Source organism: Rattus rattus, chromosome 3 (genome assembly GCF_011064425.1).
Source record: "Rattus rattus isolate New Zealand chromosome 3, Rrattus_CSIRO_v1, whole genome shotgun sequence".
NCBI lineage: Eukaryota > Metazoa > Chordata > Mammalia > Rodentia > Muridae > Rattus > Rattus rattus.
The window spans coordinates 105336939-105409027 of record NC_046156.1 but is presented as its reverse complement, the minus strand read 5'-3'; positions in this window follow the sequence as shown (position 1 = coordinate 105409027).

The following is a 72089-nucleotide window of genomic DNA, read 5'->3' as shown; positions in this document are numbered from 1 at the left end:
CTTCTTAATGAAATGGTCAGTGTGCTCGAAATAAATCATTGTGATAATTATATAAATATATTAGTACAATAACACTCAGAATCTGATGAAAATCACTGCAGTGATTTTTAAATTTTTAATCCCTGTCTTACATGCAAGACATATTAGTTTCTTGTCAGATGAGTATTTGAACATGTCACACCCAATGAAAGGTAAACTACAGTCCATCCAGCTTGTTGATGTTTTATACTATGATTATATGTTCCATAATAGCATTATTGTGTATTACTGAGAGAAGGAAATAGCAAATTATGCCCATGTAGGGAGGAGAGAGCATGTGATGCCATTTGAAGCAGAAGGTTTGAACACAGAAGGCAGCCTAATATAAATACTAGCCATTCACTATTCATCTGCATAACCATGTTCTTGGAATCATGAACTTCCACAAACCTGTGGATGAATTTTTGGGTGTAGATGACAATGTGCATTCACTATCATATGCACTATAAGTAAAGAGTTCTTTGTATTAATATTATTACAAGATTGTTTATGCTAACCTTCAGATAAAATCTGAGGAAAACAAGAAACAAACTAACTAACATAAGCATTATAACTTGAGATAAACCAGTGCTTAAGTGTATTTGTTTAAGAAAAGAATCTATAGATTCTCAAAATAAATCAACTTAGGTGCCTTTCAAAGTCGCCTTGGTGTCCAGACTGCTTATGTTATTGGTCTTATTAAGATTAGATACATTTCACATTACAGAAATCACTAAATTGGACTCAGGTGTTTATTTTAACTTCCAAAGCATTGATATAACATTACACAATTTATTTTTAATTTATAGTTTCAGACTTTTGAGATGTGAAGTCTTTTCTAATTTCTTCTCAATGTAACTTTCTTAGGATTACGCCTTTATTGTTAAAATGCGTGCATTATCCTTATGTCTCTCTTTTACAGTGACTATACTCTCTGACACTTTCCTACCTCTGTGATTACATTTGACACAAACAAAATCAGCTTCCATTTCTAAATTTTTTAATTTAGTCAAATCTGATTTAAGATATAATCACAGGTTCTGAGGGTTCTGATGTGCACAGCTCTGGGAAGCCATTATTGAATCTAGCACAGTGGCTTACGTGCAAACACATTCTTTTCTGTTAAGAGAAAATCAGTGCATAGTTAAGAAATCAATAATGCTTAAGTGCCTCCATCTCTCCATCTCTAATTTGTCTATTTCTCATAAACAAATGATGGTTTACTGGGGAGGGAGAAAGGTGGAAATAAATGCATGATTTGAAGAAATAAGACCATGGCTGGTACCACAGCTCAGTGAGAGCAAAAGGCATTTATTGCCGATTCAAATGTACAATTTGATCCAGAGGATACAACATGGTTGGGAGAACTGGCTTCCCTATTGTTCTTAGTTTATATGCTCCCTTTCTCTCAACACACACAAATGCACACACAGGAGAACTATGACAAAAAACAAAGCATACTTTTGAAAAAATATATTTCTATATAATATTTCTCTAAATGCAACAAGGATAGAGAACATGGCTTAGGGCTACTCAAGTCAGAAGTTTTAGCGTGAAAAAAAAAGTAACATTAGACTTAAAATTTTTGGACTTGTGTGAAAGTACAACCTAAAATTTCAAGAACTTAGAGAAAAACATAATTTATAAATCATTTTATAAATTATTTAGAAATTATAAATTATTATTTCAAACATGTATAGAGTGTACCATGATTGTATTCATCCCCATTCCCTGCCCACACCCTAAAATTTATTTCTTCTTTCCCATCACTCACAAGTGTTCCTGCCAATCGAATACTAAGCATGGAGGTCATTCTTTGCAGTAGGGTCGATTTAAAGTCCCAAAGAAAATTAGCCTCCACAAAATCCATCAGGCTGTCAATATCTCCCCAGCAGGTGTGTGCATCCCCATGGGCTCTGTCTGTCTGTGCTAGGATGTTAGTGGTTTGTACTTGATTGTGATTGGAGTTTGTCAGTACAGGGGACAGTGCTCCTTCTGTGGTGTTTAGAAGACACCATCTTACCTGCTCTGGACCCTCCAACCTTATAATCCTTTTCTTTCTATTTCCAAAATAGTCCCCTCTTTGGAAGATGGAATGACATGATAGCATTTTTGGGCCGAAATATGGCCTTGTGATACTTCTCTATGCTTTTGACGCTATAATTTTCTGTATTTACCCTCTGGTTGTACAAACCCTCTTCTTTTTTGAGGTCTGGAAATGACTAATCTTAGAGAAAGATTACCATACTAATTTTAGTTCAGGAAACCATTTCCTTAAGCTTTCTAATGGAACAAAGTATTTTGATAAATGAAACAAGTTCACCAGTCGCCCCTGTGGAATTAATTTACTAAGCATGATTAGTCTTCTCAGAAAAGCAAGTAACTCATAGCTGAAACTTCCTCATTTATACTCATTTCTATACAAACTTCCATTAGTCCTATATAATCTTCCTGCCTTAATTATTTTTCTATTGCTATGAAGAGATGCCATGACCGTGTGCAGAAGAGCTGGTTTATTAGGGACTCACAGATCCAGAGGGTGAATCCATGAATATCATAACAGGGAACATGACAGCAGGCAGGCATGCATGGTGTTGGAGTGGTAGCTGTGAGCTTATATCTGATCCACAAGCATGAGAGGGAGACGGGTACGGAGAGAGAGAGAGAGACTAACTGGGAATAGGAATGGATTTTCAAACCTCTAAGACTGCCCCTAATAATTTACCTCCAAGGCATACTTCCTCATCCTTCCAAAATTTTATACTAACTATGGCCCAAACACTCAAATACATGAAACTATGAAAGCAATCACATCCAAACCCCCACACCCACAACCACATTGCATGTTTTCTTCTTGGGACTATGAATTGAGATTTAAGAATGAATATTATAAAATTACATTTTGTAGATTTTTGGCTGCCAGTGAATTAGAGTTCTCATCTCTGTGGTTTCTGCTTTCATAGTATGCTAACCAGAAGACTGTCGATCAACTTTGTCTGCATATATTTTTCAGACAGAGCGGAGCATAGCAAATGCACCCTGGAAATGAATTTTGAACAGTTCAACAGAAAAGTGGTTTTCTCTCACAGGAAAAAGGCATCCAGCAGGGGCTAAGGTCAGAACTGCAGTTCTTCTGTCAAAAACGCTCCTAGATTTATACTTTGGAAGCTTGAGTCATCTTTGGAATCCCCTGTCTGTCCTTGTATAAAAAGGGATTTGAACAGTCTTGACTTTCCAGGCACTAAACAAATGTTACTTTTAAGCTAGCTTAGCTTAAAACACACTGAACATCGAGGAGCTTTGTATATTTCCTTCAAGTGAAGATGTTTAGTAGCTATTATTATTTCAACATTTCAACAAATAACATATATTATTCTATACATGATGTAAAAGACAATGTTTAAATAGAAAAAAGCATATAATAAACAGAACGCATTTGCAAGTTTGTTTTGATTCAAAGAAATTCTTTTCATGAGCAAAAAAGCATGATTTATCCCTATGAATAATGTTGGTTGCTATTGAAATATTAAAGGAGATTACATATTTTCTGTTTATTGAGATTGAATTACAGAATTAAGCTTTATATTGGTATACTTCTAAGAAATGTACAACTCATGCTTATCTTTTCAATAAGTGACTGGGGAAATATACTAAACGGTTATTTCTAAGTGACTTTTAAAATAACTCAATTGCATGCACCTACTTTGAACCTAAATCAAAATATTACATACTGTCTTTGATATTTAAACATTAATTGGATGGTTCTCTGAAGTGGGAAAAGACTCCATTATAATTTGAGCATCATGAAATAAAAATATGAATACATTTTTCTAATAATAGATCAAAGTCCCAAAGTTTTTAGAACTCAATCATAATTTATCTGTCAAAATTAAATATCTGTTAAAATACTTTCAGCATTTGATAATACATTAGTGAAGCCCAGAGCTATCATTAAAAGCATAAAATGCTTTCATCATGAAAAAGAGACTCCAAAGTTACCTTTAGGGTCGGCACCTTTCTGCATGTTTCCACTCCACATTTTTCTATTATACACAAATATGTAATAACTCCTATTTGCTTCCAAGTAGGTTCTAGGATCTCTAATAAACCAGAAAGGAAAGTGAACAAGAAAAATTATATACATATTCGTATTATCTTTATACACATTTTGTTATTCATTCTTACTAACTTACATATGCATTTAAGTATATATAATTATATACATATATGTGTACTTAAAGAGTAGACTCACATTTCAGTTTTGTGTGCTAATCCATGTTTCACATATATATGTATGTGCTGTACACATTTGTGAGCACACGAAAATGAGAGTGGGAAAGTTTGATATTAGGTACCTTCCACAGTTACTTACCTCCAATACCTTAAAACAGAGTCTGTCACTTGAACTCACAGTTCTCTGATTTGTTAGTCTAGATGGCCCATCTCCAAATCCTGAGCAGTAGGAAGACAGAAAGACCCCCATGTCTGCACAGCTTATGTGGGTACTGGGATCTAAACTCTGGGTGTTATGCTTGTATGATGTGGAGTTTACCCATGGAACCATGTCCCCAGTCCCATTCCCTCAAGAATGATGTATGCTTGTGTAAATACGGCTCCTGATCTATGTCTTGTATTAAGAGTATATATTGTATTACGTTCACTTGAAAGGAAGAGAAGAAAGATCCAGACACTGCGGTTGGAAGTTTGTGTTACTTATAGTTGCTGTAAGTATATTCCTGTGCTTTTCAGTAAGAACTTGGGTTTTAAAATGAGTGAGCTTAGATTTTTCTAATACCTAAGGGAAACCAGCTTTATTTACAGGAGTCCACCTAACCCAGATCTGTGTGGAACACAGGGTTAGCCCAGTAAATCCTCTATTCCTACCTACTCCTGTGAGGTCCCCACAACATGCATCTGTCAGGACTGCCAGTTCAGTACAGTCTGTCAAATTTCTCAGAACTCTTCTAGATCATTCAAGATTTCTGTCCTGGATGTCTTATGTTAGAAATCTATGGAGCCCTTATCATTACAGATCATTTTTCAATTGAATAAATTTTTATTAAACAGAGAAAAAACACTGCTAAGTTAGGTGTAACTGATCCAGAGGCAGTGGCACCTGGTAAAATGGACCATAGGAATGAGGCTGCTAAATTGATATGAAAATAGCCAATTTTTTTAGATGATCAGGCAAACTCATATGTACATAGTTCAGACGATATCATACTATATATGATCCAATGCACAAACCCAGAGTAATGCAATAAGAGTAGTAAACATTAACAGGTAGTCTGAAGCAACCCTACTCCTATGTCCTCACCTGTTAGGAGAACAAAACCACATTCTGAGAGCATTCCTGTGATTTGGAGGACTGAGGTCCCAAGACTCTAGTCCTGCTTTCGTGGAGTTTTCTCTCAAGCAGTCAAAATTCAGGCCACACGGCTTTATTCTTGGACCATGCTCTGACACCTGAGAAAGTTTTTACTTTTTTACTTTAAATTTATATTTGTTTTTTCTGATTGTATGTATGTGCATCGTGTGCACACATGGTTTGCAGAGAAGACTGAATGTCATTGGAACTGAACATGTAAGTGGTTGTAAGACAGCACATGGGTGGTCACTGAGAATCTGTTCTCTGTGTTCTAGCAGAGCAGTGAGAGCTCTTAACTATTGAACTATTTCTCTAGCCAGAGAAAATATTTTAAAACAGTCGATTTTTGCTCAGTAAATGGAATCCAGTAAAATGGCATAATCTATGTGGTGGTTCATATCTTTGATTACATTCATTCTGATGGGATAAAATTATTATAAATTCGATACCCACTAGTGTTATATAGCAATGTCCTGTTTCAAAAGCCAAACAATTAAAAATGTTTCAAAACCCATTTCCTTCACCTAAAGCTCTTCAGTTATCAAAACTATTTGGTTTAGATTATCAGTATATAGTTTTCATTGCCTCGTAGGAAAATCCCACACAAGTGCACCTTACTTAATTCAAACATGTCTAATAAAAATCTGCATGAAATTAAACTTTACATAATTATGTCTTAAACATTTTGCAAGTAACTATGTAAAAGAAACTGAAGCAATTTAGAGCAATAAAAATGTTCTTAAAACTTGTATTATTCGTTTGATTCTGGACAATTACCGAAATCAATTTCTTCTATCTAAATGTTATTCTCCTTCACATCTAAATGAAATAAAGTACAATTTGTAATACTTTCTCAGTAAAAAATATAACAACGACAACAATAATAGTAATAGTAATAATAATGACAGTGACATTTTGATCAAATGGCTACTTAAATACTTGGTTTCTGGGAATATCTTGGTTAGGTCTCCCCTGAAAATGTGGAGACTTAACTGGCACTTATGATGAAAGTAAAGTTAAACACTCTTAAGTCAGGCAGCCCCACTGCTTTGCTAAAGTACAAAACAATAATGTGCATGACTCTATCTACCAATAAGATGGAAATTTTCTGCCATTAGCCAACTCTATGCGAAGATGCTTTAGAGGTAATGAGATAATGTCTTGTAAGTGCTTTCAGGGAAGGAAACTTTCTCCCCATTTAAGAGGAGTCACGATCATTAACACTTCACACTGCCAAATGCACCTCCTTTAGGACAGTGATGCCATAGAAACAGTGATAGCTTATGCTCTTCACCTAAACCCACTGTGAGACTGCATTTATCAGTATTAAGAGCATGGGGACATAGGTGATATCCGGAAGTGTCTCTAAAATTATCAGCACTTCCTATGAGAAGAACAACCACATTCAAGGGTATTCACTGAGCATCCTGTCATAGATATGAAGGATTATGAAACTAGTATTTTCTTAAATGAATAATTTGTTCTGATTAGAATTTAATATACACATATACACACTCATACTCATACACATACACATATGTATATGTATACACAGACACAGACACAGAAAACATACACACACACACACACTCACAGACACACACATATATAGTTATGTCTATATGCATATAAACTAGACAGGATACAAAGACCAGATTCCCTCATAAAGTATTTTATTATCATAAAGATCACATTAAATACAGTTACATATCTGTTATCTAACATGTTCCATTCGAGGCACAAAATCAATTTTAGTTGGATCAACTGAAGTGAAGGGCATGCCCAAATCTTATGTGGTATTAAATTGGGTCATGATCCTCTCTTGATCATCCATGTTTCACTTTCAGGTTGATGAATTATTAATAGGTGTATTGTCAAAGAAATGTAGCAGATGGCATTTTCTTTTTGGTTTTCATTAGACAAAACTGTTACTAATGTCCATGAATTTCTTAAGGCACATACATTTACATATTAAAAAATTAAATGATGTAATATATATGTTCAGAGAAATATAAGAAAAATATTTACATTGCAAGGGAGTAAAAAATAGAGAGAAATAATGGCTGTCTTGATAGAGGAAACTAAAAAAAAATGCTTAGCAAATCTTACACTCCTGAAAGAATCAACGACATGAAAATACTAGCATAGATTTTGCTTTAGTAATTATACACTAAGGCCTGTAAAATGTGATATTATAATTATTATATTATAATTTATAATTATCAAACACACAAAGAATTCCTTTTATGCTGATTTTCATGGCTATGTTCTGTAACCTAAGTCTTTGCAATTAAACTTATTCAGGCTCTCTCTTGGTAGATCCCTTCCCACTTCCTGGACTGCCTGGTTGATCCTCATTGGGAGAGGATGTATCTAGACCTCCTCGAACTAGATGTCTAAGGGTGGGATGGTATTCAATGGAGGCTCCCCTTCTTAAAGGCAAAGGAGAGAAGGCAATTGGGAGATTCGTAAGCATAGGACTGAGAAGAGAAGAGAGGTCTGTGATCAGGATATATAGGGAATTAAAAAATAAATAAATAAAAATATGAGAAAATAAAACAACACAAAAAGTCAAAAAGAAAAAAGAAACTTCTAAGTGGCTGGTTCTGATTATTTCAACTTTTCTGTTCTCCCTGATCTGTTCAGCACTTCACAGAGTTAACACTGGTTAGTTTACTAAACAGTATTTAGGAATTTAAGGCATGCCTTCAAGTAAATTGTGCTAATAATTACTGGAACTGGACACAGTTTATTCAACTTATATCTATTCTTTATAATATTGGCTTCCATAAAATCACTATCTTTTAAAAATATTTTGCCAGTTATTTTAAAAGTTTGCAATTGAGTGAAGATATTTACTATGGTACTTTGTAGGATTGTATCTAATAATTCAAATCAATTTATTATTATTTTTTATGTTTCAGTGTATAAGAGAGAATGATAATAAAACATTAGTCAATGTTGATACACTAACAGTTGTAAATGTAACTTCATCCATATGAGACATTCTAGCATAAAATTTTTGAAGAAAATAGAGCTATTTTAAATAATAGAAAATTAAAATTAATTATTTTAATAATTATTTTAATTATTTAATCTACTCTTATGTGATGCCAGTAAACAATAGAGATAAAACTGTCTCTGCTGCCATCATAAAATATTGACACATTAAACTGCAACCAAAGAACCCAGGAAAAGGACTGTCTCAGTAAGTCAGCATCTACCATTAGGACCCAATCTCTAAAATCCTGTAGTCAGCAGTCGTAGAGATTCAGTGACACACAGGAGGACTGGTGAGTCGCATCCACCCTCATGCCAAATCCATCTGTTGATGAAATTCTGAAATTTGAACGGATTGTTGAATGCTGTGAAACCCGCTGCTCCATATCCCCACCCCATCAGGTTTTCAGGCCAAAGGCTTGAAATAAAAGAGAAGGAGGAAGCATTTGTTTCAGTAGTTTAGTACCTGAGCTCAGCAGATATGCTTCTGTTATGCCTGGCGTATAGGAGGAGACCCAAGGACAAAGACGTGAGGCCCTAGATGTGGGGTCATGTCTTCAGCAGAATCAGGGCTCAACCAGGAGACTATGGCACCTATCAAGGAAGGATGCTTCGGAGGACCAGTGTGACTTTTAGAATATTCTTTCTCCTTAAGTTCAAAATGAGTACATACCAAGGGAAGATGAAACAATTTTCAGTTGTGCTTACATACTGCATGGCAGAAAAAGGCATCAGCATTTCCAGTTTGCTCAGACTAAACAGAAGTGGGGGAGTTTAATCATCTTAGGCCTTAAAGACATGGGATTTTATATGTCTCACTGAAATAATTTGAGTGAACAGTTTCATAAGATTACTTTTCCCTCCATCTAAGTGAAAAAATGACTCCAACATAACAGTATTAAGAATAACTAGGAGCAGATTTAGCTCCATAATTTCAAAAGAAACCCATTGACCGGGGGACATATATTAAATAAATGGGCTCACCAATCACAGCTTGTCACAGAGCAATCTCATGAGTTTTTCAGTGATGTGAGATGTTGATTTTGTCAGCAGTTTTGGGAGGTATGAATTCTATAGAAATGCCTCTCTTGAACACAATCAACTCCATCCAAAATGATGTCAGGTATAATGTACCTCAATGTAGCCCGAACATGTTAACAGCTAGGAGGTCACATCAAATGCAGGAACTTTCTGCAGAAGGTCATTTCTGACCAAGCAGTCAGTTTTACTGAGTGTATTACTTGTGTAATATTGTGTATTAAGCTATGCCTTAAAGAAACACTTAGAGTTTTTTGTTTTTAGTTTTTTTTTAACACATTCAGCACTCTTCAGTAATGCTGGTATGTAACAGCAGCTAACTTGAACTGGGCAAGTATGTTCCTTTTTCACCAGAGAGCTAAATAGAAGACAATCCAATGTCATGTTGCTACTTTGAATAGCTTTTCTATGTTTTTCAATTCTCTTCTTTCAATTCTATTCTTTGGCATGTGAATATCTTTCTCAAGAAAACCTTACCGCATTACTTTTGTGTAAACTGCTTCAGTTCACAATTAGATATTTATTTGCCAAAGTGGTGGTTTAAATAAATGTTCTATTTAAGTGAAACTGCCATGTAAAATGAACACAAAACAGGAAGGTACATAGAAATTATTCTAACGGGTTTTGTTACATAAAAGCACACATATAAAAGAAAGTCAGTGCCGAAGTTAAACAGTAATGATGAAAGATCAAGGAGTTATAATTCTCAAGTTACGTGTTAAGATTTCTCGTGTTGCAGATCAACAGAAAGAACAAAGGAAATGGGAAAAAGAGTACTAAGTGCCCTTCCCCTCCTTAAATGTCTAAGAACAACAATTTGCCATGCCCTCAATCTACTTCTTAGAGAGAACAAATCAACTGGTACCAAGTATTGTGTAATTTAAGAAAAATGAACTAAATATTTGAATTCTTAATATGATTTGGTCTTTGGCTCTAGAACTTTCCATACAACTTACTTCTTAACAAATGATACCACTACAGGGTTGTATTATAGAGGTAGCAGTCTTGCTAAAATTATACATATCTTATGAAAATAGAAATAATATATAGGCCATAGTTGTTAATATAATTATGATTCTAATAAATCATAATTCTAATAATTTATAATAATTATTATTGTAATAAATAATTCTAATAAATATATAAAGAAGTAGAATTATCACTTTTTTAAAAATGACATCCTAGTGAAGGAGGTGATTCTGCAACTGTAAATGACATGTCGTGCTTTTAAATAGTTAATTCGAAGTCAGGTGAGTATAATTCCCACTTAACCTTATTTCCCTTACATTCTTCATTACTTTTTATGTATTTTACCTTTCTTTTACAACTTTTTTCTTTTTTCTTAATTCTTCTCCCATACATTATATCCCTACTGCAGTTTCCCGTCTCCCAGTCTCCTGTCTCCCACCTCCCCTGTCCCTCAGATCTATTCCCCCTTCACCTCCCCTCAGAATAGAGCAGGCCTCCCAGAGACATCAACCAAATATGATATGACAAGCTGCAATAAGGCCAGGCACATATTCTCACATCAAGGTTAAATGAGGCAAACCAGTGATAGCACAATGGTTCCAAGGCAGGAAAACAGTTAGAGATAGCCCCCAGCCCTCACTGTTAGAATCTCACAAGAACATCAAGTTACACATAAGCAGGGGATCTAGGTCAGACCTTTACCAGCTCCCTGTTCTCTGTGAGGCCATGTGGGTTCCAATCAGTTCATTCTGAGGCCCACAGTCTGTGTTGTATTACGCAATTTGTTCATTTCTTCTTTAAGGAACTCTATAATCTTCATAAAATTAGTTTAAGGTTATCTTCATGTGCTTTATCTGTGTTGAACTATTCAGAAGTGGGATGGTTGCCCCGCCACACATATAGAAGAACAATGTCACTAGGTATAAGAAAAAAACAGGAATTAACACATCCTTAGCTGTTGTTGTGTTCTTACACTGAAGTTTAGGCATCCAAATTTGGACCAATTACTGGCCTAGGTGCCAATTTCTGGGTTTATCTTTGTTGGATTGGAGGTTTTCTTTCTTGGTTTCTGTTTCCTCTGTTCTTTATGCTAGAGTGAATTCTAATTGAGTAGAAGGTCTCCACTCATGTTGGGTGCTGGATTTCTGTTAACCTACATGGCCTATGGTCTAGCAGTGTGGTGCCTGCCTAGTTGCATGCTGTGTGGACTCTGATCTGGCCCGGGTCTTCTAGGGTTTAGGATGCTGGCATGACTTCTGGTATAGTAGGCAACTTCTGCCTTGTGTTTGAAGATTTATCCTGGTTTCTGGTGTTCAAGATGCTAGCCTGGCTTCTTTTAGAGCAAAAGGCTTCCTTGGGAGGTATAGACTATGATTCAGTGATGAAGAGAGTGAGGGAGGTGGTTGTGCTTGAACTAGGAAGGTGCAAGTGGGGGGGGGGGGGAAGGAGGGGGAGCAAGGTAGTCCTTACCTGGGGTTCAGGATTCCGACCTGACTTGTGCCAGAGATATGTGCTCTTTTTTTATTATTATTATTATTAAAATGGTAGGGGTTGGTTTGGTAACTAAATACTGTTTCCTAACACGTTTTGTATGTTTGTTTGTTTGTTTGTTTGTTTGTTTGTTTTCTACAGACAATTGGACATTGCACTACCTGAGGACCCAGCTATACCTCTCCTGGGCAGATACCCAAAAGATGCTTCAACACACAACAAAGACACATGCTCCACTATGTTCTTAACAGCCTTATTTATAATAGCCAGAAGCTGGAAAGAACCCAGATGCCCTTCAACCAGATAATGAATACAGAAAACGTGGTACATCTACACAATGGAGTACTACTCAGCTAGCAAAACAATGACTTCGTGAAATTTATAGGCAAGTGGAATGAACTAGAAAATATCATCCTGAGTGAGGTAACCCAATTACAGAAAAAACACACATGGTTTGCACTCACTGATAAGTGGATATTAGCCCAAAGCTTGAATTACCCAAGATGCAATCCATGGACCATATGAAACTCAAGAAGGATGACCAAAGTATGGATGCTTCACTCCTTAAAACAGGATACAAAAATATCCATAGAAAGGGATAGGGAGGCAAAGTTTAGAGCAAAGACTGAAGGAACAGCCATTCAGACTTGTCCCACATGTGGCCCATATATATATAACCACCAAAACTAGATAAAATGGATGAAGCTAAGAAGTGCATGCTGACAGGAACCAGATGTAGATCTCTACTGAGAGACATAGCCAGAGCATGTAAAATACAGAGGCAAATGCTAGCAGCAAACCACTGAACTGAGAACTTGACCCCCATTGGAGGAATTGGAGAAAGGATTGAAGAAGCTGAATGGGCTTGCAACCCCATAAGAACAACAATGCCAACCAATCAGAGCTCCCAGGGACTAAACCACTACCCAAAAAGGCTATACGTGGACTGACTCATGGCTCCAACTGCATATGTAGCAGAGGAAGGCCTTGCTGGGCACCAATGGAAGAAGAAGCCCTTGGTCCTATCAAGGTTGGAATCCCAGTGTACGGGATTGACATGGGGGCAGGGGCAGTAAGGAGAGATGGATGGGGAGGGGAACACCTTAGAAAAGTGGGGAGGTAGAGGTTAGGGGGCTTGTGGACAGGAACCCGGGAAAGGGAATAGCATTTGAAATATAAATAAGAAATACACAATTAAAAAAGAGAAAAATGAAGAAAAAAAAGAAAAAATATTGATTAGAAATGATTCAAATGTTAATATATTACTTGCATAATTGTCATTCCAATCTTTTAGTGTGCATGCATATAATTGTCTTATGTCTGTAGAAACGACATCATAAATACCTGTGTTAAAAATGTAATTTAAAAAATAAAAAATAAAAAGTAATTGAATACTTTATCAATTTTTTCACCAGGCATCTCTTCTTAATGACATTTAAATCACTTACTATTTCAAGCTCTTTGTCACTGTCTTTGGTAGTGATACTTTTAATTTTAAGCTAGTTGATGCTTCTAAATGTACAATTTTCAAAGTTTCCAATTCAATTGCTAACTTCACTAAAGTCTTCAACACCTTCCTAAAATGTATACAAGTTCATCTTTCGATGGCTTTCTCTTTATGTGTATGTTTAATGTGAGGTGTTTATATCATTTAATACTAAAGAATTTGTGATCATGAATCTGTATTTTCACAGTGCATACATATGTTAGAATAGTAGAGAGCTGGTATTTGAGCGAGAAGGTCGTCTAGTCTATAATATGTTAATAGCAATTGTTCAAATTTTCTAACTTTTTTCGTAATTTTGCAACTGTAAGGACTAAAATTCAGAATACTTTTATGGTAAAATATTCCTTCATGGAATCAGTGACATGATTTCTAATGTATGAAGCAGAAGTCTAAGACTGGAGGAAATGACTTGAGCCAGGAACAAGTTTTAAGAAAGTGACTATAGATTTAACCCCTACTGATTTCTCTCTTTCTCTTTCTCCTCTCTCTCTCTCTCTCTCAATTTTTCACTGATAAAGACAGACAGGAGATAAGTTTTAGAGATGCACAGTAAATACTGTTCTCCGTTTAATCTGTATTTCTAGTTCACCTTCAAAATACACTTGAAAATGTATAAACCCATTCCAAGCATGTTGCGGTTGTTATCACAGTGTACTGTCTAAAGAATCCTATGTGGTAATAATATATCAACTTCACAGGAAGAAAAATGAAGAAAAGCAAATGGTCACAACACTTCCATACTGAAGAGAAAGGTAACATATCAGGGGAAAAAGATATTAGTTTAGGAAACATTACTTGTATGTGTTAGAGAAATTCATCAATTTGTATTTCATTTGGTACTCTGGAAAAAAAAATTTAAAAGAAAGTGGAAAATAGAAAAGAATGAAGTAGAGTATTCCAGATGGTAACAGAGTTGCTGAAGTTAAACACAGAGGAACAAGAAACTATAGCAACAATTACAACCAGAATGGATTTTGAATACAGTAGTTGGGGGTTGGGGGCTATAAAAAAAACAATATCTAGTTTTCGATACCAAGCTTTATATTGTATGTTACATGTAATGATGAGTGTACTATCATCAACAATTCAAGAAAACCTTCCTAAAGCCAACAGCTTTGTGCTAGTGTAGCTCTATAAAATAATGCAGACAATTTCTGGTCAAACATTTAGAGAAATGATGAGTCAAAGAGTCCAGAATTACCACAGCAGGAATCAGGAATTCAGATGTGAATAAAAGTATTCATCATCTGTACACATGGCCCCTCCCTCAAATCCTTACAAATCTCAAACCGGTTAAATAGGGTCTTAACATTTGGTTTTAATGGGCAGCCGAAGAGCATAGTGAGAGACTGCATTGTGTGTACTTCCAGGTCAATCGACAACTCACAGATAAGTATTTCACAACTTACTGGGAAGAATGGCTTCTAGGAATAGCGTTTTCCAGCCATGCAAGCATATGTCCCTTCTTACTCATACATGAATTCTGTATTAAGTATGTGCATGCATATGTTTCTGTTGTTGGGTACATGCTTATGTGCACTGGTACCTGAGAAAACCAGAAGAGAGTGTTGGATCCCATGAATCTGTATGTACAGTCTTTTTTTAGCTGCCCAATATATATGCCAGCATCTGAAATAGGGTCCTCTCAACTCAGAACCATCTTTCTAGCACCCTAATTTATTTACCTTATACTTTCTAAATGTGTTACAAAGTTTAGATAGCTCTCCCTCCCTACTCTGTGGTCTTGCACATTTCCTCCTAACTTTTGTTTAAACCTTTTCAGATCAAGCATTCCCCCTCTGTACTTTCACACATTTAGCTATGTGTGGCAACTCCCCTATTTCCCCTGCATGACTGTTTTCTAGTCCCAAGGTTTCCATATGTCCTCGAAGATAGACATACACATTTAAAGATTCAAGGAAAGGCTCTGTATATGGAAGAGAACATGCGGTGTTCGCCAATCTGGTCTAAGTTTCACTTCCATCCATTTACATGAAAATTACGTTTTCCTTATAACTTAATAAAATTCATTCATATATATTTACCACAGTTTTCATCATCAGTTCATCTGTTGTTGAATATTTGGCTGCTTTCATTTCCTAACTACTGTAAATGGAGGAGTATTGAACATGGATGTGTTTGTTTCTCTGAAGTAGGATATATAGACTTCGGGTTGTTTTCCAAGGAGTGATTGGGGCAGAACATTTGGTGGTTCTCTTCCTAGGTTTTTATGCAATATCCACATTGATTTCCACAGTGACTAAATTACTCTACACCTCCACTAACAATGAATAAGAATCTCATATTCTGGCATTTGATCTTTTGTTTTTCTGACTGACATATCCACTTCGGCAATATTGGAATGGCTGCCGTGGGGGTAACCAGCTGTTTCTGGATTGGATCTGAGACTTGCTCAACAAGAGGAAAGGCATGCTGGATCAGTAAATCTAGGAAAAATTCCACAGCTGGGGATATTATAGGTCCTAATGGGGGAATTTAATTCTGTTGCTTAGATAAATCGACAATGGTGCCAAGCTGCCTTAGAAATGATGACATTTGTACACATAGACAAATGATACTCTCAATTTAAATGAGAGATCACTGTCTTTCTAGTGAAAAAGTGAAGAGTGATGATTTGTTCATCTCTGAAGGGAAGATTCATATACCCCTCATTGTGGCTCAGGGAACATAGGATGTAAGTACCAGAAGTGGGGAAGAAAGTTTATAAAAAGCCGTCTTTAAGGCAACCGATGACACAGTAAGAAAGTGTCTGTACTTGGCCTGCACAGAATGGTGGTCTATAGCCAATAAATCATTCAGGAAGCAGCTCATGGGACCCAACAACTCCTTGCTGAAATGATGGCAAAATGATAGATTCTTGCGGAGGAGACAGTTTGTGTCTTAAATTGTGCATGGAAAGATCAGCCCAGCAGGCTTCAGTGGATAGTTATCTACCGGTGATTACAAAGCAAACCTGGCCAGAATCAGTGAATAACAGAACAAAACAAAAAGACATGGTTGTGAGAAAGGAAAGAGTTTATCGGGAGAATGATCAAAATGCATTATAAACAGGTAGGAAATTGTTAAATAGCAAACATATTCAAATTAAGATATAAACTAGAAAAAAAAAGTCTCCTGTGCAAAAAGCTGATTCCTACTTTTACTCCTACATGCTATGTGGGTAAGTCACATGGCACATAGAAAGATGTGAAAATGACACGTATTCTAGGTCTTCACATTATTAAAGACGCAGAGTGGAAGCCTATCCTAAGTCTATCCACAGGACTGAGCATGGAGGAACAAGAAAACTACACCTACAAAATGTATTTAGAGGAGCTGAAGGGGTTTGCAAACCCCATAAGAAGAACAATGATATCAACCAACCAGATGTCCCAGAGCTCCCAGGGACTAAACCACTAACAAAAGAGTACACAGGGTGGACCTATGTCTCTGGCAGCATATGTAGCAAAGGATGTCCTTGTCTGGCATCAATGGGAGGAGAGGCCCTTGGTCTTGTCAAAGCTTGATGCCCCAGTGTAGGAGAATGTCAGGGCGGGGAGGTGGATGGGTGGGGTGTCGAGCACCTTCATAGAAGCAGGGGGACAGGGGATGCAATAGAGGGTTTCTGGAGGAGAAACCGGAAAAGAGGATAACATTTGAAACATAAATTTAAAAATATCCAATAAAATAACACACATAAAACATATTTAAGTTCAACTTTTGTATGGAAATTTACCAACGCCCCCCTCCCCTACCCAGGAATTACCGTCATTGGAAGCAGGACAGAGCTGAAAGAGCCCGATCGATCTAAAGAAAAGAGAAGCTAAGGTTTCTATTAATTCTGACCTCATTAAAGGAAATAACTGAATTCAAAGCATGAAGAGGTTTTGTTTCTGTATGTGTTTATCACAGAGTACACAGGATTTTCATTTTTAAGTGATACAATACTGTGATGTGAGTATATACCATTATTTTTTTAGCTCAAAATTCAAAGAGAAAGATACAAATCCACATAAGCATTAGTTGATGTGTTCATGAGCTAAGTACCAAGATCAAACTCAAGTTAGACTGGTCTACGTTCAAAGCCCATGATTATGTCCCACTGTTGTTTATACAGATGTATTTGCTCGGAATCGTGTTCACATTTGCCAAATGACTATATCCTTTGTGTCCAGTCTTCTGAGAATATGATAGGACTTTCAATGCAAAGGGAAATGTGCCTCCAAGGGAAAAAGGAGCATGGGTAAGATGAACAGTACATGAAGGTATACACAATAGTGAGCTCTCATTGTAGTAATTACATTTGTGCACATGAATAGGCACAAACACAGTTATGTATGATTTATGCATATATAAGAAACCATATTTAAAGCTGACATTCGTACATTTAGAAGACTTCACAGGATGGGGAAAACTGTTGTAAATCAAACCAAAAAAAGGACAAAATTAAAAAACAAAAGCACAGCAATAGTAAAGTCATGAAAAAGAACTTTGGAAATCATTGAATGCATGCACAAAATTTCCAAAAGCAAAAAGGCCTCAACAGTAGTTCTGATATGCATCACAATATTTAACCATATGAGCAATGCAACAGTTCCCAGAAGCATGGATTGCTAGGTCACACTTCCCAATTGCAGGACCACAAAGGCTAAAGAGTACTTGGCCAGCCATTGCTCACATTTAGCAATGACTACACTACATAGCTATTAAACACCACCCTTATTTTGCTCGGTCCCAGCTGCCCCTAATTTGCAACTTTTCTCATCAGTAAAGTGATCGTTTAAGACTCTGATAGAAATTTCTGCTCAGTAATAACATGTGGCAAGATGACTTTTTAATGTAAAAAAATATGATAAGAGCGTCCTGCACATATAATTAGTTTGGCAATATAAGAAAAAGAACCATTTCCAGAGATTACAAGGTTTATAAGCAGTTCCTGCCAGCGGTTTCCCAATTAATGAAATTATTGTTGGGATCTCACTAACTGAGGTCACTATTGACTTTTGGCACATTAAATGGTGATTCTTAAGATTTGGTAAGAAAGGAAATAGCTATCATATTTCATAAGACATAATTTTTAACAAAGAGACTTTAAAAATTAATTGGTTCTATGATAATGCCCCCAAATGAATTAAGAACCATAAATGAATTATTTAAAGCATTTATATCTCTTGAATAAAATTTCAGTGGTTAGCTAAATCTTATACAGTAATAAGCCTTTATTAAATTATTTATCCATTTGTTCTAATTGTTGTATATATTGCTGAATATAAGACCTCTTTAACATATCATATTTCAAAACCGTAAGTATTTAAGAATAGAATTCAAGAACTATCTACAGGCACCATAACAGCAATCTACAGATATTCCATATAAATAATAATAAAAAATTCTATGCCAGTGTTTGCTTGGGTCTGCACTATATAGTAAATATTCATGAGAAAATCAAAGCAATTTTTCTATTTTCTTTCAGGTAAAACTTACCTTGGGATTAAATGGCTAGGCAGATAAAGATGAAGCATTTATATAATTTTAGCGTGAAAGGGACTAGTGGACAGAGAACAACTAACAAAGTACACCTAAAGATGAGCAGGATCAGTTAGCTGCACCACCCAGCCAAACTCCCTACAACTGTGAACTTCAAAGGAGTGAAGAGTAGCATAAGACAAGAAAATGATTTTTCATAGCTACATTACTGCAAAACATGTGTACACACAGAGAATTGTGTAGGTCATTAGAATTTCAGAGTGTATATATTAATTCAGGAAGCACGGTAGGAAATCAAGAAACATTGTTCTCCCTGCCCCTTTTTTTTCCTTCCAAAATACTTATAATATTTTATGAAAAACTTCAGGAGGAAAAGGAGGAAAATCATGCGCAAGGGACTACAGGTGACAAAGACACCTCGAGGAAACCATGCTGAGTGGGGAAACTGATTCAAGTCAAGGGACTAATTACTGAGGGGGAAAACAAGCAGTTGAAATTAACAGCTGCTAAGTCATGGGAGAGATTCCTTGATGACGCTCCACTGTGCCCCCCGCATCCCCATACACACTTTACTCACTCTTTCCAGACATGGAGCACACATGAATAGGCAAACAGCAAAGAGGAAAAAACAGAAGCACTTATCTTTATTAATGTCACAGCAGCTAAAATATAGCAATGATGAAACTGTTCTTTCTGGAATTCCCCAGTATTGTATGTTTAAGGAAGAGAGGGAATATCACTTTACATGATGCGTCTTATTACTCTGTCTCTCTGTGTCTCTGCCTTTTTCTTCCCCCTCTGTCTCACTGTCCCTTTCTCTGTCTTGCTCTTACTCTCTCTATTTCAGTTTCTCTCTTTCTTCTGTCTTTTTTCCTCTCTCCATCTTTTTATCTATCTTTGTGTGTTTCTTTCCATTCATTCTCTCTCTGCATATTTTGTCTTTCTGTTTTATTTCACAGTCTGACTCTCTCTCCCTCTCATGTGTGTGTGTGTGCATGCGTGTGTGTGTGCTTGTGTGTATGTATACATCGTGCATGCATGCATGTATATGTATGTGTGTGTTGTATGTGTGTATACATAGCCTGGGAATGACTGGGAAAAGATTATGTACACACAGGCATAAAATCATGCACATGAGAATATATACATGCATATTTTTCAAAGTAAGATAGAAACAGAAAATTAAGAGATTTGAGAAAAGGTGACAAAGATGTTGAGATTCTAATGAGACAGTGGCAGAGGAAGAAAAGTCCTGTGGAGAGGTGTGACTTTGAAAGGCATGTACTGCAAATCTGAGAAGCAAGTAGATACAGATTAAACAGGAGACAAAAGCACAAAGCGGAAATAGCCACCCTCCAGAGGTAACATCAAGTAGGACATGAAAAGCACCCCCCTCTAATTAGAGCTCTTGGACTTGGCAGCACAGGAGAGGGGATTTACAGAGAGCATGGGGATGCATATGCTAATTTTCAATCACAGAAGCCAAGCTATTAAAACCTGCAATTAAAATATGTAGTAAATACATCACAATATTTTCTTAAATTGTAAGAGAACAATGGAAATTAATGTGGCTTGTGATTATTAATCCAGATTACCATAAAGCAATTATTTTTATGGTCATCTGAATTGATCCTACTCATCATAGCTTACAACACACTTGGATGCTTATATGATTAAATCCATACACTCTTCAGTCAGCTGCAGACGATGCACAATGTGGCACTAACAACCTTTCTGTGTAGTGTTCCTGAAGAATCAAACATTTACAGTAAAGAGGATATTTCCCTCTATATTTAGGCTAATACCTTTGAGATAGAAAAACTTAATTGAAATTTATTACAATATTAATTATATATGTATTTGGTCTAATCATGTAAAAATAAAGTTATACTAAAATAATCACTTTTTTTAATTTGTATAAAGGCCTTTTAGAGTTTGCCTGTAAATGTCTATCATAATATCTATGATATAGTTACCTTCTAAATTAAACATCATGTACCAAATTATCAACAGGCTGTCTCAATCTACCAGCTCTCAATAATGACACTGGAACAATTATTATTTAATATAGCTGAGTCCTTAGCTTAGGCTCTTTCCCAACTAGATAATATAAATGATTAACCCTGTCTACAGTATCCACCTTTGCCACATGGCCCCTTACCTGTCATTATGTCCTGGTACATTCAACTTCCTCCACAACTAGCCTGCAAATTTGTGTGGGAGTGATTCTTCCCAGAGTTCTGATATCTGCTAGGAAATTCTGCCTCTCTTCTCCTGTCCTGGCTTTCAGATCTTTACAAAACCAATCAGAAGGTGATGGGGAAGCAGATGCTGAGCAATTCAAATAACAACAGCAAAGTCCAGACTGGACTCAGCTCTGCTGGTACAGAAAACACCATTCTTGTAATACAAAGACAAACTTCGCACAGTTAATGAAAAGATTCTCTCAACACCAAATCAAGTTAAATGTAATTGCAAAATGGTTCTTGATTTCTTGTTTAGTAACTGTCACAAAACTTCGAAACCAAGTTTGCAAATATACATGAGCTCATCAGTTCACCTCTCTGAAAGCATACAAATATTCTATGTTCTAAAAAGCTGTAGAAGTTTGAACCAACAAATACACTGGTCACCTATGCATATGTCAGAAACAGGCAGAGAGAGAGAGAGAGAGAGAGAGAGAGAGAGAGAGAGAGAGAGAGAGAGAGAGAGAGAGAGAGATACATAAAATTAAATATATATTGTGGGTTGGGATTTAGCTCAGTGGTAGAGTGCTTGCCTAGCAAGCACAAGGCCCTGGGCTCGGTCCCCAGCTCCAATAAATAAATAAATAAATAAATAAATAAATAAATAAATAAATAAATATAAATACATACATACATACATACATACATACATACATATTGTATGTTTAGCATAGCTGTCATGTAGAAAAGTGTTATATTTTATATAGATAAAATAAACAGGGATTCATATAGATAAAAAGTCAATGATGTGACAATAGCTAAGAATTTTTCACCCAGATCAATTCTTCTAGATTGACAATATATTTTAATACAGTTTGGAGAATAATTCACTATTTATAAATTACCAAGCAGTCATTTCAAACAAGTTTTTATTAGATTTCTCAAATGATAGGAAAAAAATTAAGTTGTTAGGGCCTGAGAATTTGAGAATCATCCATCATGAAAAACAAGATTGATCCAACAAAAGTCTCTTTATTCAAAAAGCTGATAGATCAGAAAGACCACTGGGTTCCGTATACAAATGCTGTGACCCAGAGGCAAGATAGAGAAACCTTATAAAGCAAAGCAAACAAGAAGTCACAAACTACGTGGGGTAAGGCCAAGAGTAGGTACAGCCCATCAAGCACATACATGGCATTATAAGTAGGTTGCTCCTTGTCCCATACCTCGGATGACTTTCCTGATAACCTGGCCGAGATCAAAGACAGCCAGTCAGAGGAGCCTTGGGTTTCAGTCCTAACTGGGTGCTAACTAACAAGGCATGGGGTGGGACATTGTATTCTAAGTTCACAGGGGTACCTGGGGACAGAAATCATCTCAGGGAATTCAGTTCTTTCTTAGAATTTAGCTCAGTGCAAAATGGAGAGTCTATACAAGTTGGAGTCCTTGTAGTGAAGAACCTCAACAAAGTGATGTTGTTTCACCTGATGAAGGTTCAATCATACCTGTCAGAGAACATGAGGAAAACAATCAGATACTGACCTGTAAGCTTCATCCCTACTGATTAGTTTGCATGGTGTTGAAAGACACCAAGCGTGCTACCTGAGTGGGAGAGTAATGATCAGTGCTTCTCAGCTGTGAGTCCTGCAAACTACAGAACCAGCAGCATTGCAGGCCATCCCTCTTGCACAAGAATGGCGTCAGTGACACAAAAGTAACCAAACACTCTCTAATTGGATTTGCAGCCTGATCAACAAGAGGAAGACCATAAGAAACTGCCTCTGGGGGCCAAATCTGTGGCTACAAATGTCATAAGCCCTAGGTGACAGCATTCTATTATTGATGTTCTATGTAATGAACATTGTATTAAACTGACTTCTCCTGACTAAGAGTTATGTCCATAGATTTCATTTACACTCAACTCTTATCAGAATGGCTTCGGTTTTTATTCACTATTAATTATGGAGACTAGTCCAGGAACAGAGAACAAGGTAGTGCAAAGTCCTTAGTCCTAAACTGGACATATAAACACACACACACACACACACACACACACACACACACACACACACTCTCACACACAACTCCCAAGGATTTCCCAATGCACAGGGATAAAAACAGAAGAGAGGACTGAAAGTCTATGAGATTCAGACGACTACAAAAGGGGAAGATATTTAACAGACAGTGCAGGGCAGCTACACATGTGAATTCACAGCAGTTGAAACAGCTTAAGGAAACTGCTGCCACATGAGAATCCTATTATGTAACATATGTGTAACCATGAAGTATGCCATTTCACCAGGGAGTATTGACAACTGATACCTGATAGAAAAAGAAAATTTCGTTTTCTTTAGGAATGGGTCTCCTGTTAATCTAATATATGCCGGTGGGTGTCCACACACAAAGAATATAGGGGCAGCACAAATTGGACTTGAAAGGTTTAAAGAAAAGACATGAAGTTGTGTGATAAAGGAAGAAAATTCGAACAAAGTACAGTGTAGGGAAATCTCAAACTCTAATAAAATCATTTTTAAAATAAAAGGAACTGTTAATTTTTAGTTTTGAGGTAACACTTTGAACATTGAATGCAATACAGGCTATATTTCATGTACAGAAATTTCACATATGACCTAACACTATTTTTAACAAGTTATATAGCTAAGCAGACTTGAGAGGAGTCTACTTTGAATTTAAATGTAGGCACTTGTAAATTAAGGTTTCTGGTGATATTTTATGGTTCTTAAATTGTCAAACTTATCAGTTCAATGAGATGCTACAGATAGAAAGAAAACCATCTATGATAAGATGTTCATAATAACAAACATTAAATATATAGCTAAATAAAAGATGTCAGATACCAAATAGTAATAAATGAATGGACTAGAGTTTTTGCTTTTAAATTTTCAAATGGATAATATTAAGTTGTTTTTCTTTTGTATTATCTTTTTTCTTGATTATTTTATGTTCCCCTTCCAGCTTTCCCCTCCTCAAACCTCTTATCACATCCCTCTCACCTTGCCTACGTGATGGTGCTTCCCCACCAACCCACCCACTCCTGCCTTACCACCTTAGCATCCCCCTAAGCTGGGGCACCAATCCTCCATAGGACCAAGAGCCTTTCCTGCCAGAGTCCTACAAAGCCAGACTCTGCTAGATATGTGACTGGAGCCATGGGTTTAGTCCCTGGATGCTCTAGATGATCCAGTTAGTTGATATTGTTGTTCTTATGTGGTTGCAATCCCCTTTATCTCCTTCTGACCATCCCCCTGCTCTTCCATTGGGGTCCCAGCGCACAGTGCCATGGTTCTCTGCCAGCATCCCATCTGATTGGTAAGACTCTGGCAGAGTCTCTCAGGAAAGTACTGTACCAGCTCCTGTCAGAAAGTGCCTCTTGGCTTCAGCAATTGTGTCTGGGTTTGGTGTCTACAGATGGCATGAATCCCTAGGTGGGATAGTCACCAGATGACCTTTCCTTCATTTCTGCTCTATTCTTTGTCCCTGAATTTATTTTAGACAGGAACAATTCTGGGTTAAAATTTTTGAGATGGGTGGGTGGCCCCACCCAAAAATTGGGGACCAGGCCTATCTACTGGATATGGACTGTACAGGTTCTCTCTCCTCTTTGTTGCGTATTATAGCTAATGTTATCCCTCTTGAGTCCTGGGAACCTTTTCTTCCCTTGCATTCAGTACTTTAGAGTGGCTACCCACAGTGTGCCATCCCCAACTGCTGCATAATTTTGTTCAACTTCCTGATACAGTACTTCTTCCCTGTGTCCTCCCAACCTGATCCTGCCTTGCTTTTTACCTCCCCGTTCTTTCTGCCAATCAAATCGCTCCCTCCCTCTACTTCCCATAGTTATTTTGTTCTTCCTTGTAACTAGAAGTGAAGCATCCACATGTTGGTCCTCCTACTTCTTCAGTTTCACATGGTCTGTGAGTGAGTATTCCAAGCTTCTCTTTGGCTAATATCCATTTATCAGTGAGTGCATACCATGTGTGTTCTTTCTGTCTGGGTTACCTCACTCAGGATGTTATTTTCTAATTCCATCCATGAATTTCATAAAGTCATTGTTTTTAACAGCTGAGTAGTACCCCACTGTGTAAATGTACCACACTTTCAATATCCATTCCTCTGTTGAGGGGCATCTGGGTTCTTTCCAGCTTCTGGCTATTATAAATAAGGCTGCTATGAACATAGTGGAGCATGTGTCCTAGTTATATGTTGAAGAATCTTTTGGGTATGTGCCCAAGAGTGGTATAGCTGGGTTCTCAGGTAGTTCAATGTCCAATTTTCTGAGGAACCTCCAGACCGATTTCCAGAGTGATTGCACCAGCTTGTCATTTTACTATTTGCAGATGATATGATAGTGTACTGAAGTGACCCCAAAAGTTCCACCAGAGACACCTGACACCTATACCTGACAAAGAACTTCAGCAAAGTGGCTGAAGTCAACTCAAACAAATGAGTAGCCTTCCTCTACTCAAAGGATAAACAGACTGAGAAAGAAATTAGGGAAGCGACACCTTCACAATAGTCAAAAATAATATAGAATACCAGGGTGTGACTCTAACCAAGCAAGCGAAAAACCTGTTTGACAAGAACTTCAAGTCTCTGAAGAAAGAAATTGAAGAAGACATCAGAAGAAGGAAAGATCTCCTATGCTCATGGATCAGCAGGATTAACATAGTAAAACGGCCATCTTATCAAAAACAATATATAAATTCAATGCAATCTCCATCAGAATATCAACTCAATTGTTCACAGAGATAGAAAGAGCAATTCTCAAATTTATCTGGAATAACAAAAAGCAAACAGACAAGCAAACAAAGAAAACACATGTTAGCAAAAACTATTCTTAGGAATAAGGGAACTTCTAGGGGAATCTCCTTCCCTTACCTCAAGTTGTGGTTTTAACACTATAGAGCAATAGTGTTAAAAACCACATAGTATTGGTGGCAGATCAATGAAATAGAACTGAAGACCCAGAAAGAAACCCACAATATGTGGTCACCTGATCTTTAACAAAGATGCCAAAACCATCGAGTTGAGGGGAAAGACAGCATATTCAACAAATAGTTCTGGTTCAAGTGGTTGTCCAACTTATACGAGAATGCAAATTGATCAATTATTATCTTCTTGTATGAGGATCTAGTACAAGTGGATCAAGGAACTCCACATAACACCAGATACATGGAAACTAATAAAAGAGAAAGCGGGGAAGATCCTCGAACACATGGGCACAGGGGAAAATTTCCTGAACAGAACACCAATGGCTTATGCTCAAAGATCAACAATACAAAAATGGAACCTCCTAAAATTGCAAAGTTTCAGTAAGGTAAAGTACATTGCCATTAGGACAAAACTGCAAAAAACAGATTAGGAATGACCTTTAGCAATCCTACATCCAATAGAGGGCTAATATCCAATATATACAAAGAACTCAATAAGCTACACTCCAGAGAATCAAATAACCCTATTTAAAAGTAGGATACAAAGCTAAGCAAAGAACTCTCAACTGAGGAATACTGAATGGCTGAGAAGCCCCTAATGAAATGTTCAACATCCTTAGTCATCAGGGAAATGCAAATCAAAACAACCCTGAGATTCCACTTCACGCCAGTCAGAATGGCTAAGACCAAAATCTCAGGAGACAGCAGATGCTGAAGAGAATGTGGAGAAAGCAGAGCACTCCTGCAACTGTTGGTGGAACATTAAGTTTTGACAAGAGTGTTAGGGCCTAGTTACATTCAACTAGGACATACTCGTTCAATTATTAGAATTTTCAAAATAGACAGTGCCATTGTGATATACAATGTTTCTAAGTGTATCTTGACTCATTCATCTCATTTGAAAGAAATTATGACTCTGAGAAGAGCTGTGATTAGACAAGAGAGAATATAGAACACAAGATTTAAATGTTTTCTGTATGGAGGGGCACTCTGAAACTCCTAAATCAAGATGTTATTTAGAAAACATACTCTTTTGCTTAGTTTCTTTTCTTTTTTCTATTTGGACATGGTTTTAGTCGATGTGCTTTGGCACTTATAAGGTTAAATTCCATTTATGTAGTAGGTTTCTAGCAACTTTCAGTTACATCAATTGTTTCTCATCAAATCAATTCAGTAAAATATTTGTGTATCGTATAAGAGAAGTTATGCTCTATTCTAAGAGATAGGAAAATAACTAACTTATGAATCTGGCTCCCAAGCTGATGAGAATCTCTTCCACAAAATGCACAAAACACCAGTATGCAAATTTGACAGATATGGTCAACGTTTTCATCACAGATATTTTATCCAAATGTCGCATTTTCATAAACCTTTTGCTCAAATTAGTAAGAAATATTTACCAGAAATACATATAAAATGTGCTTTTACTCATTTTTGGACTACTGTACTGCAGTTTTTCCCTGATATATATTTAATCTTATGAAATTATGCAGCAGAAAATTTAGCCACATCAATTTTTAACATAAATAACAAGCCTAAGTTTTGAAATGTGATGGGTCTTTGCAGATGCTTCAGTTCTTCTTAGAAAGGGGAACAAAAATATTCATAGGAGGAGATATGGAGACAAAGTTTGGGACAGAGACTGAATGAACGGCCATTCAGAAACTGCTCCACCTGAGAATTCAGCCCACATACATACAGCTACCAAACCCAGATAATATTGCTGATGCCAAGAAGTGCTTGCTGATAGGAGCCTGGTATCCCTGTTTCCTGAAAGGCTCTGCCAAAGCGTGACAAATACAGAGGTGAACTCTCGCAGCCAAACACTGAACTGAGAATGGGGTCCCCAGTGGAGGAGTTAGAGAAAGGATTGAAGTAGGGGTTTGCAACTCCGTAAGAACAACAATACCAGCCAACCAGAGTTCTCAGGGGCTAAACATGGACAGAGGAAAGGCTCCAGCTGCATATGTAGCAGAGGATGGCCTTGTTGGGCACCAATGAGAGGAGAAGCCCTTGGTTCTGCCAAGGCTGAATACCTCAGTGTAGAGGAATATCAGGGCAGGGAGGCAGGAAGGGGTGAGTAGATGGGTGGGGGAAAACACCCTCACAGAAGGAGGGGGAGGGGGAGAGGTGAGGGGATGGAGGACTATGGTCCATAAACTGGGAAAGGGGATAACATTTGAAATTATATAAATAAAAAAATATCAAAAAATGTTTTAGAAAAACCACAAAAATATAAAAAACAAAGTAAACCCTCAAAGACCCTCAAAGTGCCCAATAAAGTTAAATACGAATTTAAAAAAAAAAAAAGATGGTTCTTTTTATAAATAGCTCTGTGAAATATGCAGGGTCAGATGCTTTTTCTATATATCCTTTAGGTTAGATCATTCTTCATTCACATACTCATTCAGAAAATACTGGACACCTGCTGTTTCAGGGAGTGTTCTAAGTAGGTGGGTAAAACTTTGAAGAATTCTTAAAAAAATTAAAGACAAAGCAACAACAACAACAACAATAAAAAGCCCTGCTCCCTTACAAGCACTATTTTAGTTTCAAAGACCAGAAACAAGTAAAGAAAATGCATTTTATAATAAATAATAATATTTGTATGGATTAAATATACAAAGGCAAGAGTCACATCTCTAATGATGAACTCCAGTGATAAGTTCTATGTTCTATAGTCTCAAAAAATCTAATTAGCTTCCAGCACACAAATCGAAAGGAATACAGAGGATTTTATGACAAATGCAGTACTGAAAATACACAACATATGGCAGAGTAAAAATTCAACCAAGGTGGGAGAGACGTCTTACTGCAGTGTGAGACCTGAGTTTGAGTCCCTAGCACCCCCTTACAAGTCAGATATGACTGTATCTTCACCTGGTTCTCTGCACATGAAGACAGAAGGAATTCAGGGTCTGTGAGCCTGACGAGCTTCAAGTTCCGTGAAAGGTCCAGTTGCATAGGAATAAATTGACTGAGATTTATAGAAAAGAACTATTTTCTCTTAGGTTTTTGTTTAGCCTATGTACACATACAGAAATACATGTATGCATGCACTTGTGAGTATATATCATACTGCACACATACATAAACACACGCACAGACACACACACACACACACACCTTTACTCATATGAATATTTTCTCTCCTTCATAATTCAAAGTTGTATGATCTGTTGACCTGACCCTAAGTCATGCTCATTCTTCATTAAATTCAGAGGTATACAGACTTTTTTTTATCCCTAAGCTCTACAAATAATTCATATGAGGCACTAATACTTCATGTAAATAGAAAAATTGGAGGAAAGTATTCTGGGGACATATATATATATATATATATATATATAGAGAGAGTGAGAGAGAGAGAGAGAGAGAGACATAGATACATAGACCGACAGACAGACAGACAGACAGATAGACAGACAGACAGAGGTAAGAAAGGGGTTAAACTATGCCCAGATATTAAGGGTATTTTTTTTCCGAATGGATAATCAAGTGGGAGCCTTCATAATTTATTTCTGTTTCCATTTAACTTTCATGTCACCTCGATCTGAGGCTATATTTAGCCAGTTTGATTTTAACTTACGATTACAAAAGGTAGAAAGAAGTCTACTGGTCATATCTTCATGAGTTGTGGTTTTGTCAAGGGGTGCTAGAAGTTAAATGCTTCCTTAAGGAGTCTGGGATTCAAATATGTGCCCCCTTTCTGCAGTGCTGAGCAGTACTTGTGATTAGCATTTTTCCTAAGTCATTTTTTCAAAAGCAGCTCTGAGGGGACTGGGGAGATGTTTCAACAGTTCAAAGAACAGGTACTTCATTTCTGGCCTGGGTTCAATTACTAGTATACAACTGGCAGCTCTGTAACTCCAGTCTCACAGGATCTGAGTCCGTCTTCTGGTGCCCTGTGGGACCACACACATAGTGGATAAGCATACACGCAGACAAAACACTCATACAGATAAAATAAGTAAATAAAATAAAACAAAGCAATAAAACTGTACCTGCAATAGAAATCTGAGGGGACAGATTGTCCTAACTCTGTGTATAATTTTTCCACCCACCCTGGCATTCCATGTTAGCATGAGCTAAGCTATTACATACGGAGCTTCCACAAAGGCTTTTAAACACGAGCATTCCCTTAGAAAGCCTGAATTGTACATAGAGGAAGCAGTTGTTCACCTAGCATCAGAAAACAATACAAGGAAATCCTTTGCTTAATGGAGAAGCTAGAGACTTATTCTCACAGGTTGTTTGTCAACTAAATGCTTGCAATATTTAGATGAATGCCAGAATCATTTGATTTTCCAGATATGCTATTGGTCGTAATGGTGTCCTAATTCACACAGGCAAATCAAGCAGTTATTGTAAACATTTATACAGTGATGTTTTACAGTGTTTGTGTTTGAGTGTAACTAGTGTAAATGGAGCCAATGGTTTTAACCCTTTTATTTCTCCATAATAAAGTATTATTGTGTTAGCAGTATAAGGAAACTGAAAATAATGCAAATATAGAAATAAACATCAATATGTATATATACATAAATAAGCATAAATATATAAATATAAATAAAAAACTATTGGGGCTCTTATCCATCACAATATTGAAGAAACTTTGGAAGACATATATGTAACTGCCTGAAATAAAAGAAGGCTCTAGAAGGTTCTCTGAGGAAGATGGCCTGACCTAATTCCTTCTTATTTAAATCATTATCTCAGTGAAGCACTTCTCTTACATCATCTATATGTTTACATAAATTGTTTTGATTGTTTGATGTTTCAACTGTGAGAAGTTTTTTAAAAAGAAGAATACTGTTCTTAGGCATTGAGCCTTTACAATGGAATATTCGAATAGTCCTTATACTGATGATTTGGGGACATGATGGGTATTGAAAACATACTTCATTATGTGGGAGATATTTTATAATACTCTAAAGAATAGTCGAGAAGATGGAAGATTTTATAGGAAAGTTTCTAATGTAGGCAGTGAGAGAAAAAGATTTACATACAACATGTTGGTTTGCATGAATCTTGATTAGAATAAATTAGGCAATCAAAGACAATGGAAGAGATAGGGTAAGGAGAAAGTAGATGTTAATTACCTCTGTGAGCGCACCTGCTTCCATCAGTGAGCAGCCAGTAACTGATAATAACTCCAAAGGTGATGATGAGGTGGGTGCATCCCATTCTCCAAGAAAAACACCTCAGCACTGCCCTCACTAAGGAGGTTAAACAGCATTTTATTTGAAAAACAAATGTGAATTTCTAAATATCAAAGTTAGACAACTCTGTCACTTCAGTGCTTGGTGGTAGGGTGAATTTTGTAATTAAACTAAGTGTAGCATCACTACAGTGATGTGTGTTCTTTGGACTTCATCATTTGACATGATTCTATAACATCTCAGCCAACTAAAAGAATTTGCCAAGTTCTGAGTAATTAAAAGGAGATGACCCAAGTCATCTAGATAGCTAGAGTAGGTCACGTGAGGCAGAAAATGTCACATAAGAGTATTTGTCATGTGCCCATTCCTATGGGAGATTTCTGCTGTGAGGGTCTAGTCCAACTCAAAGGAAGAGAAAAACTCACAAGAGTGTTAATGGATCCTGTCCTAGCAGTAAAGACAAGTTTTAGTTTTCAGAAATGTCTTCAGTATGTAAAAACATCACCAGACAAAGCTTTGTTACTATGAACTATGACTTGTCAAATGTTGATGGATTACATCTTTCTGTAGGCCATTTGTACACCCTAACTGTTAATGTGTACTAAAGTCAGAGGTCTAATACTAACTTAGCAATGGAGCCATGGTACAGAGTGAGTTGTGGAGTTGCTGAAATAGTTGAAAATGAGTTCTTCCAGGTAAGACAAGTAGAATCCATGAGCGTTAAGTTAAAAAATTCTTGATTGTGTTCATATTAGCTTAATTTTTTCTGCTTTGGAAATATCTACAGTATAAATTGAATAATGTGGGCAACTATACACGTTGTATAGTTCTCAGGTATGCATCCTTATGCAAAGGGAAATGCTTGAGGTTCATTCACTCCACCAAACTGACAGCAGCAGCTAAGACCTCAAGCTATTGTTTTCATTCTTATCATAGTTAGATACAATGAAACAGTTTAGCCCGGAACAGCTGAGAGGGTCCTATCTATCTCTATTTAATTTTAAGCTTTATCACCAACAGACATTTAGGAGAGGTTTTTCTTAGTAAGAGATGGTTTTATATTACATGTTGTAAAACACAGTTCAAAATTACCTGAGTAAATTTATTTTCTTTAACAAGTGCTTTATAAATATTCATTTAGAAAGTCATGTTTATAAATTGAAATGGTCCTTTGTAAATGTCCAATTACAATCATTTGACAAGTATAAATACACTTTTGAGGCAAACAATACCCTGATTTATGCAGATCCCATTAGACACGACTGTGAACTGTAATTATCCTAGGGGACTATAATTTTGCCTGCCCAGTCATTCATAGACTTTAATACACTCGACTGAGACTAAATTTCCAAAGCGGTTTCTTACAGTGGCAATGATGTATGTGTCACCGCCCTTTCTAATTCTGTTTTCACTTGAATAAATAATCTCAGCTAGGATCTCATTCATGCCATTTTGTTTGAATCAACAAGACCAACCAGATGGAATAAGAACAATATAATAAATACAAGTCATTTTTTGGCTATATGAAGTGTTTATTTGTGATCTACACACACACACACACACACACACACACACACATACACACACACACACACACAAACACACACACAACACATACACACACACACACACACACACACACACACCACACACACACACAGACACACACACACATTCATATTCACACACAATAAATGGATATGAAATATTGAATATTTAATAATAATTATTGCCTTGATGAGGGAAATTTTCTCATTTAGGGAATATTTTATTTAAATAAATATAAAATCTTGTACACACACACACGCACACTCACACACACACATAATAAGTAGATATGAAACATTGAATATTTAAGTAACAATTATTGCCTTGATGACAGAAATTGTCTCTAGGGAGTATTTTATTTAAATAAATATAAAATCTTGCACACGCACACATGCACACACACACAAACACACATACATATACACACATGAAAAAAAAGTGCAGTTAAAATATGAATGTAGAGTTTGAACAAAAATTACATTTTAATTGTTTGAAATTCAGGAGTTTTTACTCCTCTTCACTTGATAAATTAAATCAAATTTTGCAATTGAGTACATATTGAGAAATAATTATAAATATTCATGATCCAACTTTATAATGAGAAAGTATATACCATCTCTTTGCACATATCAAAATAACTAGGTAGATAAGATAAATGGCCTGTTTTGGAAGCTTTTAGAAATATGAGGGTGTCAAGTAATACCAATGACCCATAATGCCATTTATTATGAGCAGTTATATTTTATTATTAATTTAGTTGTTCAATGTAGCCCTAGTTTTTAAAGTAATATTTAGATGATAATTTGTGAGGAATAATGTCAAATCTCATGGAAGAAATGTTTACATTTAAGCACAAACCAAAAACAAAAGTGTTTTCTTTAAAAAAATAATGTTGGTGTATTTCATCATTTATTCATAGTTAATACTAAAGTAATTTTTTATGTAACACAGAATATTACAGAATACAATAAGGTGATTTAAGATTAGATTAGCATAGAAATCTGACTTGTTTCATAAGGCCATCCATATTAAGGTGATATATGTTTAGCAAGCACATTCTCACAAATAGTTTCTACAGATGAGTATCGCTTAACTTGGTACTAGGCTGCCTTGTAAAACACTCAGTTGTTTGGTGACCTAGCATCGTCGATGCACATGGATTACCAGAGTCAAAGACACTTGCAGTGTGGAGGCACAGTACTCTGTTCTTCAGTGCCCTGGTATATACTGGACCCAAGATTTCCAAGAGAGAAGCACTGGTTTCATGCTCGACACAAATGACGTTTCTCTTAGCATTTCAATTATGTCTCATTATATTAATTTTTTCTCTAGATTCTTCATGGAAACTTAATAAAAATTGTCCACATACATAAACAGGATATATATATATATACATATATATATATATATATATCACAAAAGTATGCAAAGAAATAGAGGAGAATAGACAATTGTGAACAGAGAATTGAAAAACCAGGACAGTTTAACTCTAAGCCTATATGCAAGGCAATACCTTGGAAGACTTTAATTATTTCCTAAGAGATACCAAGTCTTTGGCCACCTCAGTTCTGCTCCATCCCCACAAACACTAGTGAGTTTGAAACACACAAAAAAGCTCAAGATAGGCTCATGAAGGAATTCTAGTGTTGCAGTAAGTAATAAAAATTCCCCATCCCACACTCTGCCAGCATCTGTGGGCCACATGGCATCTGTGGGGCACTTTCATCTCAGCTGGACTAGGCAGACTCTCTGGCCCAGAGCCCTCAAAATGTCTCTACCAGACTAGCCAAGCTCCCAATCTCCATCCCACACTGCTACCAACTACTCTCTTCACCCTGGGGCAATCTCGATGCTATGGCCAGCCCCAGAAGTGACTGCCCATCTAGTTACCATGCCAGCCCCATTCAGCCATCCACCCCCTGTAGTTATAGTCAAAATCCCAGTATCATGGTAAAATGAAAACTCTAGGAGCTTGTAATTCATCAATCCAATGTATATCAGTAAATTCTCACTCCACAAAATGCCCACACAATAAACTCAGAGTCAATTAAACTTTATATAAAATGTCCACCTATATAAGAAATTGTCCTGTAATAATTCATCCATTGCAAGATATTCATAACTACTTGTGGTCCTTTAAGGCCGTATAGATCTGGGTCATCTTTCTCTGCTTCCATCTTGGTTCTTCTACTCTCTCTTCTCTCTCCAAAATTCTGTGCCCACCTTACATTTTCACTGCCAAATCACAGGATTGCCTTGTCTTGTGCCTGCCCTCACCTGCATCTAGACATCAATCTACGTTCTAGTACACCATTAAAGTATCAATTAGTGTGTTTTCCTTTTAACACCATATATAATGGAAAATGCATAAACTTGTGATGACATGTTTATGTTCTATTTCACAGTTTATGAATATTTTATTCCTTATATGTGTACTATTATTACCATCTGAATGAAATACCAGGCAATACTTGTTATAAATCACATTTATTATTTTTTTTGCCACCAAACAAGTGAAAGATATGTATGATAAAAAATTCAAATTCCTGAAAGAAGAAATGAAAGAAGTCCTTAGAGTATGAAAAAAATCTCCCATGCTTATGAATTGGTAAGATTAAAGTTAAAATGTCCATTTTACCAAAAGCAATCTATAGATTCAATTCTATCCCCATCAAAAGTCCAACCCAATTCTTCATAGACGTGCAAAGAGCAATTCTCAACATCATATGGAAAAACAAAAAACCCCACAATAACCAAAATAATTCTCAACCATAAAAGAACTTTTGGGGAAATCACCATCCCTGACATCAAGCTGTACTACAGAACAATAATGATAAAAACAAAAACAATAAAAAACAAAACAAATGGTATTGGTACAGAGACAGACAGGTTGATCAACAGAATAGAATTGAAGATTCAGAAATAAACTTACATACCAATGAACACTTGATCTTTAACAAGGAAGCCAAAACTATGCAGTGGAAAAAAGAAAACATTTTCAACAAATGGTGCTGGTCTGTATGTAGAAGAATGCAAATTGGTCCATATTTATTTTCTTGTACAAAGCTCAAGTTCAAGTAGATCAAAGACATCAACACAAAACCAGACACACTGAATCTAATAGAAGAGATAGTGAAAAATAGCCTCAAACACATTGGCACAAAGGAAAATTTTCAGAATAAAATATCAATGGCTCAGGCTCTAAGATCAACGATTGCCAAATGGGACCTCAAGATACTGAAAAGATTTGTAAGGCAAAGGGCACTGTCAATAGGATAGATCATCAACTTACAGACTGGGAGAAGATCTTCACTAACCTACATCTGATAGAGGGCTAATATCCAAAATATTAGTATAAGAAGTTAGACTCCAAAATACCAAATAGCTCAATTTTAAAATGAGATACATAGCTAAGCAGAATTCTCAACGTTGGAATCTCAAACTGCTGAGAAGCACTTAAAAAAATGTTCAACATCTTTAGTCAGGAGGGAACTGCAAATCAAAATGACTCTGAGATTCCACCTTAAACCCATCAGAATGGCTAAGATAAAAATCTCAAGTAACAGTACATGCTGGCAAGGATGTGGAGAAAGAGCAACACTCCTCCATTGCCGGTGGGATTGCAAACTGTAAGATAAACTCTGGAAATCAATCTAGCAGTTCCTCAAAAAATTGGAAATAGATCAAGATGAAGTCCCAACGATACCACTCCTGAGAATATACCCAAATATGCTCCACTATACACAAAGACACATGTTCTACTATGTTTATAGCAGCTTTATTTGTTTGCAGCCAGAAGCTGGAAATAACCCAGATGTCATTCAACCAAAAAATGTATATAGAGAATATATTTACACAATGGACTAGTATTTAGCTATTAAAAACGAGGACATCATGAACTTTATAGGCAAATAGTTAGAGCTAGAAAGTATTTTCATGAGTGACGTAACACAAACCAAAAAGGGCACGCATTTTATGTACTCATTGATAAGTGGATATCATCCAAAAAGTTCAGATTACCCACAATACAACATACGGAACATAGGAAAGTTATTCTCAACAATGAAAGATCTTCATGAGGAATCACCATCCCTAACACCAAGTTGTATTACAGAGCAATAATAATAAAAAAGAACTGTATGGTATTGGTACAGAAACAGGAACATAGATCAATGAAATAGAATTGAAGACCAAGAAATGAACTCTTACACCTATGGTCACTTGATCTTTGACAAAGGAGCTAAAACTACCCAGTGGTTCAACAAATGGTACTGGTTCAACTGGCAGTCAGCACATAGAAGAATGCAAAATATACAAAGCTCAAGTCCAAGTGGATTAAGAACCTCCACATAAAACCAGATACACTGAAACTAATAGATGTGAAAGTGGGGAAGAGTCTCAAACACGTGGGCACAGGGGAAAATTTCCTGAACAGAACACCAATGGCTCAGGCTCTAAGATCAACAGTACAAAAATGGGACCTCATAAAATTGCAAAGGTTCTGTAAGGCAAAGGACATTGTCATTAGGACAAAATGACAACCAACAGATTGGGAAAAGATCTTTACCAATCCTACATCCAATAGAGGGCTAATATTAAATATACACAAAGAACTCAATAAGCTAGACTCCAGAGAATCAAATAACCCTATAAAAATGGGGTACAGAGCTGAATAAAGAATTCTCAGCTAAGGAATACCAAATGGCCAAGAAGCACCTAAAGAAATGTTCAACTTCCTTAGTCATCAGGGAAATGCAAATCAAAACAACCCTGAGATTCCACCTTATACCAGCCAGAATGACTAAGATCAAAATCTCAGGTGACAGCAGATGCTGCTGAGAATGTGGAGAAAGAGGAACACTCCTCCATTGTTGGTGGGATTGCAAGCTGGTACAACCACTCTGGAAGTCAGTCTGGTGGTTCCTCAGAAAATTGGACATAGTACTACTTGAGAATGCAGCTATATTACTCCTGGGCATATACCCAAAAGATACTCCAACATACAACAAAGACACATTCCCCTACATTTGTAGCAGCCTTATTTATAATAGCCAGAAGCTGGAAATAAGCTAGATGTCCCTCAAGAGAGGAATGGATGCAGAAATTGTCATACACTTACACAAGCTACTAAAAATAATGACTTCATGAAATTTTTAGGCAAATGGATGTAACTTGAAAATATCATCTTGAGTGAGGTAACCCAATCACAAAAGAACACACATGATGTGCACTCACTGAGAAGTGGACATCTGTCCAAAAACTCAGAATACCCAAGATACAGTCCACATTTCTCTTGAACAAGAAGTATTATGCCATTTCAGAGAATCTGGAAGATGAAGATAATGCACATTAAGGCATTACAGTTATTATATATCTACACCATCTATAACTTTTTTTTTCCTGAGACTAAAAAGATGTTTGTTACGAAATAGAAAAGACAGGAGGCAAGGAAGAAGACAGAAAGAAAGACCTGAAGGAAGGCAGGGAAGTAAGAAGGAGAGGGGCAACGAGGCTATGATAAAGACACAAAGGAAGGAAACATGACGGTATTGTTCCCTTATGCTCTGATTTCTTTTTTCTCTGCTGGTCTCCCAAGGGCAGAGTATACTAAACACACTTATTTGTGTACTTCCTAAACAATGCCATTACACTGAGCACATTACACCTAAGAACATGCATAGCTGAAACCCAAAATAAAGGCACTGTAGCCTTTCTCAGTAAGCTGGTTAATTGTGTGTACATTCATTTTGATTGATTTCTTTCCTAACACCCATAGAAAGAAAGGATCTGTTCAGTGAAGAAACAATTACAGCAGGAACCGCTATCCTGTACTGCGTGAACAATGCTATTTATAAAGGAAGAAAATTACAAAGGTCTGTTTCCTGCTGTTAATTTTGCTAGGGTACTGAATTAGTGCGATACTGCTGGGAACCACAGGAGACCTTTAAGATACATGTGCAGGAAGGAGTCGACCTGATGAGCAGATTAATCTTCAAAAGCTCCAGTTAGTGAGCTTGTCAACAAGGTTGAGAGGCATGGCTCCCAGCCCCCACCTGCAAAGAAGTGTGGAAGGTAATTTTAAGAGGCAGTTGAAGTGACCCAAATCATTAATTGATTTTTGACTTGAATCACTTAAAGGTAAGAAACAGAATCCGTGGTGGGAACAAAGTGGTTTTGTAAAAGCCATAATAACAACAATTCAAGGCACATCTTTTTCCCTGTTTTATCTGACTATCTGGTTTGTTGGAAAGGCTAAAACCATTACAGAGGCCTTGTCCTCAGAGGTCAGGCTGTGAGGTCAAGTTGTGGCAGGCTTGGCTTCTCCATAAGACCATGAGAAATTGTCTGTCCCTAGCCTTTATTTTCTGATAGGTTTGCTGGAAGTCTTTGTGGTCTTATGTTTTATAGATGGACCATTCTCATCTCCGCTGTCTCTTCTCATGACATCATCCTTAAGAGTATGCCTTTTCTTCAATTCCCCACTTTATTAAGGAAGCCTTTCTTGCCAGATTTCTGTCTACCTTAATGGCCTCAGACTAGTTTGGCCGATTCTGAAGGACCTTTCTCCGAATTCTGAGGGAAGATTGGGATTATAATATTATTAAGTGTGGTGAACATATTTCACCTCCCATTATAATTGCAAAACGTTTTAAGACTAACAGCAGAAATTCCATTTCTAGAGGAAACAGGATCAAGTTTTTCTTGGTGGAGGAAACATATCATCATTAAAAAGTTGGTCAGTGGCAAACCATGGAAACCTATGCATATGGCATTCTCTGAATTGCTTTCAGGTTAACATATGTTTTGTTGAACAATGCTTAAAGATAGAATCACTGAAAGTCAGCTCCAGAAATATGTTTTTATTTTAGTCCACGAGAAAATTATTGTTTCTACACTGTTGAAGATCTTACATAAATTACTGTGCAGGTAATTTCCTGGAAAGAACCACATCCTCCACTAAGCTTTTTGCCGATTAACTGATTGTGGTGAATTGCGAATAATATCTTCAGAGTCTAGTGACAATTTATCTTGGACTACATTTAACTCCTTCATGTCCACATATTACCTACTATTGTTTGAAACTCAACATCATTGTGACCTTTAAGTAAATTGTTTGAAACAAAGGGGCTAAGATTTCCATGTGACAACATATGACACCTACAGCTGAGATTTCTCTGCTTTGCCAAACTCCTCCCTTTTGATGGTTCCACCAAAATATTTTATTAGTGCCTTGATTTATAACTTTCTTTGTTCTGTTACTATAAACCAATCTTCTAACTATTAACATATTGGAACCTATAAATTAGGGAAATCATAACCCATATTCTTAGGCCATTGTTCTCACAATTTGCTCCAGAATTAAACCCTTCTTTCCCCTTTTGAGGTTAGAGAGTTTTTCTATTGGTATTCTAAAGCTAGTCCCACACAGAATGTTCCAGTTCAGCATCAGTCCAACACAGGGCTATAGCTGCAGGGCACACCCTCAAAGGTAGATTTAGTTCATTTTATTTATTTATTAGCAGATATTTTGCTTACCTGTTCCCACAAAGCATGCAACTTTCACGATCTTGCCTGTGTGAATAATCTTGCCTTGTGTATTGACTCTGAAATGAGTAATAAGTTTTGGTGGACCATTCATTCTATGGATAGATAGAATTTTCATCAAAAATCCCTCTGATGAAATACTTGTCAGAGAGAATTCATATCGCATGCGCCAGTACTGGGCCTAAGAGAGTCATATTTTAAATTTTATAAGCCACATAACATCTCTATTGTTATAAGACCATTGCAGATATAATTGCTTTACAAGGCTTATGTTTTCAGAGTGTGGGTGGTAAATGCCAATCTGAATATCACAAAGATTTCAGTCATCAGTGGCCATGTTGGAAATACCTTCCAGGCAAATTTATTTGTCATAGTGGTCTCGGGAATGACAATTACATACTCAAAAAAAAAAAATGCTGATACACTGCTTAAGCTACAGGCAATTGTTTGCTGTTTGTGTCTTCTCATTTTCAAACCATATAGCAGTAGCACAGCCTGTAGCTGTGTAGAACTTCTTTCAGTTTTGGTTTACAGTGAATTAATTTCTGCCTTCCATTACGTCACTTCTTTTGTTAGATATATGGACTACATTTGACCTCCGACCCATGCTATAGCCCACCAATGATGTAAAAAAATGAAAAAGAAAAAGACTCTGAAGGAGACATAGCACTTTACACTTCCCTTCTCTAGAATTTCACATCAAGTTGTCTTATCACTAACTTATAGTTACTCAAAAGAGTGATCTGAATGGGTTAAATTACCATGAAATCAGTATCTTTGCCAATGTGACAGAGCAAGCATGCTATTACGACTTTATGAGAGACTGATATATTTGTTAAGTATGCCTATCCTATTTTTATTTGACACATAATATTTGAAAGCAATATATTAATGTCATGTGTATCAATGTGAGTTTATTCTTATGTGATAATTTTAAGAAAATTATCAATCAAGATCCAAAATAAACTCTAATTGTCAGAACCTTGATATGTCTGGCACTACGGTGTTTACTTTGCTAAGCAAGGCTAGCTCTGTGAAGGTCCTGGTTTAATGCATTCCATGTGATAGATAACAGACGGGTGCTGATTGAATAGAAGTGTTAGAGAAGAATCAATAATAAGTTTCAGCTTTAAGAAAATGCTGGATCCTTTTCAAAGCACTTAAAATCAATCATCCCATTTAGTGATCACAGCAGCTCTGAAAAGTGTTAATGTCATTCCCACTTTGCAGTGGAGGGAGGGGTAAGCAGCATGAATGTGAATGCCACAGAAAGCCTGCAGAGGCACGGTACGTACAGGTGGTCTAACTTCGGGATCTGTGAAATAGTTATAATTTTATCCATTTTAAGAAATGCTTCGAGAGTTCGTTATTAAGCTTTTTTTTTCTTTTCTATGTATGAGTACTGTACCTGAATGTGTTTAAGTGCATCACATGTATGCCTGGTACTAGAGGAAGCCGAAAAAGAATCTCTGATCTCATGGAACTGGAATTAGAGTAAGTTATAAGCCAGTATGTGGGTTCTGGGATTAGAACCCAGGTCTTCTGCAAGAACAGCAAGGGCTCTTAGTGGTTAACAAACCCTCTCTCCAGGCCCTCTAGAGCTTAGTTTGTAATCCCAGCCAGTGTATCAAGTGAGAGTTCTAAGAAGTTGTAAAGATATGATACTGGGAATATATTATTGGTGATTTTTTCTTGAATACTTTTATTCTTAGTATTTAGTTCATGATTCAAGTGATAATGGTTAAACAGGTGCCTATCAGCTTGATTTAAAACGCACAGAATCCTTAAGCAGATCACATTAAATACCACTCCAATATAAGTGCCCTCAAAGCCTGCAGTTTTTGTGTTCCGATGTACTCATGTGGGATATATAGTGAGGAACTACAGCTTCCTGTATTCTGTGTAAGCATTCGATAGAGTCAAGAAATAAAACAATTTCAGTAGCATCCAATTTCTATCCAATGGCTCTTCACCTTAGAATTAAGCATAGTTAATAAGAGGAATAAGTATATAATAATGTAGAAGTAGACCTGTGGACTGCCCCATGCTAACTATGATGACCATATGCAAAGTTGGTAAGAAAGCTTGAGAATACTTCTTAGACATGTATGACATGTGGTTAGCTGTGTTCCTTTCCCTCATCAGTCCACCCACCTCTATCTTCATATATACTCACATTTCATAAATGGTGCCATTTACATACTGTTATTCTGTGTGAATCCATGTGCAAGCAGAAATTAACACTACACCTTGAGAAACAAATGGCTTTTAAATGAATTAGGCACTTAGTAGCCGTTTAAGACAAATCGCTGTGATATTGTGACAGCCAGTTACAATAAAACTACAAAGTCTCGCCATTGTCACCACTCACTGCCACCTCTACCAGAAACCCATGTCATTGGGCCAATCAAATTAGAAGGTGTGGAGTGTTTTCCAGGGACCTGACAAAGCCATCACAATTACATTTATAATTAGGAGACATAAGTAGTCAAGAATAATCCCATTATTTACTTCTCTCTCTCTCTCTCTCTCTCTCTCTCTCTCTCTCTCTCTCTCTCTCTCTCTTCCCGCTCCATATACCCATTGTAAAGGCCATGAATTCTTGAACACTTACCTTTGAAAATAAAGTGGTAGCTGTGTATTGCAGTTTGTATTTTTTTTTTGTTCTTGTTGCTATTCATTTGATGTAATTTAAATAAAATACTGAAATACGTAAGCAAGCTAGCACAAATCACCTGTGATGCTCATGCAAGGTAAGGATAATATTCTCTTTCTTTTACTTTGAGAACTTATCTGTATTAAGTTAGTATATGAATAGGAAGACAATCTCTTTTTAAAAATTTCTTAATAAATCCCTGTTGGTACTATTCGACTGTCAAGACATTTAAAAGCTTATATATTCTATTTTGTTCTGGCATGAGTAAAATGATGCTGTAATATTGAAATTCAATTATTAATAAAATATGGTAGTTGTTCTGTTGATTTGTGGTGATATTTTGGGATTTTCCTTAAGTATTTAGTTTCAGAAGCAAAATAGTTTAAGCAAATATGCAAACATTTTATAAGATATTAAAGTAATAAAATTATAAAATGGACCTTAATATTATAAAATTTGTATATTGCCTATTTAAATATTTATTCCAGAGTACATTGATTGGGCTTTGCCCTCATAAATAATATCTTTTAGATATGTATTTAGTACTATGAATGTCTTTTACCGTTTTGTATAAAACATTATGTTTTTTAATAAAGATGTTTCTACTAAATATATGTAGAGTTATTTGACTTTCCTTGTTAGGCATGCTTCTAACCTTTCGATATTGCCTATTTATTTATCTGAAGGTTCAGATAGCCCTGGCCACACCCAGTTTATTGAAATGGACTAATCTACACTTTATCATATCTCAAGATTTCACTGAGAAGATTCAATCTGAGGGAACAGCAAAAGTTATAGATTCTATACTAAAAGTTCTAAAAATTGGAAGTCTTTGTAGATTTTAGAAAATAATTCATGTTAAAACAGAAAATGCATCTGTCGCCATTTCAGAAATCATAAGAATTTAACAGGAATAAACATGTTTGCAATAGGAACTGTACAGTGATTTTTATCTCTATGCTTCTGGTGCTACTGTGGAATGTGGAAATATGGAACTGAGAAAGAATGAGATATTGAATTGTGGGTGAAAAAGTACTCACAGGAAATTAAATGAAAGAAAAATAGAGCTTGTGTTATTCAGTTTTCTGTTACTGTAACAAATGTCTAAGATAATCAACCTGTATATAAAAAAGTTTTGAGAGGAATTCACACCTTGAGACATTTCAGCCCATGTTCAGTTGGATTTGTTGCTCAGGATGTGTTACAGAACATTAAGGTGGATACGCATTATGGAAGATGACAGCTCATCTCATATCCAGGAATCAAATGGAATATAAAAATAGAGACAGGTATTCCACAATTTTCAAGAGAGCCTCGGAAAATAACTAAGGGCCCCACCTTTAAATGTTTTACCAATGCTCCGGGGCAGCAAGTAGGGACTGACACCTTTACCACCTGGGGCAATGGGGTGAGGTGCAGCGGTAAGCCCGGAAGAGCCACTGAATCAGAATGGGACACGAGCAAGCTCTATTCAAGTAGGAACTGAAAGCAAAGATGGGTGGCAGAGAAGGAACCAAGCACCCTAGGCTTCAGCAGTTTTCTTTTTCACGATGAGAAAACAATTATTTGAAGCCATCATGGACAGTTAGAATCCTTCTAGAGATTTCTTCCAGCAGGATGGGATATGGGATGTTTAAGTAAAAGCAAAACATTACACAGGACATCCTTTAACATGGAGGTTTCTAATCCTCCACTCATCAGTGAGTTTTGAAATTAACACATGTGTGTATGTGTGTGTGTGTGTATGTAATATCATTATATATGACATAAATTAAAAACATGACTGTTTATTTCTGCTACATAAGTCTATGAGACATGCAATGTAATATATTTGTTCTTAACAATAGTCATCTAGTATGGTTTGCCCAGTTTCTCAACTTTAAGATAAGAGCTAGTTTTATGCATGTCATGCATGAACTCATACTACAAACCCACATAAGTGACCTATAACATCCCCTAAGGGTATTCTTACTATATCAACTTCTTGAATAGATTAGCTTAGGTTAAAGAATGTTTGTGAGGGTCCCTACAAGTTCTACTGCTAACAGAGAAACAAAATGTACTGCAAAGAAGAAAACTTGATTTAGCAAAGACTTAGCCAGATTGATTCAAAATTCTGGAGTTTAACACTCAGCAATTCATTTAGACATATTAAATTACAGTAAAATTTTGGAAAAGGAAATGTTTCCTGATAATACCTATGTCAGTCTCATGTGCATAATAAAGCTTAAGGCTACATCAAAGCTCTTTACAAAGTCCATGGGAGCTTAAGGGACTAGGATATGGTGTGGTTTCTGACTGAAGATAGCAGAGTTCACTAGTACATGTAGACAGATTATGAAACATATAGGATGGGTTCTATCGACTGAGAAAGATAAAGACAAAGGTCTAAGGAAGGAGGGTCTAGGGTAAATATTCTGGGGAGTCGGGAGAGGCAAGCCTTACAGATAGCAAAGGATGCCAGGTTATTAATTACATCCATTCCTGGCCTTATGGGTGGAAAATCAGTATACATTCCTTTTGCATAATTAACATTTCTGAGTTCCCTAGTGTTTATCTATGAGCTCCTGCCTTCTAATAGTGTTTTCTTTCTCTAATGTATGTAGAAGAGATATCATGGGTTAATATATTATTATTTTATTTAAATGTTGTTTCCCCTATTATTTTTATAATGTTTAGTCATCTAGCCTGTGAGAAAATTTGCTTAGGGAAATTTGTATACTTTGAAATATATCTGCTAATGTTCTTCATTTTCTTGCTTATTGGTTCTTTTATTCATTTGCACCCATTCTATTATGTGCAGTGAGACATAGTATGTTTTTTTAACAAAAATTCTTTTGTAAGTATATGATTAAATGTGAATCTTTCAGTAATCTGTTCGAATTCTTTGTTAAACTATCTAGTCTAACACAAATTTATGTCATTAGTGAGCACACACACATACACACACGCACACGCGCACACACACATGCGTGCACGTGCGCGTGCACGTGTGCGTCTTCACCCTTATACCTATACATTATATCTTTTAGGAAGGGAGTGTGATATTTACTCATAAAAGTAAGGTTTTGGGGATTATATGTTCAATTTCATGTATTAAATAATACCTACATATAAATTGAAGAAGATCTATTGGTTGAAGGTATCAGAGAAGTGATGCTATCACCCACCAAACTCAGTTGCATCTTTCCCACTCTATCCTTTATCTCTGTCCCCCACAGCAGTAGACTTAATTCTTACAAGTGATTGTAAAGAACATAAGAGGACATTTCTGTTGGAATCTTTTATGTATCTATTTAGGTGTGAATAGTCTAAAAGGTACTGTAAAATATATATCATTAAGTTTAAAGAATTATCTCACTTGTTTTAATTTCACGCACCATGGTTCATTTGTTTTATATAACCTTATGCCTTTTTCAAAACTTTCTTTTATTTTAATATTGTCAAAGGGTGTGTTAGATACTCGCTAATTTTGTGTGCGTGACAGGCTAAAAAAGTTTTAAACATCAAAATCCTATATAGAGATCGAAGACTTAACTAATTTAATTTGAAATTATTTGTTGATGTTGATGATGATGATGTGTAAACATTACAAAATGTAGCCTCTATAGAGAGATCTCAGCCCCAAATCTTTATGTAACTTACCCAGGTTCCCTAGCTGATACTGCTTCCCTGTTAGAACTGTGTCACACATGGACATCACAGTTTTTCTTCTTCTCTGAGGCCTTCTTGGCAAGACCTAGTTAAGTGGATTTTAACAAAGTAAACAACACCATCCATAACACTCAAGACAGCTTTCCTGAAAGATTTTTCTCCATAAAATGTCTTTATTTTTGAAGGTACCCAAGTGAAGGGGACAGGGGAAGACACAGAGGTATTCATGACACTCATGGGCATGAGAGAGTATCTGAAGTTTTACAGATGCTCTTAGGAGCATGAAAACATCCACGGTGCATCCCCAGGCTGTTCTGGCCGGTTTCTGTGCCTCGTTCCCCTAAGTACAACTCTACTAGAAATAGAAACAACAGTTTCTCAAGCATCCTCTTGGCCACCAACTCCGAGTTTTATTGTGCTGTTGGGAAGCCACTGGGGTTTGTAAAAATCTATAATTTTGTGGTTGTTCTTTTGAATGTTTTAGTTATTGCAGAAGGACAGAGAATTTTACTTCCCACGCATTTCTTTATTGACATTTGGTTCTTCCCTCTAATTTACTCTCACCATTTGCATGTAGTAAATGAATTGAACAATACTGTATACCAATTCTACATGAAATGTGTTCAGGATTTTATTGATTCCACATTGTGAGAGAGAAGTATCACTATGAAGAGGGGGTGCAAGAATAAAGGTAAACTAATAATAATAAATTATAAACCTTTTTGTACCAGACACTTTATGTTATGCTTGAAAATACCTACTTACATGTAGCACATTTATAAATAAGCCTTCATGCTTATTGGAAGAATTTAAAAAGAAAACAAAGAACTGCACACCAAAACTGCAAACAATCTCGTAGGTATTCCCAGCTATAATGAGATAAGGAGCCAATTCAGATTATAATTTACAGATAAACATCTATATAAACCTTAACGTGTATGTGTTGGTGAAAGTTTAATAGTTAATCATTTTCCTGGGCTGAGCATGACTTTCTTAAATTGCCTTCTGCCAACCATAGTACAAAATTTTTAAATGGAAACTTCCAGAAATACATGATTTATATGTCTTAAATAATCTACCTTGCGAATGGTATGAAAAAAACCCAAGGCATGTTCATCTTGCCAGAGACACACCGTGTCCTTGGTCTAAGGAACTCACCCTGTACACGAGCTGCACAGGGCTTCTCAGACGGACTCTCCTGTGGTTCAATATTTTTGTTCAAGCTTTCTTAATTCCACTACGTAATGGCTAGTGTAAAAGATGTTTATAAAAACACTGAGAAGTTATAAAGTGCCAGATGAAAGCCCAATAAAAGTTTTAAAATAGAGAAACCAGCACAACTATGCAAGTTTACTAACTACATATTGTTTTATTTGTTTTGGACTCTTACTGTGCCTAATATTGATTACATTTTATCAGAGTTGTTTACTTAAAGCAAAACAAAAATGGGAGGCATGGGGTTTAATATTGCCTCAGGAATTGACTCTATATTTTAGACTGTACCTCCCCCAAATAATAAATGTCTATTGTTATCTCTATCCAGGGGAATTCCCAGTACATTTTCATGATATTTTATTAATTTGGCTTGTTCCTTTTTTTCCTTTCTTCTTAATGAGAACTGCAGTATCTAAACATTTTACATGTCAACCTGAACTTTTTATCAACCATTGCAAAATGTGTTGGTTTTGTATATAGCACCTGATAATTATTTCATTGTAGAGTACAGGATTAAACTCCCTGTCAAAAAGAAAACGTTTCGAAATAATCATGTCGCATGGTGTAATGGTGACGGACAATGGCCATGTGATGACCATGTGGGTTGTATAGTTGTGATCTTTGTTGTAAGTTCATTACTGAAGTTGGTTGATGTGTTATGGACATTCAAAAAACCTACATCAGTTAAAATTTCCTGTGAACTCGGAGAACAATTCCGTAGCAGTAATTGAAGTCAGTGATGGAGAGAGCAAAAATCAGAAAAGTGGTGAATCATTGTGGGACCGTGAAGGTTAGCCTGGTTCCAGGTTGAGCTAAGGCTAGAAGCCCTGGAGACCCTGAAGGAACAGTAGGTGCTTCACCTATTCATACGCACCAGGCCCCTGTCACTAGCTGCAGCCTACCATAGATTTGTGGCCATTAGTCATGTAAAGGCAATGCCCCAAACCCCTCTAATTACAGAGGACATGACTTGTGGTCTTGAAAACTCAAGACAGATCTCCATTGTACTGATGTACCTAGAGGCCTAGAGGGAATATCCAATAAGCTTTCCTTCCCAGATATTCCTCTCTGCAAGAGGTATTTAATTTCAGGCCCACCCTCAGAGATTGGTTATGGTTTTACATATCTACTTTCCACCATGACAATAAATGTCTTAAAACCATGGACTGCCTCTTCTCGTCTGGATCTGCTGTGGGGAGCCATGGAGAAGGCCTTCACCTGTAGAACTGCTGTCTAGTCTTCTGTAGAAGGCCCCTCTGCACTCCTGACCACCAACCACCAAGCTCAAGCCTAAGCCTCTCCCTGCAGGACCAACTGGAGCTCTCCTTTTTTCTCCTTTGGCCCTGGGCTAGATCTAGCCTGCTGACCCGACTCCATTCTCAGCTCTTCTGTGACATCCAGTGGTACCTGAATGTCCAAGAGCCTGGGAACCCTACGACCCTGGGCTTGGGGCAGCCCTGGGGACCCTCAAGCCAGTTTAGGCTCTCCTGTCCCTCAGACCATGCTTCCCCACCCCTGGAGCAGTGTCCTGTGGCTTCCCTGAAGCCAGGCACCCATCTGGCAACAGCAGGTCAACTGCTCACATCCTGCCTTCCCTGCGGCCGTGCCCTGTAGCAGAGCAGAGTGGGACCCACCACCCTACAAATCATTACATTACATAGATCGTGTACTTACTGGAAGGATGAGCCGCTGCAAATTTTAATGCCTTCTTAATTCTTCCATGAGTATAAATATATTTAGTTATCTATTAGTCGACATCTTCCAAGCATTGTCTATTTGTAGGACCAAATACAAACTTCATGTTTTGGTGTCAAACTCATACAAATCACGTTTAGTTGAAAATACACGTTATGGATTTAGTGCTGATAAAGAATAATAAGTAAAACAGTAATTTAATTACAGCAATAACTACTTGTAAAACAAGTATAACTCAATCAAATAAGTACAAACAGCCAGAAGTGAGAAAACACATTTTAAAACACAATCAAACTCTGAGTAATAACCCGGGAGAGTGTCTACTGAGTTTAAGATTTAAGGTCTATCCAAGCGTTTGGATCTTAGGCAAATCGTCTCCTTCTTTGTTTGTTTGCTGTTCTTTGTTGTTGTTGTTGTTGTTGTTGTTTATTTTGTCTATGAAAAGGTGAACTGTTCTACAATAAAAATATAGTGAATTTATTGGAAAACTAATTACTCATACTTTGACAAAGTTCACAACAGAAGGAATCCTATTGCCAGACTGGCAAGAAAGTTCTGTAGGACTGGCATGGAAGGGAGTGAGAATATTCTTATTTATTTGTTTGTTTGTTTGTTTGTTTTACTTTACATCCCAATTGCTGACCCCATTCCCTGCCACCCCTTTCCAAAATCCCTTCCCTCTTATCCACCTTCTCTTCTCCTCGGAGAAGGTGGAGTCCCCCTATCCCCCAACCCTGGCAGTCTGGAGGATTAGGTGCATCCTCTCCCACTGAGGCCAGCCCTGTAGGACTGCCACTGTATTACTGACAGGCTATAATCTTAGAATCCCTCCTCACACATCTCAGTACCACAGTGTGACTGTGCCTTTCCTTTACATATGCATGCATGAAGGATAAAGTGCTCAGTTGTTTCCTCACATTTGCAAATTGGCTCAACAAGGCTCCTTTTGAGAACTTAATGGTCTTGTTTGCTGGAAAATACTTAAGGCCAGATCTCCTTTTGCTGAGACAAGGACATTGAAAACTGAAGATCAACCCACAGGCAGTGGCCAGCCTGATCTACATAGCAAGTTCATGGACAGCCTGGACTATTACAAGGAGACACCCTGTCTGGAAACAAACAAACAAACAAATTAACAAACCAAAAACAAAGCAAAACCAAACACAAAGAAAGAGAAAGAACGAAAGATAGATAAAAAGATAGATAGATAGATAGATAGATAGATAGATAGATAGGATAGATATGAATGAACAAATGAAAGAACCCCAAATTGGGACTCTCGCTCCAGTCTCGGGATGACGGCATGCCCCAGGAAGCTCGAGAAGCCGTTCATGATGTAATAACAAGAGGCAGCTTTATTAACGAGATCTCGGCGGACACTGAGGTCTCGGCCGACACGCCCACACCTCACACAGGAGATAGAGGGCCGACACCACGGAGCCTCTTCAGGCAGGGTTTATATAGGGAAGCCAGGGAATTTCGCAAGGTTACACAGGATTGGCTAATTCAAAGGACTCACAGTTACTTTTGGCGCAGGATTACATCAGCAAAGAGTACGTGCTATCTAGACCCATCCCCAGGGAGTAAAGGAAGAGGAGGGGGCGGTTCCAGCCCATGAGCCCTATCTCAAATTCCCTCAGGCATGTCCGAACTTTGTTTGTGACTAACTCTTTGAAATTTAACTCTTCAGATAGATAGATGGATGATAGGTAGATAGAAAGAAAAAAAGAAAGAAAGGAAGAGAGAAAAAAGAAAGACAAGAGTAAAAAACATGTACCAGAAAAAGCATTTGTGTTTACAGTGGTTGCTTGAAAGCTCAGACGTGGATTATATTCCCTTATTTAATTATCAAGTATGTTTAAAAAAATATGTAGTTCCCTAATGTTTCAAAGAAGAAATCAGAGTAAACACTTTTCAGAGGCCCTGGAGCTCACTGTCCTGTGTTCTCTGTCATAGCAGTCCTGGATCCAGACCAGAGAACAGATACCATTAATCTATTGTATGTGATACAAGCTTCATATAAACTGAGCACACAGTTCAGGTCTAAGTGCAAGTTTATTCAAAAACAAAAACTAAATAATTAGGTATTTATTTATTTATTTTGAAAAAAGAAAAACAGAAAAAAAACTTGATTCCATATTTTTAAAATCTAACCCTAAAAGGAGCATTCAATTTACAACTCATTTTCTATTTTCTACATGCATGCAGCCACTATGTACAGATTAAGATAATCCAGTTTTAATGCAGATTTCACTACATTGGACATTTGTCAAAATGATTTCAAAAAGAAAAATACAAAGGGTTAGATAGATTTATGGACAAATAACCCACGCTTGGCAACGGATGCTAAGAGGAGGCTGGTTTAGAAGTTAAGAAGCTCATAATGCCAGCTCAGAATTTATAGCTCGCAATTTTAGAGGCCAAAGCCACTGTGCAGGCCTCCTTATCCTGCAGTGCGAATAGGATTACCCTTCCAAGCATTATCCTAATGTGGAATTAAACTGTCGAGTTGGCTTGCTCGCTGCACGGACTTGTGTGTAAGATGAATGGAACGCCGGGTAAAGTTCAGTGTTGCCCCATCTGTTAGCCACCTTCGTCTTCGCAGAATGCAAAACTGGAAATGCACCCGGGCGCAGCATCTCTTCTGCAGTACACTGGGGGCTGATTTCATGACCAGAATACTCACATCATTCCCGATCAACCACTACTAAAAATACTGACCTTCATATTTCTTTAAAAGGTCTCTGAAAATGACATGCTTTAAATTATTTGTATTTGGAAAAACCCTGAGATAAGGATTGGTATAAAATCAGTAAATTATAAAAAGCTAAGAAGTGGATTTCCAGTTGTTATTAAATTCTAATATTAATGAGTATTTTTATTTAAATCTCTTTCTCTCCCTTCCTTCCTTCCTCATTCCCTCCCACCTTCCATCCCCTAATACCCCTGTGTGTGTGTGTGCGTGTGTGTGTGTGTGTGTGTGTGTGCGTGTACACACACAAGCACACACACACACACACACACACACACACACACACGGGAAAGAGAGAGAGATGTCCTTGTATGTGAACACAGGCAAATACTTGCTATCCGTGCAGTTGCACATTCTCCCTCCCTTGTTTCAACAGAGGAGTTTCTTGTTTACTATATTAGCTTCTGGGGCTCTTGTGTCTCCTCCACTATCCCACAAAAGGAGTTCTAGGCTGACAGAACACCCTGTACCTCAACTGGCTTTACAGAGGTTATGATAGTCGAACCTCATAACCTCGGGCTTGCACGGCAAGTACTTCACCCACTCAGCTAGCTTCCCACATCGAATCTTTGATCCTTTTACAGAAATAGTTGTTCATACATATTGTAAAGGTCTATGATTCACCGAAGAATCATATCCTGGACTCAAATAGTATGTAAATGCAAGAGTGTTTTATTCTGCAGAAGTCTAGCAGGCTGGAGTCTCCCATTACTGAGAGAGAGAGAGAGAGAGAGAGAGAGAGAGAGAGAGAGAGAGAGAGAGAGAGAACCAAGTGAGCTCACAGGCTCCATTTAAAGTGCATTGGAATTTTGGGGTAGCTATCTATCTATCTCTTGTCATTCCATAACCCTCATTGTGGCATGAAGACTGGAAACAGTTGCTGAGGAATTCTGTGGTAGATGAGCTTTATCTTACTCTATCTCTAGACATTCCGGAATCACTACAGGGGTGTGAACCTAGGGCTTTTTCTTTTAGTAATTGATTTGCTTGAGCTTGCCTGGACTTGCCTAGTTCTTAGGCCTAGTCTCCTTAACTGCCAATTTGAAGTCTGTCATGGAATCAGCCTAGCCTTCTCAATATCTTCCGATTTGGGGCAATGATTAAATTCAAAATACTACATTCATATTCCTAGAAGTGTCATTGGTCTGTGGATGAATAAAGTCCTACACTTTGTTTTAAGAAACATGCATTTATGTATACTGCTTTGATAAGCTTTCTATAGTGAACAGACATTATTTATATAGTCAGGTTGATATTTAAGATAACATGTAGGTTGTGTACTTTAGCACAGCGCTGGAGTACTTTCCTAGCATAGGCAAAGTCCTAAGTATGATTCCCAGAAACTGCAAAAGAATAGTAATAGTAATAAATTTCTATCCCTTGTGAGTGTTCTGCATATGTATGTGTTCTGTGAGAAATACCATAGAGTTCAGAGCAAATGATGTAAAAAGCAGTCACTCTTCTAGATTCTTTTGACAGTCTATAAGAACTCGGGCGAACACTGCTTTCCAGAGTGGAGACTTCCCATTTCTTCCTCTGCCCCTTTGCTATAAATCTTTGTCCCCTGGTAAAGCCAAGGCACAGTGGGAAGCACTGACAGTCTGACGAGCCTGGAGTAGGTGAGGCCACCTTGGTGCTCCTGAATTCATCTGGCCCTCCTAACTCTACCTGGGAATTGGGTGGTGGCTTATCAGCAATATCCATGCTCAACTTCATTTTTAGATGTTAAGTTTTAAATTGTCCTGGGAACAGCCAAAGCAACAGAGCTCCTGTGTGGTTTAATATGTGGGGATTTCAGTGCTCCCTTACCTTACTCTTGGAAGAAACACGAACCCAACTGGATTCTGCCTATTCAAATTCACAGGCTCAAATTTAAGTTTTATTCATTTGAAAAGTCACCATTAATGGTCAAAACATGATCATCTCACATGCCTTTATAAACAAACATTACATACTCTTATAAATCTTATTTGCTTTTTCTGGAAATTATTGGTAGAATATTTGTCAGCAGATTTAACTGTATTTTATTTTTCTTTTTATGTCAACTTCTCTCTGTATAGGTCAAGATCTTCGCAAACTCATGATCCTTCTATCCTACTTACACAGGTAGGGTGTTTATGGGTGAATAAACAATACCTGGTTTGATTTATCTATCACATAATGCCGACAAATTAGTTACAGTTGAGGGCATATATTTTGTATATAACATTTCATGCTTAGAAGCTGTCTAGTTAGGAGAAGCTTTTTTGCAATCAAAATCATATATGTGCTTTAAAACAATACTAATTTATAATTCATACCACAGTAGCTTTCAGCAAACATTAGTGAAACCTCAGTGCTCTGCTGTTTCTATATCATACTAACTACTCAAAGTTGTGTGTATACTTTCTAGACAGTCCCTATAATATGTCGACTTGGAGTTTTATTATGAAAAGAGTTCTGAAAACAAAAGTAACTTTTTCTGACTCCCAAGTCCTATCTACCCAATCAATATCTCATCAAAAATCTTAGAGATAGGGTGGAAATTGGAAAATTCCACAGGAAGTATTATAATGTAGCAAAGATACAATCTCTGTGGTGAAGATCAGTATCTGATAAGTAATTGATATCAATCTGGGAAGGGATGGAAAATTGAGCAACTGAAGAAGTGACTTCAGACTGAACTAAAATATCTTTAAAAGTAAAGAGTATTTAGATCATTAATTCTTGATAAAATTTTACTTTGGCTTAGAAGAAACTGTTTTGAAGAAAACAGTCCCAATAACATGCCAATAGTTATTACCATGGTTACAGAGTCAGCCATGGATTTGGGGAGAGGGAAGGATATTTTGAATTGCGTGTAAAGGGGTGGCCAACAACAATTCATGCACCAGAAAATCTGTGCAATTTTTTTTCTTTTTTCTTTTTTTCGGAGCTGGGGTCCGAACCCAGGGCCTTGTGCTTGCTAGGCAAGCTCTCTACCACTGAGCTAAATCCGCAACCACCCCCCCCCCACATTTTTTTGTGAATAGGACTCTAAATCTCTTGTTTTGGAAAGTGGGTGTTTAGAATATTTCCCGTGAGTATATATGATGAACATGAAGAGGAATAATCAAGTATGAATGTGGATCTCAAAAATTATTGTCATATGTGACATGTTTATCATGTAAAATGCTAGCCATCCTTTAACTTAGGGTGCAAATTAACATTAGTATTTCCCTTAAGCATTTCTCAGCATTAGGTTGGCACAGCTCTCTCTATAAGCACGCTTTACATTTGCCCTTACTCATTGCCAGCACCTGCAGAGTGCACTTGGCAATCAACATCTTGATATTGAATAACCAGATAATTCTGTTCTACCTGCTTTTGAAACATAGTCAAATTGCAAGAGAATTTTGCTTCTATTTGGTGACTAACAGTCAATTTTTCTGAAATGTTTTTCAAATGGGTTTATTACTTATATTCAGTAGCTCAACTAAGTCCTGGGTCATCCGGTACATTTCATATTCTCTGTCAAACTTCTATCCAACATTCAAAGCACTAAACTTTCGACTACAGCACTGCTTTCCCATAAAGCATTTTCTTACAAGCATCCCTTTGGTTGGGGAAGCTTTTATCCTAGGTTTCCTGAAAATAAAATTCAAGATGGAGACTACAGTTCTGAAAGTTTACTGAGCAGTCCTTAGCATATAAGCATGTTTGAGTGCAAAACTTCAGACTGGACAGAGGGGTACAGCCACTTCTAAGCAGTGGGATTTTGAAGCTGGATTAAAAGTATACTTAGGCTATAAAGACATAGTTTTCAAGAAAGTAGCCCTATTAATGGAGGCAACACTTCTTATGAGGGTTACAGAGTCAAAAGTGAACTTGGGGCGAAAGGAAGATGAATTTAATCATCTGTACAGATGTGCTAGACCACAGGGGCATAAACCTGAATATCAATGTAAGAATTGTGTGAATAAGACTCTAAATCCCTTGTTTTAGAAACTAGCTGATTAGATTATTCCCCAAGATGATATATGATGAACAATGAAGATTAACTGTCACATTGCTTTCTTAAATGTGTTACTGTATTTGCAGATTTTCACTTTTAAATGTCTGGTAGAGTTCATCACTCAACACACCTGAGTCAGGAGTTTTCCTGCTGTTTTAAACATCAAATCTCCCATTAGTAAAAAGACTATCCATGTGGACTTCTTCCAGGGCAAATGTGGGTACATTTTTTCAAGAAAAATTATAATTTGATCTATCTTTTAGTGCACAATTTTTTCAATTGTAGCAATATCTCTTTTATTATTAATACTGAAAATGTATATTTTCTTACATTGTTTCTTATTCTAATAAGCTAGAAGCTTAGAAATTCTATTAATATTAAATACCCAACTATTTCTTTATTTTCTTTTTCCCATTTTACTGTTTCTACTCACATTCTCATTGTATTTCTTATCTAAATTCCTCAATTTCAAGTTTTAATTACTTTAAGCTTATAATATTTTCTAGATTCCCGCAAGTGTTTTCTATATCCAAATTTTGTACAAGCATATCATTAATTTCTAAATAACTGGGAACGTTCCAGTTCTATTTATGTTGCTAATTATCAGGAGAATCCCACTATAGGCAAAACTCAGACTTTGTATGATTTAAGTGCTCTGTACTTACTAATTTATTTTGTTGTAAACAGCATGGTTTGTTTTGATGAACAGCCAATATAAACGAAGACACTCTGTGTTTTCCCCTCTATTTAATGGACAGTCAGGTTGGTTTGTGTGACTGAGAATTCGAAATTATATATATGTAATATGAATGCATATTCTATATAAGTATATTATATTATTTATAAATTATATATTAATATAACATATTTACTTTAAATTAATAATAAAAAGTCCCTCAAATGTACAATCATATTCATAGACAGTTTGTATTTCTTTTTTTTTCTTTTCGTGTTAACTTCATAAGTTGTGAAAAGAAAATCAACTAGGACCCTACACATTGTCCTATTCAGGGCATTGTTGCTGTGAGGAGACACCATGACCTCACAACTCATATAAAGATAAACATTTAATTGGGCTGACTTACAGTTTTGAGGTTTAGTCCGTTATCATACAGTGAGAAACATGGTGGCCTGCAGGCAGGCATAGTTGTGGAGGTAAGAGTTCTACATCTTGATCCTCAGGCCAAAATGAGAGATTATTTACTATGCTGGGCATAACTTGAGCATAGGAGACCTCAAAGCCTGACCCTTAACAGTGACACACTTCTATTAACAAGGACACACCTACCTCAACAAAGCCATACCACCTAGTAGTACCAATTCCTACTAGCCAAGCATTTAAATACGTGAGTTTATGGGGGTCATACCTATTTAAACCACCACATACATCTATGGTATCTTAACTGAAAAAAAACGAGAGTGTGATTGGTTACCACCTTTACTTCATCTCCACTAAGCAGAAGGTTGCTGGTTACAAGTTACCTTTTGTGAACTTAGTGCCCCCTTGGCACTCTTCCCAGGTACAGCTTTGACTCAGTTGCTTCTTTTTAAGGTTTCTAGGTATACAATGTATCATTTTCCTTTTGTTGCCTTCAAGATGTCTTCCTTTTCTCCTGGAAATTTTTCCCTTTGATATGACTACATATTTGTCTCTTTAAATAAACTTTCCATAGCTTATTGAAGTTCCACAATGAGTAAGTCACCATTTTCTTTTAAACCCATGGTTTTAGGCCATTGTAGCTTATGTTATTTTTTTCTTCATTCCTATCTTTAATAATTAGGTATTTTTAATTTTCTTAATTTTTCCTTATTTTCACTTTTTGTTATAAATAATCTTGATTCAGGGGGACTTTGTATTTTTTTTTCAAAATTAACATTTTTATTAAATCAAGTTAAAAACATGTTCATTGTAGAAAAGTCAATAAGGGTATTAAGAAGATCAAAACTACCTTTTTTACAATATATGTATATATTAGCAGCAAACTACTTTAGAGATTTTCTTTTGCGTTTAGTTATTTTAAAGAAAGCATAACAGTGTTATGTTAGCATGGAATGTCAGAATTCCCGCTTCATCCTTTACTCTGTGACTTGGCCTTCTCTACAATACGTTATACCAAAGATTAAGAACAAACTTGGTTTTGACTAAAATGTAGTGAAACAGTGACTTTGTATTTTTAAGTTACATTTTTCCTAGTTCAAGTCCACTATTAACATTTCGTGATAGTTCAGCATTTGAGATAAGAATCTCTACCCTAGAATTTATGTTATTATAAAATAAATTGCTTTATTTTATTGACTATTATTAATATATTCCACTCTACTTCTTAGTCACATCTTTGTGAGTGCACATTACATGAATGTTGTGCAATCTTTTTTTTAAATCATTTTTATTAAATATGGCCACTTGTTCTCTTGGACAATGTGTTGTTTACTTGTTTGAATGTATTTTTCACAATACACATCCTGCTTCTGAGTTGTTCCATGGTTTCCATAATTATTTTTGTTTTGCAAAAACAGATTTTTAAATCCTGCATATCCTGTGGGTAAACTCTGGATATATACACTTTTGTGTGCTTAATATTGTAACTTACTTGTCTGTTAAATTCTTAAGAGAAAAATTTGTAGGTTCAGTATTTCATATTTTTCTCTAACTGCTCTTTCTTTCCTTTTTCTCCATTTCTAGCATGCAAATGACCAGGCTGACAGCATAGGTTGAGTAGTGCTCAACATTAATCTTTCCGATTTCCCTCCAGAATTGCTTTCATTGCTGTTATAAATGGTATTAGATTTAACTTCTCTGTCTCTATTACAAAAGAGATGGATTTCCTGGAAAAAGACGAAGACTTATTTCTGTCACATTCCCCTTACATCCCAGAGCCTTGTTTCAGGTCTCTGGCGGTGAGTATGGGAACAAAATATTGGTGACTTCTTTCTAAGCAAACCTTCTGCTTTAGCAGAGGAGTGTTCTGTGGAGGGGCAGGTAAAACTCTACTGGGTTGTCACGTTGTTTATCTTTCCTTTGAAAACACCAACACCTCACAAGCAAGGAGGGTCCTAAGGACCCTTTATTTGAAACCCTTTAAAGTCAATATTATGTTTTTATATCATCAGTGAATTTTGGAAAAGAATGGGACCGCTGTTTGTAGAGAACACTTGTTCTTGACTTAGCCACAAGTAGAAGGGGACATTATGAGACATAATAAAGTAAATTACATCCTATGGCAGAAATGTTTTAAGTGGAAATCAGGAAAAAAGGTGATCCTGAACTTTGGTAATCATGTGTGGATTCTCCCGGTTGTTAAATTTGGCAGTGTGTGTGTGAAGAGTAGAATAAACTGAGATCAGTTAGTGCAGATTTAGATTTCTGTTCTGAAATTTGTAGGTTTTCTTGAATCGATGCTCTCTTCATTTGTACTATGCCAGTTGGACCATTTTAGTAGGCTTTAAAATGATAACTTTGGAAAAAGAAGCCCTAGCAATCTTAACAAGAAGCATATCACATGTTTTTATGCATATTATTATACAACATTTTTGAGTGATATGTAAATGCAGATAGTTTAACATTTTTGGGCTTTAAAAATCGAATTTCATTTTTTTATTGGATACTTTATTTATTTATATTTCAAATGTTATTCCCTTTCCTGGCTTCCCCTCTGGAAATGCCATATTCCATCCTCCCTTCCCCTGCTTCTTATGAGGGTGCTCCCCAACCCAGCCACTCCTCCTGGCCACCACACCCTAGAATTTCCCTACATTGAGGCATCGAGCCTTCACAGAACCAGGGGTCACTCCTCACACTGAAGTCTAACAAGGCCATCCTTTGCTACATATGCAGCTGGAGCCATGGTTCCCTCCATGTGTACTGTTTGGTTGGTGGTTTAGTCTCTGAGAGTACTGGGGGTCTGGTTGTTGATATTGCTGTTCTTCCTATAGTGAGTAAACCCATTCAGCTCCTTCAGTCCTTTCTCTAACTCCAACATTGGGAATCCTGTGCTCAGTCCAATGGTTGCCTGCTAGCATCTGCATTGGTATTTGTTAGATTCTGGCATAGCCTCCCAGGAGACAGCTGTATCAGGCTCCTGTCAGCATGCACTTCTTGGTATCCACAATAGTGTTTGTGTTTGGTGGATGTATATAAGATGGATCTTCAGGTGGGGCAGTCTCTGGATGGTCTTTCCTTCAGTCTCTGCTCCAAACTTTGTCTCCATATTTCCTGAACAGAACAGCAATGGCTTATGCTCTAAGATCAAGAATCGACAAATGGGACCTCATAAAATTGCAAAGCTTCTGTAAGACAAAAGACACTGTCATTTGGACAAAGCAGCAACCAACAGATTGGGAAAAGATCTGTACCAATCCTACATCCAAAAGAAGACTAATATCGAAAATATACAAAGAACTCATGAAGTTAGACTCCAGAGAGCCAAATAACCCTATTAAAAAATGGGGGACAGAGCTAAAGAAAGAATTCACAGCTGAGGAATATTGAATGGCTGAGAAACACCTAAAGAAATGTTCAACATCCTTAATCATCAGGGAAATGCAAATCAAAACAACCCTGAGATTCCACTTCACACCAGTCAGAATGGCTAAGATCAAAAACTCTGAAGACAGCAGATGCTGGCGATGATGTGGAGAAAGAGGAACACTCCTCCATTGTTGGTGGGATTGCAAGCTGGTACAACCTCTCTGGAAATCAGTCTGGAGGTTCCTCAGAAAATTGGACATTCCACTACCTGAGGACCCAGCTATACCTCTCTTGGGCATATACCCAAAAGATGCTCCAACATACAACAAAGACACATGCTCCACTATGCTCATAGCAGCCTTATTTATAATAGCCAGAAGCAGGAAAGAACCCAGATGCCCTTCAACAGAGGAATGGATACAGAAAATGGGGTACATTTACACAATGGAGTACTACTCAGCTATCAAAAACAATGGCTTCATGAAATTCATAGGCAAATGGATGGAACTAGAAAATATCATCCTGAGTGAGGTAACCCAATCACAGAAAAACAAAAACACACATGGTATACACTTATTGATAAGTGGATATTAGATCAAAGCTCGAATTACACAAGATGCAATACACAGATCACATGAAAATCAAGAAGGATGACCAAAATGCAGATGCTTCACTCCTTCTTTAAAGAGGAACACAAATATACATAGGACGAGATAGGGAGGGAAATTTTAGAGCAGAGACGGCCATTCAGAGCCTGCCCCACCTCTCAAGTGTATATACATATCTCCATCAAAACTAGACAAGATGGATGAAGCTAAGAAGTGCATGCTGACAGGAACCAGAGATAGATCTCTCCTGAGAGACACAGCCAGAACATGTCAAATACAGTGGCAGATGCTAGCAGGAAACCACTGAACTGAGAACCGGACTCCCCTGTTGGAAGAATTAGAAAAAGGTCTGAAAGAGGTGAATGGACTTGCAACCCCATAAGAACAACAATGCCAACCAACCAGAGCTTCCAGGGACTAAACCACTACCCAAAGACTACACATGGACTGACCCTGGGCTCCAACTGCATAGGTAGCAGTGAATAGCCTTGTTGGGGCACCAGTGGAAGGAGAAGCACTTGGTCCTGCCAAGGTTGGACCCCCAGTGTAGGGGATTATCAAGGGGGAGGCGGTAAAGCGGAGTGGATTGGGAGGGGAATACCCTTATAGTAGTAGATGGGTAGGGGTTAGGGGGCTCATGCACAGGAAACCTGGAAAGGGAATAACATCTGAAATGTAAATAAGAAATACCTAATTAAATGAAAATGGAAAATAAAAGATACTCTCCACTATTGCTCAGAATGCTCACATTTACAAATAAACCTTCTACCCTGGAAATATAGGGAACTCCACATATCCCAGATATCCTCTAACAATCGTTCAAGGTCTCAATTCTTATTTTAACAACTACTCTTGAGCTAAACTTAGCTGTTCTCAATTTCTATGATACTGTTGTGTTCATATTACTGACTTTGGTATCCTGAGCTGTGTGAAAAGGCTCCAGAAGTCTGGCTCTCACTACATTCTTCTCCCTTCCGCAGAATAATAACCGTTTAATGTCAGTTGTCAGAAGTTTAGATAGATACTTTCCATATGTCATTTCTGTAACTGAAAAATTGTTTAATGGGAGAAGGGAATTTGGTTCCAGCTAACACATAATAAATATTCTGAAATGTTTGAATTCTTCAGTTTTATACAGAAATTTATATCCTTTGATTACCTCTATTTTTTTATATTTTATCATAATTACATCATTTTCTTCTCCTTCCTCCCTCTAAATCCTTCTGTACAGCCCAAACTTGCTCTTTTCCCAATTGATAGTGTCTGTTTCTTTGTTGTTGCACGCATATGTTTATATTGCATGTATAGGAACATATTTCTCTAAATAAAACCTGTCCAGTCTGAACTGTGATGTGTGTGTGTGTGTGTGTGTGTGTGTGTGTGTGTGTGTGTGTGTTCATGCACATGCATGTACCTGCCTGTTTGTGTGTTTTTAGGACTGTCCCTTGCTATGGGGATAACCTGCCAGTATTTTTCCACATAGAAGACTCTTTCGCCCATTCTCAGCATTTCCTAATTGCCTATAGTTCTTTGTGTAGGGCTAAGGTCTTATGGTTTTTACCATGTTTCATTTTGCATATCTATAGATGTTGACCTTGTTAAATTCATACTTAGGCAGCCATGTTGGTGAGATTTTATAGGAGTAACTTCTGATGTTACTCTTTGCACTATCTCATTTCCAATATTCTCTAAGCCTTTGTGGAAGTTTTATAGATGTATTTATTGAGACTGGGTTCTACAACTCTGTATTTCGATTGGCTTTGGTGTTCTGTAGTGGTATTCATCTTTTGTAAAGGGGAGTTTCATTGATGAAAGGTGAGGTCAACATTTTTGTGGGGGTAAGGACAATACTTATACTACAGTAGGTTTTATTCTAGTTTAGTACAGTGGTAGTTGGGGGTTCTCCTCCAAGATACACAATTTCATTCGCCATCAAAATTTCCATTTTATTGCTATGAAAATAAACTCACAAAAATTTACATAATTTTGAAAAATGATCATTTTTTTAAACTACCGACAATAATATTTATAAAGATAATAATAGTATTGAGCATGTTTGGTACCAAGATTCCATTTAAATGAGCCAGAGAACACGTGAGTGTAGGTTTACTTTTAAAAAGTCAGCACCAAAACATCCCATCAATTAATATTCAATATTATAAGTAATTAAAATTAGGTATGCTTATGTCTACTAACTATTCAGATTTTAATAACATCAGAATTAACTCTCTTGTGACTTTTCTCCTCAATAAACTGCAATTATTTCATACTATTTAAAACTTGAGGATGAACAAGTAAATCTAATTGAATATACATCTGATAGCTACATTTTTACATATAAAGGGGAACTGTTTGTTCTGTCTAAGCATCAAATCATTTCTTATAGCAACATTGGTTACTTTATAGGCACATTTCTATTTTAGCACACAATGAGTCCAGATATAGCCTTATATTTATGCACTAGTAATATGAAATTATTGTTATAGATAAAAATATTGGTCAAAAATAGTTCTATTGTACATTCATGACCAGAAATAGACACTATGAATGAATAACTATAGCTCATAGACGATAATCAATCTAAGCAGAATGCTTCCTTCCTTAATTCCTTCCTTTTCTTATTTTCCAATTCTAGTTCGTGGATAGGCACTGTATGTCTTGTCGCATTCCCTAACCTAAGCGGCTCTCTGATAAGAGCAGCCTTAAAAGTGAAGCACAGAGAAGATTCCTTCCATTTCCTTTGCCATAACTTGACATGGGTTGCAATTTATATGATGTCACTGACCATCAGTCAATCATCAGTGTAATAACAGCTAAAACCACACGATGGCTAACTAAATATGCCTCTTAAAATACACAGAAAGAAAGAAAATCAGCTCCATCAATGAATGGAACTGAAGCAATTTATTAAAAAGCATAATATACCAGTCCCAGTTTTGTATCTGTGTATTTAAGAATACACAAACCATTATAAATTATTATCTGGTGTAAGTATTGTTAAAATACTACAGTATCAATTTATGTCATTTCCCAAGAAGACATTAAAATGTTATTTTGTCATTAAGTCATTGTTATTTTACTGAAAATTCTCAGAAAGCTATATTGGCATAATATTTACGTGGCATTTTATGTACTTGTGGATAAAAGATCTATTTGTTATAAAGCTAAGTCACTTTATATCAGATAAGAAACGGATAATAATGCTTTAAAAATTGGTTATCTTAGAACATATCCTGTGCTGTTCTGTGCTTTCTAAGTTTATGACACATAAGCTAAAAATCTTCTAAAAATGGTTCTTTATAGAATATAAAGTACTCTCTTGATTTCTAGAAGTTTTGGCTTTCTTCAATAAAATGGAGAACAGGAATATGAAATTATTTAAAACAGAATGTGTGGCTCTCTTAATGTTATGGGATGGCTATGTGCAAATTTCACCTAAGTAATCATTCCACCCCAAACTCAGGAAAACTGAGGTTGAGTGAAGACACAAGACCTAAGAGAAGATGGACTTGTGGAGGAGCTGAGCAAGTCCTGAAGGACAGGGTATTACGTCAGGTCTAGTGAGAAGTGTGCACACTTTCAGGGAGCATATTTCTAAGACATATTGTGAATACAGTGTGGCTATATGTACATACATATTTGTAATTATTATATGTATAAATAAAAATCTAATTTTTATTGTGTATTGTTTCTGTTTTTCCAAAGCTCCTTGTATAAACCATAAATAACATATTTTAGAGTTAGTTTATAAAAAGTGAAAATATATATACTTGTTTCTGTGTGGAAAATTTGCAGTTAATCATAGGCAAGTCAAAGGAGGCAAGATTAGAGGATTGTGTTTCCTTTTGATCCTATTTGTACCTAAATTAAGAGAAATCATGATAGAACATATGATTAACTTATAAGAAGCAATCTACCTGATGAGTTACACAGTGAAGACTTATGGTCCATTCATGAATAAATATTCATGTCAAAATGATTTAGAAAGACAAAAGACAATGTTTGGGGCAATGAAAGCAACTATCATAGAAAAACCAGAGATGATCCTAGATTCAATGAAAGAGAAGAGCAAGAGAGAAGAGGGGAAGAGGGAGAGGGAAACAGAGATAGAGAGGGAGAAAGAGAAAGGAAGATTATTATAGGAACATTAAAAATAGAAAGTTTAGGATAATACCACAAAAAGAAGAGTAACAAGAGGTTAGAGAAGGGGTTCAGTTTAGAAGGCCCTGGGTTTGATCCACAGAACCTGGATTAGTCAGTATACATTTGCCTTGAAGAGAAGCCCCAGTGTACTCAATGCCCTCTTATAGCTACTATGTACACCTTTATGGAAATGGTCATACACCATCTGCAGGGAACAGCGGTATGAGTGCTTCACTGATGGGACTCTATACCACAAAACCCATGGAAACATCTTTCTACTTGTCAAGGACCTGTGAGTGATTTCTAGTGATCTCTATGCTTAGCACCTAGATGGCATGTGCATAAGCTCTCCTTTCTTTCACTGGCTGTGTAGTAGTTTATATTCACAGAGATATTTAGCTTCACTTTCTGAGTCATACGCAAAGCTGAGATCATACATGTTGAATGCACCATGGATGATTCTGGTTTTGTTGCTGTTGTTCTTGTTCCTCAAAACAATTTTGAAGGGTAAAAACCATTTCCTCAACCTCTGTGGATCCTCCAGATATGACTACTAATCCTGGGTATTTTGGGAGGCTTAATCAATCATGCCCTTGGGACTCAGCTACAGTCACAGTGAGTCAGCCTATAATAGTTGTTGTGTCCTGCTTGCATAACCATTCTGGGGTACTTGGGTCTGATAATCAGAGACATTCCATGGCTCTCAGATGTGTAGGCATGTTTTTGTATACCGTAAAGTTTACCCTTGTGTTATTCAAATGCTGATTACTCCTTCCTCATATCTTGTTTCAATCTGGACTCAGCATTGTAATGCTTATAGCAAGAATCACCTGTCTGAAAGTTGTGTATCTGCCCGCAAATTACCATTTATTCTCTGCCTTGTCAATAAATGTTGGTTACCCAATGATCAGCAAAAATAGGGATGGGTTGCCCTCCAGCCATTGAAGAGAAGGGAGAGACCTTCAGATTGGTCAAGAGGATAGAGAAACTGGAGTCATGAGGAAGGGGTGTGGAGAGAGATCATGGAAACAACACCTTGAAGCCCTAAGAGGCAGACCGATAATAAGAAGCAAGTATATTGGGATCATGTTTGGGAAGTACCCAGATTAGCTTAGAGGCTATGGTAGATCATTGCAAGCTTACAATAAATCTTGGTGTGTCATTGTTATGGGGACTGGCAAAGGATAAAGAAATACAGCCCGTGGATTAATTTAATACTTACATCAAGATTAAAAATAATTCAATTTACAAATATCAGGGGTTGATGGGTACATATCAGGAAAGGTTGCATGACACAGTCTCTCTGTACATCTATCTGCAATTAAAGATGTATTATGACAGAAGGATGCTATTTGATGACTGAAAGAAAGACTAACTTTAAGTTGAAATTTCAAAGATATAGGGTGATGGACTTATACCCACAAAAGGGATTAAACTGATTTCAGCTTACACAACTGTGTAACCACATTTGCTGCCAGTTAGATGTGTTCACATCCACAGAAGATCCCTTTTGGAGGAATTAGAGAAAGGATTGAAGGAGCTGAAGGGGCTTGAGACCCATAAGAACAACAATGACAATCAACCAAAGCTCCCAGGGACTAAACCACTACCCAAAGACTGCACATGGATAGACCCATGGCTCCAACTGCATCAGAGGAAGGTTTTTTTTGGGCCCCAATGGAAGGAGAATCTCTTGGTGATGCCAAGGTTGGACCTCCCAGTGTAGGGGAATGTCGGGGGCGGGGTGGTGGAACAGAAAGAGGGGGGTGGATGGGTAGGTAGAAGAAGGGCAGGAGGATGAGATAGGGGACTTATGTCTGGGAAACTGGAAAGGGGAATAACATTTGAAATGTAAATAAATTTAAAAAATCCAATTTAAAAAAATGGCTACACATCATTGCTCAGAAAATAGGCAGTGTGGCTTAGTGGTAGCATGATAGAATAGCATGCACAGGGCCCTGAGCACATACCTCATGAATATATTAAGCTGTGTGTGTGTGTGTGTGTGTGTGTGTGTGTGTGTGTGTGAAAATAATCATGTTTTGTACTACACTGAGATAGCTCATAGTTCTTTTTCCTTTTTCACATATTTTTCAAAACAGTTGTAAAGAAAAACTTTAAATTACATGTCTTAATCAAAATGCTCTAATATTGTCATTTTATTAAAAATAATGAGAGAAGTAAAAAAGCAATCAAAGACCAAATAAATATAATACATTTTAAGGACATAAAACCATATTGTTTAAACTAAAATAGCTTGTGCATGCCCACTCTAAATTGTTACTCATATTCATAAAACATGTACAGCTTTCATAGGAAAAAATATATAGTATGTGTGATATTTGAATAAATACTCAGTGTAAACAACATTATATTACCCATGACAGAACTTAGAATGGAAAAAAAATCCGTTATATCTAAAAATGGCAAAAACATATATCATCTTCGTCATCAACATCACCATCATTATCACCCCAAGAATCCATAGTCACTGAGAGAACATAAACAAAGATATATGTCACTCTGAAAAAGAATGACTATTCTATGTGGGTGAGAGAAACAGAAAACAGCAGGAAATCAAACAGTGAAAACATGATACGAAAAACAAAAATAGAAAAAAAACTTATTTATACATTTGTTTAGAAACATATTGATAATTATGTTATCAATGTGGACCAGTTTTAATAAACCATATATCAAAATCCTGAAACTAAGAAAACCATTATGTTTCCTACAGGAGGCAATCTCACAGCACATGCCGAATACCGTATTTTAAACACTCAGGAGGTATTGGTGTGCTGTAGAGTAATCATATCTGTGTAGAGTCCTAGTTCTATTTGAGCTGGATGCTCCTGAAACACTGAATTCTCACAGCGGGAACTAACGAAGCCTGTCTTCAGATACTCATATTTTGTTCACAGATGTCACAGATTGTGATGTCTAAAATCAGGAGATCAGTAATACGTGTTTTCTATTGTAGTTCAAACAAGACTACAGGTTTCTTACTGGCTTATTTCTTCATCATATGGCTGATTTACACAGACCTACCCACTAAAATGTTTAAAGTCACAGCATACTGTATGATCGCTCACAAAGGATGAACACCAGTATAAACTCACATACTTCTGTCATGCAAATATTTTCATTGTGAATTCATTCTCAAGTATCAGGCACATGGAATTTTTGGTAAAATGGAAATCTTTAGCTTTTGAAAAAATTGTTACACTTATTTTTCTATCTTCCTTGTAATCTGATGATTGTTGATTGTGCAGCTATTAAAAACATCTAGATCAATTGAGAGGCAATGTGGATGAATTTAGAGATGTGGTTATTTTATTCTCCTCCTGTACATTTTTCAAGAGCTAGCCAGGACTGCACATGGATGTGAAATTGTCTGTCCCATTGATTTTTTTTTCCAATTTTCTTCCTAATTTTTTTTTTAAAAAACATCTTTTTCTGTGCAATCATGAATGTTCCTGATCACCTTGACAACTCTTAGTGTTAACTATGAACATAGTGTCCATGAAGTGTTCTCCAGAACAGTGTGGCCTGGGGACAGTATGTGGAAGAGTTCTTTGACTATATTAGCTGTTGAGAAAAGACCCTGGACAGTTTGGATGACACTATTCCCTAGGTTTTCCTAGACTGTGTAAGGCTGGAGAAAGAGTTAAGCACCTGAAACATATACACTTTAATTCATTTCTGTGTACCCTTGACTATGAGTGACATGTGGGTAGGTGTTTCAAATACCAGCCACCTCTATTTCTTTGCAAGGAGATAGACTATAACTTGGAATTGTGACCTAAAATAAAACCTTTCTTCCTTAAGTTAGTTTTTGTCAGGGAACTTTGGAGTAGCAACAGAACTGAAACAAAGATAGCCACATTAATTTTTTGTGGTTTAAATGAATCATATAATATATTTTACATTAAGAAGGTAGTTTTGCTTTGTGTCTGCTCGCCCTCCCTTAAGCCAGTTAATTTCTTCTTGCAGATACGATGTAGGTTCTAAGTTACTGCTTCTCACCATGCCTGCCTGCTGCCATGCTCCTACCCTTAATGTAAAGGACAAACCTTCTGATACTGTAAGCAAGCCTCCAATTAAATGCTGTCTTTTAAGAATTGCCTGGGATATCATATTCCTTCACAGCAATAGGACAGTAAATAAACCACCAAGACTCGGCAAATGATTTGCCCCCATATGATCAACAGGAAGCTTCCTTTCTTTGTAAAAGCAGAATCCTACTAGTCACCTCACGTGATGGCTAGTACCATGTATGGGTCTATTTAATATTTTAGCAGTGTGCACTTATTCCAGTGCTGAGTAAATCTAGAGTCTCAGGTCTGCTGTGCATGTTTTTTAAATGGCTTCCAACATAACATGTAATAAGTGTCTGCCTCTCAACTTGGGTCATGATCCTGGATAAATGCTAATAGAGAAGTTAATGGAGGAGATCCCCTGTCTTGTTATTATATCTTATTAACTGTTTTCTCACCAAACAAATCCTTTGTAGTCACAAAATCATGAGGTATCAATGATCCTTGGTTAACCATGAATCTATCACAGATGCAAGTAATGGTCAAATTGTCAACAAAAATGTCTACAAAATGTATCCATCTTAGGCTGGGAAATACATTAATGACTTTGTCATGAGAAACCCAAGACAGTTTCCCAAGCTAAAGTATGAACCTTCTATTCTATTTCTATTCCTCTACTTAATGAATGTCTGTTAAATTTTAGAATTATAAGTCACCAGCTGGATTCATGTACTTAATTATACAGTTATAAAAATGGATGGAGAATAGAAAGTACTAAGTACAGAGGGAGAGGAAGAATAGGAGGAGGAGGAGGAGGAGAAAGGGAAATACTTTGGGTATCTGTGCTGTTATTGTTTTTCTACTTTTCCTAGCATGATCATCAATTTCTAAGCTGTAGGAGCATGTCAAGACAATTGTGAGAATACCTTGTGTGAACCACTTAGGAAACACATTCTGTGCAATGTAAGACCTTAAATGCAAATCTTCTTGTTGATTGCAACATTTTTAAAACACAACACAGGCTTCATTAAAAAGACAAAAACCAACATTTATGCTGTTGAGTTATTTTTATTTATCAAGGGCTATTGTTCACATTGGAGAAACTGGAGGAAACTGGATCTGGAACCTCTGCAGAGTTATATTCTCTGAGGTAAAGGGCAGTAAACAAATGAACAGTGCATCAGTTTCACTGATGTCTGTAAGTGTTGGGGAAAGTAATGTGGAGACCCTGGACAGTAGCAGTGGCAAAGAGGGGCTATGGTTGTAATTTAGTTGAGGATGCTTGGGAAATATCTGGAACTTTAACTGCTATGGGGATGTTTGTGTCAAGACCTAAAGATAACGAGGCAAGAAATCCTTGTAAATTTGTGTGGCCCGAGTACTCACAGATGTGAAGTTTGGATCAGACTGGAGCCCTGTTTTGCAGCCTTCAGGAACAGCCCCGATTCCTATGGTAAGAGATCAAACAGCAAAGGGTACAGACGAAGGCTAGGGATGTAGAAAGGAGGGGAGAGATCATCTGAAGAACACTCCGCCGTCAGCACAGCAGCCTGATTTCTGTGCTCTGAGCAGTATGTTCTGAAGGACACACAGTAACCAAGATACAGCATCACCTTTTAAAATGATCCAACCACCTGTTGGCTTCGAATAACGCTGTTATCCAGTTAGAGTCTTTGCCAGTAGTCAGCAAAATTACCTGCTGTTTATCAATGACCTTTGGAAAATTTCCCACAACTTTACAAGATTGGAAATTACAGGAAAGTCATCAAAATAAAAACCAAAAGGCAAGCAATTGTTTATACTTTTCTATTTCAGTTTTTCACCATGTGTGAAGAAACAAAATTTATACGTAATTTTAGTCCGAGTAAATTTGGTTCCTAATATTCTTGTAGGCGCACATAAACACGTGGCTCGTTTCTCCCTAGCCTCCTTTATTTTCCCACCTACAAACTAACACGGATGAAGTGGAGTACCCATGCATTTCTCCTTATGTCCCAAAGTGTGATTTGCAAGTGAAAATGATGTCAACAGAACACATGCCACCAAAAATATTAGAAAAGGCAGTGCAGATTGGTAATCTTCCACAAGATGCATGCCCGACTGTTACACACCCATGCATTATAATGCTTTAGCAATGAAAGCAGCGTATAAGTCCACAGAGAAACTCTTTTCTTTTTTATTGCCTATAAAAAGAGTTCTTTCAACTACTTAAAATTGGGGCAGTTCTTGTAGGTAATCAAAGAGCTATGCTGCCACCTACTGGCCAAATGTTTAGCATCTGCAAAATTGCCATTCTTTTGAAACGGAAGCTGTAATGAATTTTTACATCACTAATTTTTAAAGTTGATGCTTAAAAATATGTTTTAATGTATCGAAAACAACTTTAGAATGGAATACTAGTTAAACCTTTGTGCTTTTTTATAAACAAAAACAACAATGATAGTGTTTTTCAGTGAGATCTTTTGGTTGGTAATGTAATAAAAATATATTTATTGTGGCATTTATAGGAGGAAATCACTGCTGATTTTTTCAGTCATAGTATTCTTACATTTCAACGGAAAAATGCTTTGAGGGGTTTCGTATTAAAAGCATTCCGTTTTAGAGACCAAGCTATAAA